Genomic DNA, 71,910 nt, shown 5'->3' with positions numbered 1-71,910 from the left:
TTAACTTAAAATAAAAAAATGTAAAATCTGACTGCAGGTAATGGACCTCTTCTGTTTAAGTGCAGTATTATATAGTGATTCTCTGTTTTTCTCTCTCTTCCTCTGTCTTTCAGACCTGCTCGCGCAGAGTAAAGCACAGTTCCACATTCAGACACACACAGTGAGCAAATATTCACTCCAGATTAGGAAGCCGAGTGTTCGGAGTTGAGTGTTTAACTTGGTGAAGTTACTTGGTTTAATTGTTAATTAGTTTTGTCCATATGTTTCCCATAATCCACCACTGCAGATCCATATGGCTTTACTTTCTGAGCAGTTTTGATGAGCTCATTGCGCGGAATGTACAGAATCCTCCGCGTTTAGGGGAGCGACTCGGTCAGAGCGCTGAGAACTCCGAAACTCCTAATTGTGCGTTTGCGAGGAGGAGCCGCACAGATGGCTGTCAGACAGACGAGTCCGTCAGAAAGCGAGACAGAGACGAGTGTCAGCGTGTTCGCTGTCCTGTGCGGTTCGGGACGATGTTTGACGATGTTTTTTCTGCCCAAAAAATCTTTCAGAAAGACGACAAACTCGCAGAGAGAGGCGCAAAACATCTGGAAAAGCGCTCGCGCTGCTCCTGAAAGACTGCACACTGTCAGTCATCAGCTGTAATGGCCTCTCCGGGCTGACAGCCTCTCATCAGAGTGTGAGTGTGTGTGTGTGTGTGTGTGTGTGTGTGTGTGCGTGTCGCTCCATCAGACTGCAGCACAGCAGCTGGAACACACACTCACACACACACACTCACACACGCACACACACACACACACACACACACAGTTAATTTACACACTCATAAACTTCTCTAATTTACACACTCATTCAGACACTAATGACATTTACACCTTACTAATATTATTGTATTCAGTTAGTTAGTTATTAATTTATTTATTTACTTAGTTATGTAGTTATTTATTTAGTGTTTTATTCATTTATTTTGTTAGTTATTTAGCTAATTAGTAAATACAGTAATTATTTAGTAAGTTACTTCATTATTTAGTTAGTTATTCAATCACTTATTTATTTATTTATTTATTGATATGTTTGTTTATTCAGTCAGTTAGTTAGTTAGTTACATACTTATTTAGTTGGTTATTCAGTTACTTATTTATTTATCTATTTATTTATTATCATTTATCATTATTATTTTTTTTATCATTTATTTATCATTTATTTATGTGGTCATTTAGTTAGTCAGTAAGTCAGTTCGTTAATCAGTAAGTAAGTTAGTTAGTTAGTTAGTCAGTTAGTTAGTTAGTTAGTCAGTCAGTTAGTGAATGAGTTAGTTAATTAGTTAGTCAGTTAGTCAGTTAGTTAGTTAGTTAGTGAATGAGTTAGTTAGTTAGTTAGAGAATGAGTTAGTTAATTAGTTAGTTAGTGAATGAGTTAGTTAATTAGTTAGTCAGTTAGTCACTTAGTTAGTTAGTGAATGAGTTAGTTAGTTAGTTAGTTAGTTAGTTAGAGAATGAGTTAGTTAATTAGTTAGTTAGTGAATGAGTTAGTTAATTAGTTAGTTAGTCAGTTAGTTAGTTAGTCAGTCAGTTAGTGAATGAGTTAGTTAGTTAGTAAGTTAGTTAGTTAGTTAGTGAATTAGTTAGTTAATTAGTTAGTTAGTCAGTTAGTTAGTCAGTTAGTCAGTCAGTCAGTTAGTGAATGAGTTAGTTAGTTAGTTAGTCAGTCAGTTAGTGAATGAGTTAGTTAGTCAGTTAGTTAGTTAGTTAGTCCGTCAGTCAGTTAGTGAATTAGTTAGTTATTTAGTTAGTCAGTCAGTCATTCAGTCAGTGAATGAGTTAGTTAGTCAGTTAGTGAATGAGTTAATTAGTTAGTTAGTCAGTTAGTTAGTTAGTTAGTTAGTTAGTCAGTCAGTCAGTCAGTCAGTCAGTTAGTGAATGAGTTAGTTAGTTAGTCAGTCAGTCAGTCAGCTAGTTATTTATGTATTTAGTTAGTTAGTTAGTTAGTTAGTCAGTCAGTTAGTGAATGAGTTAGTTAGTCAGTTAGTGAATGAGTTAGTTAGTTAGTCAGTCAGTCAGTCAGTCAGCTAGTTATTTATGTATTTGGTTAGTTAGTTAGTCAGTCAGTCAGTTAGTGAATGAGTCAGTTAGTCAGTGAATGAGTTAGTTAGTCAGTCAGTCAGTCAGCTAGTTATTTATGTATTTAGTTAGTTAGTTAGTTAGTCAGTCAGTTAGTGAATGAGTTAGTTAGTCAGTTAGTGAATGAGTTAGTTAGTTAGTCAGTCAGTCAGTCAGTCAGCTAGTTATTTATGTATTTAGTTAGTTAGTTAGTCAGTCAGTTAGTGAATGAGTTAGTTAGTTAGTCAGTCAGTCAGTTAGTGAATGAGTTAGTTAGTCAGTTAGTGAATGAGTTAGTTAGTTAGTCAGTCAGTCAGTCAGCTAGTTATTTATGTATTTAGTTAGTTAGTTAGTTAGTTAGTTAGTCAGTCAGTTAGTGAATGAGTTGACAGACAAAGTCCTTTGGTTGCAGGGCCAAAGCAGACAGAACAGTAGATGAGTAAAGAAGAACGGCAGGTTTCAGATCCAGATTAGTAAAATATTACACTATATTCTCTCTCTCTCTCTCTCTCTCTCTCTCTCTGTCTTTGTCTTTCCTTTTGTCTCATTCTTTCCCTTATCTCTCTCCTTTCTTTCTTTCTTTCTTTCTTTCTTTCTTTCTTTCTTACTCTCTCTTTTCTTCTACTCAGATCATAATAAAACATTATTAATGAGCTGCGATTAGAAATTAAGAAGGTTAATGCTAATTTAATGGTTAAAAGAAAGGCAACATTTAAAGAGGAATTCCACCAATATTTCAAAATTTCTGTATAATTAAACAGTTAAGATGTAAACAGACTCTTTCAGAGTGGTTTGGTGTGAAACGCTCTGTTCTAGAGAAACTTACAGAGAACTGTTCACAGTGGTGGTGATAGGAACCAGACGTCCACCTCTAAAAGCTCCCTCACAGAAAGTTCCTACATGAAATGGTTATGAATTCACTGCCTGATGACTGAGACGCTGTTTTATGCTAGTTTTGAGTTTGACATCAAAATAAAACTTTTGTTTTTAATTAATTCATGGTGGAGGGATACATAATATGCAGGGTGCTGTGAGGAAAAATAGTCCCCAAAGAAAACTTATTATTTCAGATTTTCCACTATTTTCCATCATCAACATTCCATATAAACTCAGAAGACTCGTGTAGGTTCACTGGTGGTTCTGGATAGTAAATAAAATGTCTATATTTGTGTTGTAGTCATGGCGACCCCTGGTTCCTATCACCACCACTGTAAAGACATCTGAACCATTTCACACCAAACCACTCTGAATCAACCTGATTACATCTCACTCACTGAGTTATGGAGGAAATTTGGAGAATGATTGTCAGTGAAACTCGTTTATTCAGACATTAATTACATTCATATGTTATTTATAATCTACTTCAAAGGTTTGAATTTTGAGTTCTCCCTGATTTAGTTCATCTCTCTCCTCCACTTGTTTACATAACCAGCATCCTTTTACACACCCTTTTCTCTTCTTTCTCTTTCTTTTCCTTCTCTCTCTCTTACTGTCTTTCCTTCTATCTCTCTCTTTCCTTCTCTTTCTTTCCTCCCTCTTTCCATCTTTCTCTTTCTCTCTTTCTCTCTCTCTTACACACACACATGCACACTTTCTCCCTTTTTTCTCTCTTTTCTTTTTCTTTTCTCTCTTCCTTCTATCTCTCTCCTTTTTCTCTTCTCTTCTTTTCTCTTCCTCCCTTTTCTCTCTTTTCTTTCCCTTTTTCTCTCTCTTCTCTTTTTTATTTTCTCTTCCTCCCTTTTCTCCATTCTTTTTTCTCTTTTATCTTCTTTTCTCTTCCTCCCTTTTCTCTCTTTTCTTTCCTTTTTTCTCTCTTCTCTTCTCTTTTTATCTCATTCTCTTTTCCTCTCTCTTTCCTTATCTTCTCTCTCTCTTTCTGTCTTTTCTCATTCCCTTTGTTTGCTTTTCCTCCCTCTCTTTCCATCTTTTTCTCTTTCTTCTCTCTCTTTCTCTCACTTCTCCCTCTTCTCTTTTGCTTCCCTTTTCTTTCTCCCTTTCTGCCTCTCTCCTTCCCTTTCTCTCCATCTGTTCCCTCTGCCTCTCTCTCTGTCTCTTCATTGTCTTCATTTTCACTTCCTTCTCTCTCTCCTTCTCCATTCCTTCTCTCTCTCTTTCATTTTCTTTCTCCTCTCGCTTTCTTTCCTTTCCTTCTCTCTCTATTTAATTCTTTTTCTCTGTCCATCTCTCTTCTTTCTCTCTCTCGCTATCTCTCTCTCTCCTTATCTTTTTCTCTTTCTTTCCCTCTGTGTCTATCTCTCTTTCTCCCTCTTTCCTACCTGTTTACACCTCAAGGACTGCATTATGCAGAAATGTTGAAAATTTGGTGGAGTTCCCCTTTAATTAAATGCCATTGTCAGTGAAGCTGTGATTACTAAAGCCTGTTTCTCACTGTTTGTGTGAAAAGGTTAGTGAGAGCAGGTGTGTGTGAATCAGTGCACTTTAGCAGTGAGCAGATTCAGTGATGCGCACTCTTTATCTCCGTCTGTCACTCCGTACAGAAGCGTCTCTGAGCGAGAGAGTGTGAGCAGTCTGATGATCCGTCTTGTGAAAAGGACTTTTCTGCTTTATCAGCTAACATTGAAAATGTCCTTGTTGATTTGACAGAGATACATGTTAATATCTGCCTCCTCTCGTCCGTCAGGCGGCCTTTCCTGCTTTCACAGCTTAGTTCTGTATCACTTAACTGCGTCCAGTTAAAGGAAACATTAAAACATTATATTATATATCAAATGTATATATGGACTCTATAAGTCAGTAACAAGGTCCCATCAGTAAACACTGAGAACACCGTCTGTGTTACAGTGGGAGGTTTAATGAATGGTATTACAATGCTGCCACCTGGTGGTAGAACATAGAAAGACTCTTTTTAGGTTTTGTGTTGTTGAAACTCTTAAAAAAAGGTTTCTAAAGCATCACAACAGAAGAAGTGAACGACAAAAACAGTAATGAAAAACAGAATAAGATAAAAGAACCAACATAAATAATAACCATATTAATTATTATAATCATAATATTACAGTATTATTATTATTATCACTGTTTATAATTATAACCATACAAATTAGTAAACTAATGACATTTGTAATGTTGGGGATCAGTGGAGTGGGGGAGGGTGGAGTGGGGGTATGGAGGGTGTGGGTAAGTGGAGTGGGGTATGGAGGGTGTGGGTAAGTGGAGTGGGGTATGGAGGGTGTGGGTAAGTGGAGTCGGGGTATGTGGGATGGAGGTCAGGAGGGTGGGGGTATGGGGGGGCTGTTACCCGCTGTCTCTCAGACGGTGGCATGTTGTTATGTATTTGGCAGCGAGGGGGGCTGTGAGCCCCTCTCCAAGCAATATTCGTAATTTCTCTAATTCTGTAAATTTTTCAAAATTTGGGATTATTTTTTTTAATTTGTTTGTGTAAATTTCCCTTGTTTGTTTGTATTCTTCACAGTGAAGAAGAAAGTGCATCTCGACCTCACCTGTCAGACAGTGACCACACCGCCTCTCCTCTCTGGGCAGGCTGTGGTCACTGAGTCTGTACTTGGTCAGGATCTCTGACAGTCAGGAGATACTCTTCCAGTTCATACTCTGTTTTTAGGGCCTGATAGCGTTTTAATTTACTCTGAGTGTTCATTTCTTTACCCCAGTGTTCCAGATAGTCATTCTCACTGTTTCTGATGGTGTGATTGATGTTTAGTCTGGGCTGTAAAGCAGTGCTGGAGCGAGGCTGCTGTGTGTTAGCAGCTGTTAGTGGGTTAGTAAGCCTCAGAACCAGCTGACTGAGGGAGCTCCTCTCAGGGTTCAGTTCTTGGGTCTGTAGCGCCTTAAACCGCAGCGTTTCTCTGGGACTCGTCTTCAGGTGCATCAAGATATTTAGAGATCTTTTTTGAATGTTTATTAACAGAGGAAATCGGCCTAATTCTGCCCTGCTTGCATTGGTTGGTGTTTTTCTTTGGACTTTCAGGATCGTTCTGCAGAATTCTGCATGCAGGGCTTCTGTTGGATGCTTGTCCCATCTAGTATAGTGCTCACTGAGTGGACCCCACACCTCACCCCCATACAGCACAATGGGCTGGATCACACTATCAAACACTTTACACCAGATTGAGATGGGAATGTCGATACTGTAGAATCTCCTCCTGATTGCGTTCAGCGCTCTGACAGCTTTTTCCTTTAGTGCATTCACTGCCGCACTGAAACTCCCGGATGCAGTAACGATGAGGCCGAGGTAAGTGTACTGCATCGTGTGCTCCAGGGCGGTGCTGCCCAGAGTGAACTGGTACCTGTGTTCCTGACACCTGGGCCTTTTCTGGAAGATCATAACTTTTGTCTTCTTCACGTTTACTGCCAGGGCCCAGTGCTGGCAGTACTGCTCCAGCAGGTCCAGGTGCTGCTGTAGCCCCTCTGCACTCGGAGACAGCAGCACCAGGTCGTCTGCGTGGAGAAGGAACTTCACCTCCTCATCCTGTAGAGCAAGTCCAGGAGCTGCAGACTGTTCCAGCTGCACCGCTAACTCATTAATGTAGATGTTGAACAGTGTTGGACTCAGGCTGCAGCCCTGCCTCACTCCTCTTTTCTGAGTGAAGAATTCTGTATGTTTGTCTCCAACTCTTATCGCACATTTGTTTCCTGAATACATTGATTTGATGATATCGCAAATTTTTTGTTTGGTGTACGTGTTGATTAATTAGGGTGTGTAGGGTGTAAATGTGGTCGGTAGTTCTGTGATTTGGAAGGAAGCCAATCTGATTCTTGCTCAGGACATTGTGTTCGTTAAGGAAAGTCAGAATTCTGTGATTTAAAATGCTATTAAACACTTTCCCCAGATTACTGCTCACACAGATGCCTCTGAAATTGTTAGTGTCCAATTTATCTGCACTCTTATGGATCGGGGTTAGAAGTCCTCGGCTCCAGATGTCAGGAAAACAGCCTGAACTCAGGACGAGGTTGAATAATTTGAGCACTGCCCCCTGCAGCTCAGGAGTGCTGTTTTTCAGCATTTCATTTCTGATGCTGTCAGGGCCACAAGGCTTTTTAGGTTTTAATGATTTGAGTTTTTGAGCCAATTCTTCTTGAGTTATTGGATAATCGAGCGGGTTTTTGTTGTCTTTCATTGTGTATTCAAGTGACTGTAATTTTTGCATGATCAGATTGTGATTGGAATTTACGTCTTTTTGAGAGATTTCTTTGTAAAGATTTTCAAAATGTTTTTTCCAAATGTGGCTGTTTTGTATAGGTATGTCTTGTGGTTTTGTTGTGCTCAAGTTATTCCACATCTCCCAGAACTGATTTTGTTTAACAGAATCTTCTGTTTCTCTCAGAGTTTTGTTCGTGTGATTGTGTTTTTTGATTTGGATTGTACGTTTATAATGTTTAAGAGTTTCACAGTATTTTTGTCTCAGATTTTGATTGTCAGGTTGTGTTTTAGATTTGAAAAATTTCTTAGTTCTTTTCTAATTGATTGGCATTCGAAATCAAACCATTTTTCTTTGTCCAATTTTTTTACTTGTTTCCCCTTTTTTTGATTCACAGCAAGGTTAACACTGATCTTATTATTTTCAAAATGGGTGTTAATAAAGTTAGTGATTTTGTTAGATACAGGAACTGATCGGAGTGCATGCATGAATTTCTCAGAGCTATCCAGAGCCCATCTGTAAGTCCTGTGGACTGTGACCAGCTTACTGGTCTTACTCTCTGTCCAGAGTTATTTGTCAGCCCCTCTGAGGGGCAACTTCTCTCTCTGAGTGGGTTACAGAAGTTGCCTTTCTCAACAGCTGGAAAGAAGGCTTTGTACCAGAGCTGTGTTAGATACTTGCATTTTCATGAGCTGAAGGAGAGATGTGACTCCAAATGGAGAGCCCATCTCTCTGTCCCTGAGGGTCTGCAGGTTGGTCGCTCTGTTCAAGCTCCTGGACAGGGCGCTCAGAGGGCTGGTTCCTCTGTTCGAGCTCCTGGACAGGGGCGCTCAGAGGGCTGATTCCTCTGTTCGAGCTCCTGGACAGGGCGCTCAGAGGGCTTGTTGCTCTGTTCGAGCTCCTGGACAGGGGCGCTCAGAGGGCTGGTTCCTCTGTTCGAGCTCCTGGACAGAGCGCTCAGAGGGCTGGTTCCTCTGTTCGAGCTCCTGGACAGGGCGCTCAGAGGGCTGGTTCCTCTGTTTGAGCTCCTGGACAGAGCGCTCAGAGGGCTGGTTCCTCTGTTCGAGCTCCTGGACAGGGAGCTCAGAGGGCTGGTTCCTCTGTTCGAGCTCCTGGACAGGGCGCTCAGAGGGCTGGTTCCTCTGTTTGAGCTCCTGGACAGGGCTCTCAGCAGGCTGGTTGCTCTGTTGAAGCTCCTGGACAGGGCACTCAGAGGGCTGGGGTCTCTGTTCACCCAGACTCTGTTTATCTTTGGCTGTAAATACTCTAAAGCTCAGCGTTATAAATGTACCTTGGCTAATTTCTTGGGACAAGCTGAGTTATCAGTGTGGAAGTCCTTCAGGTCGGTGTCTGAAGGGCAGGAGGTGGATGTTTTGAAACTGTTCCGAGCTCTGCTGGAATCGCGCATTAGAGCTGAATTTGTCTTTTACCAAAGCACTCAGAACATTTCCTGTTTTGAGAGAAAGTGGTGAGCTGGTGAAAGTGTTGTATCTGTCAGTGATCTGGGTGTGACATCATTTCCTTGGTGAATCTTTGTGAATGGGTGGTTTTTCTTTGGGGATCCTCATTATTATTAATATAACTATTAGCTCTTTACTGTAGGCTGTAAAATCTTTTAATTAATAATGCTTTAATAAAAGGGGGTTAAAAGTCAAAAAGTCTCTATCTCTCTGTCTGTCTCTCTCTCTCTCTCTCTCTCTCTCTCTCTGTCTTTCTCTTCTCTATTTCTCTCTCTCTATGTCTCTCTCTCTCTCCTCTATTTCTCTCTCTCTCTCTCTCTCTCTCTCTCTCTCTCTCTCCTCTATTTCTCTCTCTCTCTCCTCTATTTCTCTCTCTTTCTCTATGTCCCTCTCTCTCTCCTCTATGTCTCTCTCTCTCTTTTCTATTTCTCTTTCTCTCTCTCTCTTTCTTCTCTCTCTTCCTTCTCTCTCTTTTTCTTTCTCTTTCTTGTTTTTCTTATCCTTCATTCTTTTTCTTTTTCATTCTTGTCTTTCTCTTTTTTCTCTCTCTCTTTTCTTTTTTTCTTGTTTTTCTCTTCTTTCTCACTCTTTTCTTTTTCTTTCTTATTTTTCTTTCTCTTTCTATTTTTCTTTTTCTTTCTTGTCTTTCTCTTTGTTCTCTTTCTTTTTCTTTCTCTTTCTTGTTTTTCTTATCCTTCACTCTCTTTTTCTTTCTTGTCTTTCTCTTCTTTCTTGTCTTTCTTATCCTTCTTTCTCTCTTTTTTCTTTTTCGTTCTTATCTTTCTCTTCCCTATCTTTTGTCTTTCTCTTTCTAATCTCTCTACTTCATTCTTTCTCTTCTTGGCTTTTTTAGGTTTTGTGTTGTTGAATTCAGATTCAGAAAATCAGTTTTTCATTACAGAAACACTTTCGGTCTGATGGACAGAGTGAAGCGCTTCATGCAGTGAAAGCTGTGTTTAAAGGAAAGAAGCGAACTGTGGCCAGTTTGGATAGCAGGTACTCCAGTCGCCGCTCTGTAGCTATCATAGCTGAAGTTGCCCGGTTATCTGCAGTTTTAGTTCCGCACTGTTTCAGCTGGAGTAGTTGTTGTGCCAACATGCTGTATAAATAACAGACGTAGCAACTGCTTCAGGTTATTAGCGCTTCAGTTCTGAAGGTTCTTCTGTAATGAAAGACTGTTTATTTGAAGCCGTGTCTGACTCGTTAAACACGCTGACAGGTGTTTAGTAAGAGTTTATTTTACAGTACCAGTACAGTGGCTGCAGCTAATAACGAGACTAAACTAAAATCCACCACTAAACACTCAAAACTCGTCTCGGACTCATGAATCGACTCGTGAGCGACTCTGATTCCTGGACTTTTTATATGTAGGTTTACAAAACAGGGCAGCCGGTCAGGTCAGTGTTTCTGCTCCTGGGTTAAACTTCTTGTCCTACTCATTTTACAAAATGTAGATATACACACCTAGATGCTGCATTGCCTGTTTTCCTGTTTCACCTTAAATGGTGCAGAAGTCACTTTCTGGTGCCTGAATCTGCACCATTTAAGGTGGAATGGGAAAATTAGAACAAGAAGCTGGCAAATTTGAATCTGACTTCAGCTTCGTGTGAGAAGGTGCTAACGCTAATCTATTATTAATATCTACACAGATTAAGGAATGCTATAATACTGAGCTACAATGCTTTAACCATCATTGTAAATAAATGACTACTATATAAAGATTCCCTGAATAGAGTATTAAATGAAATAATCTTAATATAAAACCAGAGGAAAAACAATCACATCAATAGGTTCTCTGTGCCTCATTAACCACACAGCCATGTCTACACATAAACATCACAGAAACATGAGTGTGGATCTCTGCGTTCCCTCCGTTATATAATCCTGTCCTGCTTTCTGAGTCAATATTCCTGAAATAGTGTAATTCTGGACAGTATCTTTCTTAAACTGCCGCTCTGTAATGGTACTGAATGCAGTCCAGCAGTGATATTGGCCATCCCAAAATGGCGGTGCTGTTGACGTGCCTGGCTGGACCCAACCCGGGATGAAACAAAAACACTGATGTGTCATTTAAAAAGCATGTAATTGTGTAGCTTCTGTGATGAATTCACATCACAGATCGTTATTCCAGAAAATAATCTTAAACAGGCATGTCAAACTGGGGACCCCAGCTTTGGAATAGCCTACCAGTCTGTGTTCGGGACTCAGACACAGCCACCATCTTTAAGTCTAGGCTAAAAACGTACCTGTTTAGTCGAGCCTTTGGTTAATTTGTTTTCCTAACCATGTCCCTCTTACGTGATCTCCTATACTGACAGAGACAGGATGTACAAGTAAGTTCCACTGCAGTTACTCAGGACTTACATAGTTTTCTGACCCAATACTTTTGTTCTTCAACTCAAGCTGTTTTTGGGGAGGTACTTTTACTTCAGTCGTTATCTCACCCAGGAGTAAATACTTTCATCTGAGTGTGAGTTTAGGCTACTCTACTCACCTCTGACCTCACCCACATCTCCACTTAACTAAAACTAATTCCCACTCTCACATTAAGCTTCAGCCACTTCTCACTGAAGCCCATTGCCAAGTCCCTGTACTCACACTGTCACTTAACTCCACCCCCTTCCCACTAATCACCCACACCAATAAACTCCACCCACCTTCACTCTAAACTCCTCCCACACTCACACGAAACACGCACTCTTCCACTAAATTACACTCACACTAAACCCCACTGACTCCCACACTAAACTCCACCCAGTCTTTCACTAAACCCCACCCACTCTTCTCCTAAATTACACTCACACTAAACTCCACCCACATTCATACTAAACTCCACCCACTCTTCTACTAAATTACACTCACACTAACCCCCACCCAGTCTTTCACTAAACTCCACCCACCCTCACTCTAAACTCCTCCCACACTCACTCTAAACTCCATGCACTCTTCCACTAAATTACACTCACACTAAACCCCACTGACTCCCACACTAAACCCCGCTCACGCTAACCCCACCCACACTCACACTAACCCCCACCCAGTCTTTCTTTAAACTCCACCCACCCTCACTCTAAACTCCTCCCACCCTCACTCTAAACTCCACCCACCCTCACTCTAAACTCCTCCCACACTCACTCTAAACTCCATGCACTCTTCCACTAAATTACACTCACACTAAACCCCACTGACTCCCACACTAAACCCCGCTCACGCTACCCCACCCACACTCACACTAACCCCCACCCAGTCTTTCTTTAAACTCCACCCACCCTCACTCTAAACTCCACCCACACTCACACTAATCTCCACCCAGTCTTTCACTAAACACTACCCACCCTCACTCTAAACTCCACCCACTCTTCTAAATTACACTCACACTAAACTCCACCCAGTCTTTCACTAAACTCCACCCACTCTTCTACCAAATTACACTCACACTAAACTCCACCCACTCTTCTACCAAATTACACTCACACTAAACTCCACCCACTCCCACACTAAACCCACTCTTCCACATAACTCCACTCACACCCCCAGCTGTACTGGACTGTCAGCGTCTGCCTCTGTTTATTAGTCTCCTCCTGCGGTATATAATTGTGCTGCTGTTTGTGAATAAGATGCTGTTATTGTGTGTCTCTGATTGGTGTTACTGCACTGCATCTTGATTACGTCACTGCTGAGATTTGGGAGATTTGGGACGGCGTTTCTGGCCTGTTTTAATTCCCGCCTCTTCGGGCCATATGTTTACTCTCAGTTTAGGCTTTAACGCCCCTCTCTGTAGATTATTTGTTTACTTAATCGTGCTGTTTTTTAACCAGATTTAACGACGTTGTGACCCGTCACATCTGTCCCCTTTAGAGGACAGATGCCTGTGTGTTATTCTCTCACTCGACCCAACAGGCGTTGAGCTTAAACGTGGTGACCTTTGACCTCGGTGAACAAAGAGGCTGTCAGACTGAACTGTGTGAGCAGCTCTACATCTGCATTTCCGCATTTCAGATCTTTATTGATTTTATTATCTGCACTTTTCTGTCCGGCTGTTGTTTTTGTTGTCATATAGATTTATTTATTTATTTTAATTAATTAATTTATTTATTTTTCTACTCTCGAGACTGTTACACTGAAAACTACTATAATTTTTATAAATAATGTTATTTATTTATTTATTTATTTATTTGTGCTACTTTTATGGCTCTCACTTAACACTAATGGTCCAAAACAACGTTGGACTGTAAAGTTTAATTTTATTTAATGACAATATATTTGTTTTTACCTTTCTTTAAAGCTTTTTGTCTTGTTTCTGTGTAGAAATTTATTTACCATGTAATTATTTATCTACTTTCCTGCTCATGAGGCTCCCAAAGGGGTATTACAATGTTAATAAATAATGTTTTTTAATGATATTTAATGACATTATCTAACTTTTCTCTAACTATTATCTGTTTGCTGTGTATTTATAAGTCTAGACGTGATCCGATTAGAGAGGGCCTGCAGGCCTGGACAGTTTTGGTGAGAAACCTCTTATATAAACGATATCTCAGAACTGTTATATAATAATTACAGTGGTGGGGAAACATAATCAGACACTGTAGAGTTTCAGTAAAGCAGGACACGCTGAGCTCAAACAGCCTGCAGGGCATCTGTCAGCTCTGACCTTTCACCTTCTGTGACTGAGAACAATGTAAGCATTTGGCCAGGACTTTTAAAAAAGGCATTCTGTGTGTAGATTCATTCTGCCAATAAGTATAAAGAGACATTTTTGATATATATATATATATATATATATATATCACTGCTGTTGGAACAAAACCTTGTATCTCCAAAATGGTAACTTTACAGGAGAAGGAAAAAACATACTTTACTTTGAACGTCAATGGAACCAGAATTTTTTTGAAGTCATTTTGGGCCATTTGTTTTAGTCCATTCATCATGAATTTACACATAATATATATATACACACACAAAACAGGTTTTGTAAGGGTCAGAAGGTGGTGGGGTGATTAGGGGTGTTGTCTTCTCTCTCTCTCTCTCTCTCTCTCTTTCTCTGTCACTCTCTGTTCAACTCAGAATGGCTTCATTAACATGACTCTGTGAACTACAGTATTGCCAAAGCATTATAACAGCACTAATGAACAATGAAAATAACTACCAAAACTGTAACAAATAATAACCACATTAATGACTGTAGTTACAATAATAACATCATTATTATTGTTATCCTTCTAATTGTAATTGTCCTTATTAACAAACTAATGATGTATTTGTAACCTTTAACAAAAATGTGTGTGTTGGGGGTCAGAAGGGCGGTGGGGGGATCTGGGGTGTTGCCCCCTTCCCCCGTTTCACTTTATTAAGCCAGGTAAGCATAGATTTGTGAAGTCATGGTTTTATGAGAAGAGAAAACAATAGTAATAATGGTAATAATAATAATAATAATAATAATAATAATAGGTCAACTAGTATTAAAGAACAGATAAACATAGATTTTTGGGGATACATAACTACAGTGTCTGTGTGTGTGTGTGTGTGTGTGTGTGCGTGTGTGTGTGTGTGTGTGTGTTTGTGTGTGTGTGTGTGTACAGTATTGCCAAAACATTCTAACAATGACAGCAATAACAACATGAACGTCTAGCAAATAGTAACAATAACAACATTATTAACTATTTTTAATACAACTATTGTCATTATAATGATTATAATTATACAATGTAGTAAAATAATATTTGTCTACATTTCTTATACAGATGTGTAGTGTTGGGGGGGTCTGGAAGGTGGGGGTCTCTCTCTCTCTCTGTCTCTCTGTCTCTCTCTCTCTCTCTCTCTCTCTCTCTGTTTATAGACAGAAAGGCCACAGAGAGGCTGAGCTGAGCTGACTGGCCTTTGTTGTGAAGGAGAAACAGACCGACAGATGGATGTTTTATAACGGTCGGACAGACGGAGTGGAAGTAGTTTAGCTTGGTTCGACCCAGCGCCTTTATTTCAGTAGTTGTTCTTATTTATTTATTTATTTATTTTGTTCGCAGATTTACAGTAAGATTATTACCGCTAACAGTCGGTGAGCGGAGGCAGCACAGAGGATTCAGAGGACTCCGCTACTGCTGCGGCTTTTTGGACCATTTTAGCCCTTTTAGTTCATTAACCTCACAGAAAACAACCTCGGAATAACACGACTGGATCGACAACTATCCTCAGATACAATCCAGATAGATGATTAACCCTGCTGTGACTTTGGATCCGTTGATTTTCGGTCATGTTCGCGTGTCGGTCGGTTTGTTGTTGTGGCGTTAGCTTAGCCAGCTAGCACAGTTAGTTAGCATTAGCGCAGTCTGCTTTGTGCGGGTTCTTTTCTTTTCCTTGCGCTAAAAATCATGTTTGGGACCCCAAGGAACCTTTTATTCAGCTGAAATGTGCTTTTAAAAGCTTATATAGGCGTTTTAGTAGGTTAACTGCTATAAATGGGCTGCCAAATGTAGCTGTAAGTCAGCTGAATGTAGCCTGATCTATTAGCTTAGGTTAGCTTAGCTTAGCTTCAGTCTAAAGATTCAGCTGAATCGGCTGATGTGAGACATTTAAATTACATTTTGCAGGCCATAAACTATATAAAGCACCCTAGAATTTGTACCAGATAGCGAATAAAGACGGTAGAGTCTGTTTGTTCTAGATACACAAGGTAACCTGAGCTGCTTTAGCCTGAGTTTATATGACAAGGCGAGTAAAATCTTAGTATTGGACATTCATCACATTTATATTTTTAACAATTGCTGCTTTTAGTAACAGTTAACTTCATCAGTACAACTTTTAATTAGATGTTTATTAGGGTTATGGATATATACTGACGTTACAGGAGGTTACAAGTTAAGAGGACAGAACAAAAACAGCCAGATTAAGGCCAGTACATTTACTTTAACCTTATAACTAATTAAACACAAGTTATTATGGCCAGTTTGGACATGAAGACCTCGCTATGGACATGTTCAGTCGCCACCCTCTGCCTAGTCTTCATTGGTAAGTAACATTACTACACTGTTTTCTGAGTATAACCTGCCTTTGAATGTGTTTTCAGCCATGCAAAGTTGGGTTTTGCAGATATTTGGCTTTAGATTAAGCCTTCCTCTCTAAAAAAAGATCAAGAAGTTGTGTGAAAATGTTAGGAAATGTCTGTTTCGTGTGATGGTTGCTTTACTCAGACTGTCAGAGGAAGATCTGTGCTGCATGTGTGAGAGTTAGACACAAAGCCGGCTGAGGAACAAAGACGTCTCTCTATTGTCTGCAGATATAAAGCACAACCAAGCAGCAGCTGGACGCAGCGAGGGAGATTTCAACTTGCCATCATGCTTTTAAAACTCACTGTGACCTGTTTAATGTATTTTGGGATTCTTGTTTTAAGCGTTTTACAGAACTACATGTTCACACTGTTCATTTCGGTCCAAAACAGCTTTATTGGTATGATTGTGTGAAGTACAGTGTTACCAAAGCATCCAAGGCATATTGACAACATTAACAATATCAACAACAATAACCATAGTAATAATTATAAGATTTATTTGTAGGGTTGGTATTAGGGTGGGTGATATGGCAAAAATGCAACATCACCATACTTAAAGACATTTTTAGTACGTGATGTGCATTACGATATTTAGTATTTCAAGGTTTGTTAAGTTGGAACAGACAAAATAAAGAACGAACAGTGGCGCATTTGAAAAATACTATTAATAACTATCAGTGCAGTAGTTTTTATTCAATGTTTCAAACACTGTGCTACACTAAAGTCAATTAAACAGCACTATTTATGCTCTGTTTGTAACAAAACCTGCAGTTGTTCAGTGTTTTGAGTCCTGCTGATATCCATGGTATTCTCAGAAAAGCGTATTGTGAATTTATGTGCCATAATTTATCACTATAACAATAAATACATCATCCATTCGGTGGAAATAATCTTATTATGAGTGTAACAATTAAAAAAGGTCCTAATTTAGTACGATACAGTACAGTGGTGTCTTGATTCAGTGCAGGAGGAATAAGGAGTGCCTGAAAATGTGCCTTGTGTTAATGCTAATGTTTGTTGGTGTTTCCATTTTCACTTTATTAGGGAATTCAACGCTGTAAAAGTACAATATTAGAAACTTTATAATGGCACGGAGGAGTTTAGCCTGTGTAAACAAACAAAATCAAATGTAATGTGTGGTATGAAAAATAAACAAAAAGGAAAAACATGAACTATCTCAGCTTAACCACCACAGCACTGAATGTTTATCCTCTCTGTCAGTCAGTAGCTCCACTGGACATGCCCCAAACTAACGTGCTAGCTATGAGCTTATATGTTAACCCTGAGTTAAAGTGTTAGCTCCAAGCTAACACACTAGTCACAACCTAACACAACCTAACACTTAAAGTTTTGTCAGTACTTCAAGCTGCAGTATGTAAGTTTTGGGGATTTGGAGACCTCTCTGGTGAAAATGTGTAACTGCACACGACGTGTGGACTGACATTTTGTAACGTGGGTTGTGCTTCGCTCCCCTTCCCCAAGCGGATGAATCTGATGATTGAAAGAAAATTCAAAGAGAACTTAGTCAAAACTTGGTGAAGGACCGTCTTCTGATTATTTGAGTGAAATATCTACTATCATAATCACATCTTCATCAGTATGGTGTTGATTTTGAGATCATTTGAGACCTAAACATCGAGCCGGACCTTCTTTTTGAGTCTGCACGTGTGACGTTAATACGTCAAGACATACAACGTGGTGTGGAAAAACTCACGACGCGACGCCTCTGACTGTTAAATGATTATTTCAGGCTTTACAGGGCGACTCACAGCAGCGCACACTCACCATATTTTAGACTGTTTTTATTCTCCTCACTCAGTAATGAGACTTCAGTTTAGTTTTAACAAAAAATTCTTACATAGAGGAACTTTAAAAAGCATACATAGTCCTGATTAACTGGATTTAGTGCAGCACAGAATATGAAATATTGAAGAAATATCATTGTACTCATAGTTTTTGATCATATTTGTTCAAACTTATCTGTTCCGTTCCAGCCAACTTATCAAACCTTGGAAGAATGGATATTCATATGGTTCATATTGTGTATCGTGGAAATTAGGGCTGGACAGTATATATCATTATTCTGATAAATTCTGTCACGATGCGATATGCTTTTCTGAACATATTGTGTACATCGTCAGTACTTGCAGAACACGGACCAACTGCTTGTTTCATTATGGAGAGACCAAAATTAGTCATGTTTTTTTCTGGATTTAGTGCCAAATACCGAATAAAAATCCAGTAGTATTGTAGTACTGCTGTGTCTGATCCACTCAGACCAGCGCAACACACACTAACACACCACCACCATGTCAGTGTTACTGCAGTGCTGAGAATGATCCACCACCCAAATAGTACCTGCTCTGTGAGGGTCCATGGGGGTCCTGACCACTGAAGAACAGGGTAAAAGGGGGCTAACAAAGTATCAGAGAAACAGATGGACTACAGTCTGTAACTGTAGAACTACAAAGTGCACCTATACAGTAAGTGGAGCTGATAAAATGCACAATGAGCGTAGAAACAAGGAGGCGGTCATAATGATTGGTCTTTATTGTTTATTGTGAAAATTTCTTAAAAGATTGCAATACTGAATTTTTGCCGTATCATCCACCTCTAGTGGAAATGGCATTATGTATTGTGATAATGCATTTTTGCCACCTACAATATGATGTGTTGGGTTGTTACACCCCTCCATTTCACAGTAGACGTCTGCTGGACTATTTAATAACGTAGCTCATGTTACGTGAGTCTGTTTAGGAGCAGTTTTTGGACTCTGCCCGTCCCTTGTTGGAGGGCATTTGTTGGTTCCCTGGCCTCAGTGTTCAGCTGTCTATGGACAGGAAAATATCAGTTGTGCGTATCAGTTGTTGCAGTTGTTCATGATCAGCATGAGGGGAGAGGCTGTGACGGGTTCCTGCATGTCGTTTGTTCACCCTGCTGTGAGGAAAGAGCAGTTAGTCAACAGATTTTTGCTCTGTGTCCAGTTGTCCAAGAGTATAAAATCTTCATTACAAGTATAAACACTAAGAAAAAAACAGTGTGGAACCCTTTAATTGGCTTTAATCGCATCAGAAAGCTAGCAGTGCTATCGTAAAGGAACCTGCGCTGCAGTTCAGATGCCGTGTGGCATATATAGAACCTGAATAGACTGGAGAGCCACACTAATAGTTAACAAATTAAGGCATCTTTCATAATCAGTTTCATAATCACAGCACAACTGGCTGCATATTGTTTCACTATTAACCCAGATGCTCATGGCTATATAGAATGTAGCTGTTCAGACTGCTGTGTCATCCACTGTGGCCTTTCATGTTCGTTCATGTTTTCCGAGTGGCTTTCAGTTCTTCTTTCAGTTTTCAGGAATTGGATGAACCTCAGCAGTTGGGCTCAGTTTGTCTCAGCTGGTCTTGTTCCAGTAATAACATAGTCGGACATGAATCGCTAGATTTTTAGGTACTTTTTATGGGAAATTACATTTATTGAGTGCCTTTTCTTTTCTCTCCTCAGGAAATGCAGCTTGCTCACAGCACAACGACAATGTTTATGTATCAGGAATTTCTAACGGTGAGTCATGATTTTTTTTTTCTTTTCTTTTTTGAGTGACGCAGTAGTGAAACTTTGTTACTGAATATGGACTAGCTCCATTAAAAACTAATTTCTGTAGCCATTAAAGCACCATTAAAGTGTTTTCTCCAAAACCTTCCAACCCTAAGGGCCTGTATGAGGGTCCACACGTCAGTTCTCATAACTACAGAACTTGCATATTCATTTTATAGATATAGATACTGAAATATTTCATAGAAGATACTGAATAATTAATTGTAGGTACTGAGTAATTCTTGGTAGATACCGAGTAATTCATGGTAGATACTGAATAATTCATTGTAGATACCGAGTAATTCATGGTAGATACTGAATAATTCATGGTAGATACTGAATAAATCATAGGAGATACTGAATAATTCATAGTAGATACTGAGTAATTTGTAGTAGATACTGAGTAATTTATCATAGTAGATACTGAGTAATTCATAGTAGATACTGAGTAATTTATCATAGTAGATACTGAGTAATTTTTCATAGTAGATACTGAGTAATTTATCATAGTAGATACTGAATAATTCATAGTAGATACTGAGTAATTCATAGTAGATACTGAGTAATTCATAGTAGATACTGAGTAATTTATCATAGTAGATACTGAGTAATTCATAGTAGATACTGAGTAATTTATCATAGTAGATACTGAGTAATTTATCATAGTAGATACTGAGTAATTTATCATAGTAGATACCGAATAATTTATCATAGTAGATACTGAGTAATTTATCATAGTAGATACTGAGTAATTTATCATAGTAGATACTGAGTAATTTATCATAGTAGATACTGAATAATTTATCATAGTAGATACTGAGTAATTTATCATAGTAGATACTGAGTAATTTATCATAGTAGATACTACTATATCTTATCCTAAATAGTGAATTCATAACAATTACAGAATATTTTGTGATAGTTACTGATCAGTAACTCTTTGTGTTTCGTTAGCTTGCGGAGATGTGGTGGAACAGATCAGGGCGTCCAGCGGTGTCATCACCAGTCCAGGCTGGCCCTTTGAGTATCCGTCCCGCATTAACTGCAGCTGGAACATCAGGGCCAATCCTGGAGAAATTATCACCATCAGGTAGAGTGTTTTGCAACACTGCAGTAAAAACATTAACGGGAAATTCCACTAATTGTTCTGAATGTCTGCATAATTCAGTGTTTGAGATGTAAACAGAGTCATTCAGAGTGGTTTGGTGTGAAATGGTTCAGATGTCTTTACAGTGGTGGTGATAGGAACCAGGGGTCGCCATGACTACAACACAGATATAGACATTTTATTTACTATCCAGAACCACCAGTGAACCTACACGAGTCTTCTGAGTTTATATGGAATGTTGATGATGGAAAATAGTGGAAAATCTGAAATAAGTTTTCTTTGGGGACTATTTTGTCTCACAGCGCCCTGCATGTAACCTTCCACCATTTTAAGGCCAAAATCTTCTCAAAACTATCATAAAACAGTGTCTCAGACATCATGCAATTCATAACCATTTCATGTAATACTTTTCTGTGAAGGAGCTTTTAGAGGTGGACGTCTGGTTCCTATCACCACCACTGTGAACAGTTCTGACTCCAAGTTTCTTTAGAACTGAGTATTTTACACCAAACCGCTCTGAACAACTTACATCATGACCATTTAATTATGCAGGAATTTAAAAAAGTTGGTGGAATTACCCTTTAGCATGTTACCACTGTATGTTGGCTGACTTAAAGTTTGAGAATCATAGAATATATTGAAAGTACTTTGGACCAGAGGTGATTTAAACAGCCTACAGGTCTGAGAAGATTCACTGAGTGCCCTTTGGCTTTATTCACTGTCACAAATATTTACCACTTTTAGCCAGTTTTGGATTAATTTAAAGGGATATCATGAATGTCTGAATTTCACTTGCTTTTTTGAAATAAAGAGTTTGATGTGGTGTTAAAGTTTCAAAATGCTCTGTTCACCCAGTCCATATATGAAAACTAGGCTGCAAAAACAGCCTATTTTTGTTATGTCACCAAAACCAGCACATTTACATATAGCCACCTATTCAGGCTGCAGCAGTTTAATCCTATCCACTCATACTGAAGTTACAAGGAGTGTTTCAGCCTGGACTGCTTTTTGGTTGAGTCTCAATACAGAACAGCCCATCAGAACAGAGCTCATTTACATGTATCAGTCTTAAAGGCACAGTAAGCAAAACAGCCTGATTAATTGTGAGGGATAACGAGAGGCTGGAAACATGGATTATGGCTGTTGGTGGTGGAGATGTACATGGAAGGTGTTCAAAGGCAAAATAGACCCCAAAGAAAACATTTTTGCCACTATTTTACCACTATTTTACCACCATCAGCGTTACATATAAATAACAGAAGACACAAAAAGGTTGACTGGTCTTTTCGGATAGTGAATAAAATGGCTGTATTTGCATTGTAGAAATTGAGATGCCTGATTCTTATCAGCACCACTGTACTATTTCCCTTTTAAGGTACTGTAAAAGAAAACATTAGCATTGTTTATTTGAGTTTAACCCCTTAAATGGCCAGGCTCCACTGGCAAGCCCAAATGTTGTATTACATGCGTCTATAATCCAAGAATAGCTCAGCCAGTTTGCATTGAAGTCCATGTAGTTACTGAATAATAAGCAGGTAACTTAGCAGGTAATAAACCTGGGATTTTAAGGGGTTAAATCCATGCAAATGTCATAAATGTACCTCATGGAGGGGTAAAATGAGGGAAAATGTAGGATAAAGGCCCTTTAATGTACAAAATTGTGGAAATATTTGGCAAATTTGTACAGTAATATTGTATTGCAGTTTGAGTGCTGTCCTTTTGTTTTAGTGTTGTGCTGTGTTGCTGTCCTCTGCGTGAACAGTGGCCTGCTTGCGTCTTTATCCCAACATCGTGTCCATGGTTACCAGCACAGAAATAGACACACACAGTCTTTTTTTCCACGGGATGTGATTTTATGGGGAACAAAATATGAAATGCTCGGTAACTGAGACCACAAATAGGCTCAACCTCTGAGGCATCGTCTCAAGACTCTGTGACTAACTGGCACAAGTTCCTCTCTGACATCCTCAAAACTAGTACCACTTATTCTTTATGCTTGAGTACAAAAATAATGACTTTTATTTAAACCCAAATCATCTGCAGGATGTTATTTGACATATACATTTGATTTCAGGCACTCTTTCAGATACGTAACACTTTCTTTCTCACTTTCTTTCTCAAGTCACAGGTTTTGTTTAGGGGAGGTGTCACTAATTTTACTCGTAACACTTTAAAATACGAAAATCACACCTCACTATAAAACCCTCTTTTCATCTTTGCACTCCTCTGTTTGCACCTACGAGCTGTTGATAAGCTTCTCTTGCTCAGCTGCTTCACTATTTTGAAACAGAATGTTTGGATACTTCATTTAAATCCCTGATTTAAAGAGTAATACACTCTAAAGCACAATACGGAAATTAGGATTGTGCATTTCGACTAATTTTTCTATTCAAGTATCTGTAAGGTTTAAGGTATGAATTAGTGCTGGGCGTTATGACCTCAAATCAATATCACGATTAATTAAATGTTGTAGCTCGATTACGATTAATGAACGATTTTTTTGTTTGTTTTTTTTGCCCTCATAGTTCACTGACAGGGTTTGTACTGTAAATATGTTCTGCATATCTTAATGTAAATCGTCTCAACAGCCAGATCAGAATTCGCACGGCTTTTATGTCAATCCAACTCGACAATCGTCATAATTTTGCGCTGCTGAGACTCATAAACATTTGGGGCCATTCCACCTTAAATGGTGCAGCAGTTACATTCTGGCATCTCAGGCTCCTTTTAAGGTGGAATGAGAACAAGAAGCTGGTGAATGAGAAGCGACTTCAGCTTTGTAGTCAAACATTTCACAAGAAACTCTTCGACTTTTGAGGAAAAGTTTCCTGCTGGAGATGTGAGAAAAGCAGCTATAGCTGAGCTAAAGCTTAAAGCAGAGCAAAGTGAGTCTACGTTTCGTTTCTATTATATTTTTAGCCTTTACTAGTTCATCAGCACAGACTGAGACATATTTACAGCCAAGATGGTAAAATGAACATTAAATGTTGTGGCTCCCAAGATGGTTTGATTCTTGTTGGAAGGACAAAATGGCTCTTATTAACATTTGGGTTGCGACCCCTGGCCTAGCGTCTCTATGTAAACAAACTCTTTGTTTTTGTGCAGTTTTCAGGATTTTGAGATTCAAAGCTCGCACCGCTGTGGATTGGACTGGATCTCCATCGGTACCTATAAGAACCTGGATGGTTATCGCGCCTGCGGCTCATCCATCCCAGCTCCGTACATCTCCTCTCAGGACCACGTGTGGATTAAGTTCCACTCAGACGACAGTCTGACCGGCAAGGGCTTCAGGCTCTCTTACATAACAGGTACTGCAGAAAAGCTGCTATTTATAGCCCTGATAGCGGCCACTAAGTCAGAGATAAAGCTGTCACATGGCGGTTTCGCTCTTATGTGCTTTACGACTGCAGGGAAAAATCTTTCTCTTACAAATCCCCGTCATCTTTTTACCGTCTGCCTCTTTTTATGTGGCATTCTGTGTATTACTTTTAGGAACTAAGTAATCAAAATGTTATTTATATCACACTTTTAAAACAAATAGTGTTAAAACAAAGTGCCGTCTTTGCATGACGTATCACAAACGGATGAAATGAGAGCATCTAATCAATGTTAATGATTAAAAAAAAAATTTCACAGCTCCCTTTCACATTCACGTTTATTTTGGCTACTAATCTGTATATGCGTTGTTATGATGTTAACAACATAATATCTTGTTTGGATCTGGTTTCATGGCACCAGGTGTGATCTTATAACGAGAACGTCTGAGGACAACCATGGGAAATTTTGGGGGTAAATTTGCATACATGCAAACTTGAAATTCACCATGGTGAGTGCTAAATATGCTGTTCATACGGAGGAAGGAGGAGGAGAGGGGTTTTTACTGCCAACAGAGCATTCAATGCAATAGCAAGCAAGCAAAGTTTATTTATGTAGCGCTGTTTACAACAGGTGTTGTCACAAAGCAGCTTTACAAAGAAATCAGCATTACAGAAAGAAATCCGGGTCCGAGCCCCCATGAGCGTCGCCAGTGGCGACAGTGGCAAGGAAAAACTCCCTAAGAGAAACAGGAAGAAACCTTGAGAGGAACCAAGACTCAGAAGGGGAACCCGTCCTCTTCTGGTCGACACCGGATAGCAAACATTGTTAGTACAAAAACAGGGAAAACAGGTGGAGCAAATGATTAATTTGATTAGTTTAGTTCATGCAGCAGCATCAGTGGGGTCAGGTTGGGAGGGTGAGGTTGAGAGGGCTGGCAGCAGTGGCACCCGATCAAGGCAGAAGAGGCAGCAGCATCAGACGCACAGGATGGGCAGCTGTTCAACTCGGCAAAGAAAAGAAAGAAAGGAAAAACACACAAAGTCAGTTCTGTAATGGGTGACTGACAGAACTGAGAGTCAGTTCTGTAATGTGTGTCAGTTCTGTAATGGGTGACTGATCACAGATTACAGTGTTAGCAGAGCAGCGGAGACTCTGGCAGGTATAGAACCAACAGGGAAAACTAATGACCAAAGGCTTGAATATACAAGTAAGTTTTTAGCCTAGACTTAAACACTGAGGCAGTGTCTGAGTCCCGAACATTAACAGGAAGACTATTCCAAAGCTGGGGAGCTTTGTATAAGAAAGCTCTCCCCCCTGACGTAAGTCCCTCATGTCCCCCAAAGACAGCACAAACATTATCCAGTTACTCCACAGATATAGTATTTAATTTTCACTAGATATTCAGAACTGAGTTAACATTACTGAAAAAGCGAGAAGAAAGCCGTGTTTCCCCTTAGCAGTGAAGTTGACTTCAATTTCACCCATTTGAATTCCATCAGTAGATTTTGAACAGTGGCTGAAAAGGGTTAATGCGTGTAAATAGTCATTGTTTGCAACCAAGACAATCAGCTGCCACTTCATTTTTGTGTGAAATTGATTTCATTGGCTATCATAATCGCTATGAGAGCTCAGCAGTCATCTAGGAATTACATCGCAAATGGCGGTCATCAGGGTCCAACGCTTCACGTTGCTCCAGATTTCAGAAATGATGTGGAAAGTGGCCTCTGTTTACAATGAATGGATCTCAGGAAGGCACCTGCCAGATTCCCATGAACGTATCTGTTTTCATAGTTAAACTCGAACTAAATTCATTGAATTAAATTTTTTTGAGGTCAAAATTTTTTAAAACGCTTAGTTTGAGGTTTTTCCGCCATTTTGCCCCTCTGAGTGGATTAAACTAAATAACGGAAATAACAGTGAATACAAATTCAAAATGTATCTCATGTAGTTTATGGCACGGGGTGAAACAAAACCGAGCCAACATAAGAAAACAATGAAGAATTTCTTAAGGAAATCATAAGAAAATAATTAATCTTAAGAGAGTATCTGAGAACTTAAGTTTTTTTGAGAACTGCATTTAAGAACTTTCTTATGAACTTCTCAGTATTTGTCTTAAGAAACTTTGCAAGTTTTTTTCTTAAAGCTTTTGTGAATCCGGCCCCTGCTTTCCTGAGACAGATGCAGGTCGCTTGTGATCAAGTGTTAACAAAGTGAGCCAAACAGTTCAGCCTACTAAGCATTTCTGGTCAACTGAAAGAAAGAAAATGCTAAGAAGTGAAGTATTATGAATCATGCTATGATTTTGATGTCCACATTCAAACACTTTCGTCTCATGTGGTGTCAGTTAGTACAGATAGCCTACGCTGGCTGAGCGCTGGGTGATACTGGCTCCTTTGCTTTTGTGAATGTAGTTTGCATGACCATGCAAACCAGATTAAACCTGCTTCCTGCCTGCTCTCACTTTAAAACACACCAGTGACCAGTCGAAGGCTGCCTGAGCCACACTGGGTCATTTTATCGCCATTGGTGTGAAGAGATCTTGTCTAGCCCTGCAATTACTCTGGATCATGCTTTAAGGGAACTAACAGCAGTCCAGAACTGAGACACTGGCAGCAATTACAAACAACCACTTATTGACAGGTGGTTTCGTTTGAGCATGTTGAAGGTGATCCAGCATGCGAAGTTCAACTAAACTCTAAAGCCCGTGTGTCAAACACAAGTCAGGCCCAATCCTGGTAGCTCATTTCACCATGAGCTGCACTACAGTTCCCAGCATGCATGACAAACGTTATGTGTGCTCCCACCCCCTCCCCAACAATGATTTATGGGACAGCACCACAGAAAAAAAACATTCCGGGTGTCTAGTTCAAGCGAATGGGAAGTTTAAAGAATGTTTTTTTTTTATGTACAATTATTTTTGAATTGTATAAGTATTCAGTGCTTATTTTTTGCTATTGCTATATATATATATATATATATATATATATATATATATATATATATATATATACACATACACACACACACACACACACACACACACACACACACACACACACATATATGGCCCTTTTAGTGGTTGAGTTTGACACCCCTGGTCTAAAGCTACACAGTACAGTAGAGGATTAGAGAGAGAATTAGGTGCCTTTTTTTGGTGATTGGTGTCACAACGTAAATAAAGAACGTTTACTTCTTTCAGCAGAGCATATTTATTAACAAGCTGAAGTTTCAAGGTTATTAAAGTCTTAAAAATAAATTATAGTAGGGAAGCACAGAGGCTCTGTTAAGCCGTGAGCTTTTAAAAGCTGGACAAAAATATAACCTTTGTGTTTTCAGTGATGTACCAATATGAGAACCACAGGGGACAATATTCCGGCACGCACAGGCTTGTTAATGCAACTTGAATCCTTTGTGAAAACCAACAAACACAAGACTTTTTCATGGACGAGACGTTTCCAAGTGCAGTAACAGGGTCGAGGTTCAGCCGCATGCCAACCCAAAACGGCCCTGGTGTGAGTAATGGCCACCGGCGCTATTCTCACGCTCCCTGATGATGTCTAATGCAGATTTTTAGTGAAACTTTCTTTTTTTGGCCCACAAAGTGGAGCTCGAGTGGCTCATTGAGTTCATATGGTATCGATTTGCGCCACTGCTTGGTTGTTTTCCTCCCCTGCAGCGATATTTATTTCTAGCCAGAAGACTCAAAGGATGCTTTCACATATCAGTCAGTGTAAAATATGTAAAATACTTAAATAGAGACGGGCTGGCCTCTGTTCTGAAATGTGGTCACTGGAAACGCTGGATAGAGTTCAGCAGATAGTGAGTTTATGACGGCGTTATTTTCAGAAGGGTATAATTAGCTGCGGTAAATGTTCTGTTGAGGTTTCATTGAGGATCTGCCCATAATGTGAGAGGAGGAACTTCAAAGAAGTAAACTCTGCCCTTTCATTGAGTATTTGAGCAGTGTTTGAGTCTGGTTTTGGTGTTTCTGCTCTCTATTTTTACTGTACTGGAGTTGACAGCACTGATTCAGTCAACACGTTCCTTTTTTATTTAATACTATGGTTATTACTGCTTTTATTATTAATTGTAGTAGTAGTGTTATTGTTTGTGCAACTTTTTATATATGTATTTAAATGCAAACACTTACATAACACTTTTTAGTTGATCTCCTTTGTTCCTTCTGTCTCCCTTGCTTTTGTAAACAAGTAAACAACATGCTTTTATTGTAAATTTTCATAAATTGGTATATTGTTAACCCCTCAAGCCTAAGGGGTTACATATGAACCCACACTTTTATTTCTCATTCTCAAAACAATATAAATTACATGTTTTGTAGCAGTTTTCGAATTTATTTGTAGAAAATACTGATTAGTATTTCTTGTTTTATTCAATTTATATTTTTTAAATAATATTTTAAGGTTAGTAATAAAAGTGGGGGGTTAAAATGAATTTAATAAATAATAATAAATAAATAAATGCTATGAAACAATTAATTGTTATTGTAAAAAATGAAAGTTAAAGTGAATGAAATAACAAAAACGTTTTGTTGATTCTCAGGGAAATCTGAGGAGCCCAGTTGCGAGTCTGATCAGTTTCACTGTGGCAATGGAAAATGCATCCCGGAGTCATGGAAGTGCAACACGATGGACGAGTGCGGCGACAATTCGGACGAGGAGCTGTGCGTTCAGCCAAATCCCTCAGCCTTCTTCTCTTTCCAGCCCTGTGCCTTCAACCAGTTCCCCTGCCTGTCCCGCTACACCCGCGTCTACACCTGCCTCCCTCAGTCTCTGAAATGCGACGGCAGCATAGACTGCCAGGACCTGGGCGATGAGATCGACTGCGACGTGCCTGTCTGCGGCGAGTGGCTTCGGAACTTCTACGGAACCTTCAGTTCGCCCAACTACCCGGACTTCTACCCGCCCGGCAGCAACTGCACCTGGCTGATCGACACCGGAGACCACCGCAAGGTCATCCTTCGCTTCATGGACTTCAAGCTGGACGGCACGGGTTACGGAGACTACGTGAAAGTTTACGACGGTTTGGAGGAGAATCCTCGGCGGCTGCTACGTGTTCTGACCGCCTTCGATTCTCGAGCTCCGGTAGCCGTCGTCTCGTCCTCCGGCCAGCTCCGCGTCCACTTCTACGCAGACAAGATCAATGCGGCGCGAGGCTTTAACGTCACCTACCAGGTGGACGGTTTCTGCCTGCCCTGGGAGATCCCCTGTGGCGGGAACTGGGGCTGCTACACCGAACAGCAGCGCTGCGACGGGTACTGGCACTGCCCCAATGGCCGCGACGAGCTCAACTGCAGCAGCTGCCAGGTAGGAATGAACGGTGATCATTGTAGAGAACTTATCATGTGTATAATCATGTGTATTGTGAGTTTGTAGTGGACAGAAATTTATATCACAGTTAGGGCTGGGCGATTAATCGAAAAGTAATCGAAACCGACATTCAGAACTTCTAACCGACGTAATCTTGCCCATGTTGGTTATTTAGATTTTTTTAAATTCGGTTAATCCTTTCCCCACTCTGTGTGTTCATGTACTGTCCTCTTAAAAACTTACTACTGCGCGTGTATCGTGACTCCTCCACGTCCACTCTGCAACATGGAAGCTCAGGCTGTGTTCACACAGCAGGTAAAAGTGGCCCAAATCTGATTTTTTCACCAAATCTGATTTTGTTGTTTGGCTGTTCAGATTATCTTTTAAATGTGATCTGTATGCGACATCAGTCTGAACAGATCAGCTCCTAAACTGACCCTCATGCGCTAAAGATCAGAGCGTCACGCTGCTTCACGACTCATCCAGAGGTAAACAATCACGACCGCCAACGAACGCCAGTCGCTCCCGGAGGATCAGCTTCATCTTCACCAGCATCACAGGAGCCATCATGAAGCTTCAATGACTGACAGCTGGGCTCATCACCCAGAATGTGTCCGAGCCGTAAAAAGGGCGCGGTCACTTCTTTGGTTCGCGTCCTCGGATTCTTTAAACTTCGCTTTCAGACCTTTAACTGTTCTTTGACGCTGCAGCCTCGTTCTCCTGCGGCCGCGTTCGGACATTTCTTTCAGAATCTCTTCAAACACGGAGGGTTTGGATGAGTCTCTTCTAATTTTCGTACAGAAATATCACCCCAAATGTCTCAGCAGTGCGAAATTATGGCGAATGTTGAGTTAGATCTGGCTGTTGAGACGATTTACATTAACAGAAACACTGAGAAACTGCTAATTTGATGCGCCAGCGCGTTCGTCGACCCCAGAGGGCTAAGCCAAGGCTAGTCCCTGAAAAAGTAAAGACTACTTCAGATGCAGCCGAGTACATAGCAAAAGGTGACGGAGGCTCTGCTGTGGTTTCATTTTTGTTTGAAACGTGCTGGAAACATCCCTGACTCAGACACTCAGCTAAAGAGGATAGCATGGTTTGCGCTGTTTGTATGCCACATGGCATTTGGAAGAATTTCAACCTGAACCGAAGAACCAGAATTCCACTCAGTACTTTTGTCAGTGCTCGGGCCTGAGACAGATGACGTTTGACTAATAAAACTGGCCAGAGTTAAGGCTCCACAGATCTTACCACCACTGCCGAAAATCTTACCAGTAAAGTATTAATAATGTTATATAAGAAAACTACATTTGGGAATGTGATGAAATTGGAGCGACCATACACTGAGAGAAGTCTTGACTGACGTGATTTATATTTGGCTTATTTTATATTTTTTTATTTAAGAATAATCTGCTTTTCATTCTGAGTTTAATGAATGTCAGTTTTTTTGTGATCAAGAATTTTAATTGTTTCACAAGATAATAAACAACAAGGGGATAGGGAGCCAAAACAAAGACGAAGTATATGACATGGACAGCAGGAGTGGTCATCACGAGGTACAATCATCATCACAGACAAAAGTAAATAAAGGAGGAGGTGTCCGTATTCACGGCAGACCTTTCAGGAAATCCAAAATATGTTAGGCAAAAGTTTTCCATGTTTCAACAGTCATGGGCTTAGCACAGGTTACGTCGCACAGCAATACATTCAAGTTTTGCTGTGTTGAGTAAATAAATGTCACAGCTGAGGATGAATATTGAAGCCAGTATTCTTGGTTATCAGCTCCTTAAAATCAGTATCGGTAAACATTTTCCAATTGGTCAGGCCCTGATTGAATGTCAGTCTATTATGCCATTCTTACTTTGGTCATTTATTTTTACTGATTATTTCTAATCATACTGACAGTTTTTCATTGCCTTCTTTATGCATGTCGCTGCTGTCGGAAGAAAACCTCCTATCTCCATTTTTGTCGTTTTTCAGTTTTTGACATAATTTGAAAATGTCTGTTACCCTTTACATTGTATGTAAATGTCATGATGGATGGACTAAAAGAAACGACCTAAAATTACTTGGAAAAAATTCTGGTTCCATTGACTTACATTAAAAGAAAAGTATGTTTTTTCCTTCTCCTGTAAAGTTACCTTTTTGGAGATAGACAACAGTGATATATTCCATTCTGACTTCTTTGCAAACCTCAGAAAAACTTCATGTATGTCTTCAGGTGTTGTAAGGTTTGTTGTTCTATGTCTCCTACAGGAGGATGAGTTCCCCTGCTCCCGTAACGGCGCCTGCTACCCTCGCTCCGATCGCTGCAACTACCAGAACCGCTGCCCCAACGGCTCCGACGAGAAGAACTGCTTCTTCTGCCAGCCTGGAAACTTCCACTGTAAGAACAACCGGTGCGTGTTCGAGAGCTGGGTGTGTGACGCGCAGGACGACTGTGGCGACGGCAGCGATGAGGAGAGCTGCCCGGTCATCGTCCCCACGCGGGTCATCACGGCCGCGGTTATCGGGAGTCTGATCTGCGGCCTGCTGCTGGTCATCGCTCTCGGCTGCACCTGCAAGCTCTACTCTCTCAGGATGTTCGAGCGCAGGTGAGGTTCTTTCAGCAGCTGCAGGAGCCACGAGTAACGTTTGCTACGCTTGTGCTCAGAGTCTTATTGTCGTTTTATACTAGATAAACTGTCATTTGTCCATGTTATGATGCCCTGAATGGGGTTTGTGTGCATCCTGCTTAATTTGCATATTCATCAGTTTTTTGGATGACTTGATGAATAAGTGATATGTGATCTATAACAGTGTATTCCCTGGGTCAGTATATTTCAAACGCACCTCCTCTTTAGTAGCCTTTGGCCGATAATTGATATATAATTAGAATTGAAGATCACAATAATTTAAATATTATTTAAATTATAAATTATTTTAATCTTTTACATGCTGTTTTTTTTTCTTTTTTCTGCTTCATCTTCATTTAACCATTTAATTTGTACAATCGTTCCAGTCTATGATTAGTTAAAAAATATATGCAACAGAAAAAAGATTGCACTTAATTACAGGCTGTACAAGCAGAACATCAACTAGCTAACAGCACACTTACCTACATTGAACGCCACCTAAAAGGATGAATAAAATGTAGATTTTTCAGTGTGGCAGTATTCCCTTTGGTGAAGAACCACTTGATGAGTCTGACATACCGTCTGTGAAGAATATAATTATCACTCTCAATTAAGTAATGAAGTAATATTGGTTAAAAGTTAGCCTGGTTGTTAATTATTGTAATTATATTATAATTCACACAGTGGAAGTTTCCTTATATAATTCATCCTTCAACCCTGAAGGTTGCCGCACAGACTGTCACCATAGCAGCGCAGGCAACAATCTCGTCTAGCTAGTAGCTAACGAAACGGCACAGAGAGAGATTCAAGACGAACATCGATAATTTTTAGACGAACAGACTTATTTGTAGTTGTAAGCACTCAGCTGGTCTCCTGATACGTTTAATCTGCAACGAGAACTCAAACACTAAAAAGTCACGAGGCTGAATTCAGCTTCACATTCGCCAGCTTCTTGTTCGAATTGTCCCGTTCCACCTTAAGTGGTAGCTACGTTCTGGCATCTCAGGCACCATTTAAGGTGGAACGGGAGAATTCATACAAGAAGCTGGTGAACGAGAAGCGACTGCTGCCTCATAAAAAGTCGAACGTGGAGAGACGTTTTACAAGAAACTGTTCTACTTTTGTGGAAAAGTTTCCTGCTGGAGATGCGAGAAAAGCCGGTAAAGCTTAAATCAGAGCAAAGTAAATCTGCGTTTTCATCTGTATTTTTAGTCTATACTAGTACATCAGCACACACTGAGACATATTTACAGCCAAGATGCTAAAATGGACATAAAGTGTTGTGGCTCCCAAGGTGGTTTGATTTTTGTTGAAAGGACAAAATGGCCCTTCTTAACATTTAGCTTGCGACCCCTGGTCTAGGGTCAAGGTTCTGTAACACTCATACGTGGTACTTTTGCAGATGGTTATCGCTTTGATCTAAATTTACAAGCTTACTCTTTAGGCATACTGAAAAGTCTGTATGAATCCATGAAAAAAGCATGAATAAAGTGAAATTAGAACTGTCTGAGTCTGCATTGTATAATGTCCATTGTATGCTTTTAACTTTACCTCAGGTCCTTTGAGACCCAGCTGTCCAGAGTTGAGGCAGAGTTACTGAGAAGGGAAGCTCCACCTTCATATGGGCAGCTTATTGCTCAAGGCCTAATCCCTCCAGTAGAGGATTTCCCAGTCTGCTCTGGTAACCAGGTGAGATGTCACCTTTTAGAAGTCTAAAGTGGCCAGATTTGCTGGTTATTTTGCTTTCTAGCTGTTAATACTTAGTAGCTCAGCGTCGCCCTCTGCAGGGGTTACAGCACCAGTCAGAGGATAGATTTTTTTGTTGTTTTTGTAAGATCAGTGATGTGTTGTTTTCTGCTTTTTTGATATTTATTTACCTCGACCCAACAAATGATAATGTGCCCAGTTCACACTGTGTGAGGTAACAACTGTGGAAGATGACTGGGATCAGCTCAAATATTTCTGTAACAATTTATTTGGAGTGGTCCTTTGTAGATGATTAATAAACTCTTAACAGGTCATCAGTAACACGTCAACAACACAAAGGACCTGAATACACTGATGTAAATATCTTGTAGATGTTCTGTTGATAAATTACTTACATTAAGTAGATGTGTTGTTAATATACGCAAAGCCTAACCTTACCAACCTTACCCAACACCTAACCCTCACCCAAAACCTAATCCTAACCCTCTCCCTGGCCCTAATCCTAACCCTCACCCTGGCCCTAATCCTAACCCTCTCCCTGGCCCTAATCCTAACCCTCTCCCTGGCCCTAATCCTAACCCTAACCTTAACCTCAACCCAAAACCTAATCCTAACCCTCTCCCTGGCCCTAATCCTAACCCTCACCCTGGCCCTAATCCTAACCCTCTCCCTGGCCCTAATCCTAACCCTCTCCCTGGCCCTAATCCTAACCCTAACCTTAACCTCAACCCAAAACCTAATCCTAACCCTCTCCCTGGCCCTAATCCTAACCCTCATATGTTTTTGACATGTTTCTGGGAGTATGTTGAGTGTTTGTTTCATCTAGAAGAACCACTCAAAATAAAGTGTCACCAATATTTCTGATCAGGCGATTATGCAATAATTGTAACAGGCCTACTTGCTGTATCTGTATAGAGTTTAAATGTAATTAACCCCTTAAATGGCCTGCTGGCAAGTCCAGGTATCATTCCTCACTCAAATATCTTTAGAATAACTCAGTAGTTTGCATTGTTTTCCATGTATTAACCCTTAGGATGTAGTAAGACTGGGATTTAAATGGGTTGAAAGACATATTCAGCACAAAATTAATTAATCCAGACATATTTCATCAGCCAAGATGTGTTTGGTGTCCGATAGTTAACGAGCTGTTTGTTCTCTGACAGGCCTCTGTGCTGGAGAACCTGCGCTTGGCTGTGCGGTCACAGCTCGGCTTCACCTCCATCCGCCTCCCGACCTCCGCTCGTCATGGCAACATCTGGCGGCGTCTCTTTAACTTCACTCGCTCCCGCCGCTCCGGTTCGCTGGCGCTGGTGTCCGCCGACACCGAGGAGGGCTCGGGCAGCTCCGGCCGCGACCATGACCGTTTGGGGGCTCACCGTGGCCTGCTGCCGCTCGATTCCGATGACACAGACACCGAAAGCGAACAGCAGCCGCGACGGGACGCCCCTGGTGCCGTCGGGGGTCTAGCGGCTCCGCCCCTTCCTCACAAAACCCCGCCCACCACAGCAGTAGAGGCCATCGTCTCTGTTTCCAGCAGCTCCTCCTCCGCCCCTCTGGCCAGCCGCGAAGGCAGCATTGCAGAAAGTGTAACAGACAGCAGTGGGGTGAGTGAAGGATGTGGTGTGGTGCCCCCCAGTGGGGGAAGGAGCCCTTTCAGCAGCGCTTTAAGCCGCGTCACACGGAGCCTCCGCTGGGTCCGCTTCAGTCTCGGCCGCTCTTCCGCTTCTGGGTCTGGCTCGGGCCAGCAGAACCAAAGCCCGCTGCGGCAGCTGGAGCATGGCACTGCGGGGGGCGCCAGCGGGAGCAACAGAGGCGAGGACGAGGATGACGTTGAGCTGCTGATTCCAGTTTCAGACGCAGGCTCGCTGGACAGTGACTCCAACGAAAGCGCAAGGCCGTTGCTGGAGCCTGGAGCAGACCAGGCTTTCGGAACGCAGCCGAACCCCGCATCCCGGGGCAGGCCGGTGTGCCGGGATGGACCCTGTGAACACTGTGGAATCGTCCACACGGCACGCATCCCTGATGCTTGTCTGGAGGCCACAGCTAGAACAGAAACCAGCGACGACGAGTCTCTCCTGCTGTGTTAAGTCAGGAGTTCTCAGCTCCAATCCTGAGGACCTGCTGCTCTCCGGTGTTTTCCCGAACCCAGCACTCCGACTCCGGCCCTCGCCCAGCGAGGTAGATCAGCGGAATATCTCACAAAGCAGTGTTTCTTAGCTGGCTTTCACTTTTTTTTAACAGTATTATTGAGTATAAATGCGATATATTTTCAGAATATTGCATCACATCACTAAACAGAACATAACAGGCATGATGACAGATGAAGAAAAACAAATGATACATATGCAATGGCAGTTAAAACCAGAATACAGTTTCAGATTGCAGCATGTTAGTGTACAGAAATATTTTAGGTGTCTGGCTTCTTCAAAAGAAGAGTTTTCCCCAAACATCCAGAGATGGGTGTGGTTTTCTTCTAATTACAATTGTTACATTTAATATGGCCAAACAAAGAGAGAGACTTTAACTGCTGGCCAATTGTTGGACAGCTAATTTAAGGCTGACTGGAAATCAAAATGGACATCTATTTACCTTGTTAGTTGCATTATGTTTCATTAAGGACGATTATTATTATTATTATTATTATTATTATTACGAATATAATATCACATCACAAAACAGAACATAATACATAACAGGCATGATGAAAAATGAAGAAAAACAAAACAAATATGATACATGTGCAACGGTACAGAAGTTCGGAGAGGCCATGAGCTGTTAATATAATTTTCTGGATTGTTATCTTGAGATCACAAGATAGCTAACTCATTATCTCAAGATAACAACTTCATTGTATTGAGATCACAAGATAGCTAACTTGTTATCTCAAGATAACTTTGTTATATTGATATCACAAGAAAGTTGACTTGTCTCAAGATAACAACTTCGTTATATTGATATCACAAGACACTTAACTCGTTATCTCAAGATAAAACTTTATCTTGAGATCACAAGAAAGTTAACTCGTTATCTCAAGATAACAACTTTCTTATGTTGAGATCACAAGACAGTTAACTTATCTCAAGATAACAATCCAGACAATTATAACTACCTCATGGCCTCTCCAGACTTCCATACCGTGGTGATGAAAACCGTTACAGTTTCAGATCACAGTCTGTTGGTGCACAGAAACATTTTAGGTGTCTGGCTTCCTAAAAATCACCAGTTTTGTCCCCAAACATCCAAAAAATGGGTGTTGTTTTCTTCTAATTATTACAAATGTTACATTTACCGTGGCCAAACAAAGAGAAAGAGACTTTTACTGCTGGCCAGCTGTTGGACAGCTAATTTAAAGTCGACCTGAAACCAAAATAGACATGTTTTTACCTCGTTAGTTATTTTAAGTTTCATCAAGGATGATTCGTCATACCATTTGACAAAAAAGATAAAATATTTGTTTCCATCATCAATGACCAAACTAGGAGTCTGGGTGCTGTCTATCTGAGTAAAGTGGGCGGGGCTTATGCCATGGACGCACCCATGCTCAAACAACAAAAATTCTTCTTTCTCTTGTGATCTTACATCAGAATGTAATGGCTTTAGCCCCGCCGCTAAAATGCTTTCTTATTTTAGTCACAGTGCACAAGCGTGTGAGACAAAATGGCATTAACCAATGATACCATGTTTTACCTTCTCCACTCGCCCCCGCCACCAGGTCCTGTCTCGATCAGGAGATTTAATCCTGCTATATAAATAACTCTGATTAACAGCCGTCCTTATTTCTTCAATCTATGCAGATATTAAAGTAAAAGCCTACAGCAGCTAAATGGCCTGATTAGCTATTTTGCTTAGCTGTTGATGCTCCTGACAGACGACAAAAACAGCTGGAGCTCAAATAAACAAAGCTGCCCTCTGAACATGTTGGAGCTCCAGCAGCTGCTTATGCTGGTTTCATAAGACCAACGATGCGTCTCAGTAAACGTATTTTCTATCTTCTTTTATTTACCTTCAACCAACTGATGAAAACACACCCCATTCATGCTAACATTAGACTGTGAAAGCTGGCAACTGTGCTTCAGTAATTGCAGGACGAATATATAATAATTGTGACAGGTTGTGTTGTGAGTCAAGCCTGTCCAATCAGAGAACAGCTGAGGAACATTCCTATTGGACAGTCCTCAATTTGGACCGAAGTTATCCAGCGTTCCTGAGAAATCCTGCTTTGTGAAAGGTCTGTCTGGGCGGGAAACGTTTGAAAAGGCAGCGCGCCCTCAGGTCTGGAGTTGAGAACCGCCGTGCGAAGCCTGCCAGCTGCAGCGCAGTCCGTAAGGCTCTGAACTCGTGAACTGTCCCTGCTTCAAGCTTCGCTTCTTCTGTCTCCCCAGCAGGGAAAAGTGTGAATGTGTTTTTTTGGACAACCTGCCCTTTGAATTTCCAAATGCTTACACAAGAGCTTTGAGACCATTTCTGGTACGCAGTCTCCCCCTCCACTGTGCTGTTTTGGCATTTCTCTTCACCGTTTTTAGCTACGTGGTTAATAAAGTCTTCTTTTTCCTTCTGTTTCGTTCTCCCTGCCTTTGTTAAGAGGGAACAGCTGCAGTTTACGACGATACACTTAGCTGGGTGGGAGAGGAGCGCTGGGAAGCGAAGGAGCTGTGTAAACACTGTCTGGAGGAGGTGTAAAATGTACACTGGTACTGAAAAAGCTGAACTAGCTCAGAAGCTGCAAGAGATTTATTACTTATTATTGAATTATTTGAACCTTGATGTCATTAATTTCCTTAAAAAGTGAGCAAAAACTCGGAGGGTACGTGCGACTCTGACGGTACAGATGCTGACGGTACGGTTCATTTCAGTTACTGGGTGATTTTTTTGGTCCCCATTAGAGACACAGAAATGGTTTGCAAATATTTTCGTCTGATTTTGGGCTAGAGCAATTTATTTATAACGGCGCGTGAGCGGCGGAGTGACTGATTTCAAGGATGCTATGTTGTGTAACAGCCACTGATGTTTGTTGTATTTATTGTTTTGTTACTGTTTCAGTAACCTTACTGTTTTGGTACCGATAACTCGTGTGTGAGTGTGTATATTTATTATTATTATTCTTGGTTTTGATTTCAGTAGTGGTTACTTGAGAAGCATGTTACATTGTCTTGTGCTTTTTTTAAGTGATATGGTGTATGAATGTATATAAATATATCTATATCTAAATATATAAAGATGCATAACTGTTTACTGCACTAAGAATAAAACAGCGTTCATCCCAAGTTGTGGTTACTTGTTTATTCAGACATGCGTATTTATTGTGAGAACTTTTGGCAATATACACTATGGCCAAAAGTATGTGGACACACTGTGTAGGTGTTTCAGCCACATCCATTGCTAACAGGTGTGTGAAATCAAGCACATAGCCATGCAACCTTCATACACACACACTTGCAATTTTCTTAATGTAATTAGGAATGGCAGTTAACAGGAACTGTGAGGGTCAAGCTGAGGTCTGGAAGACCAAGAAAACTTTCCAAGAGAACTGCTTGTACAATTGCTAGAAAGCCAAATCAAACCCTTTGAACCATTTGACTGTGAAGGACCTTCAAGAACATTTAGCAGACTCTGGAGTGGTGGTGCAATGCGCTACTGTACAAATATGACCTTCATGGAAGAGTCATCGGAAAAAAAAAACATTCCTTGCTTGAAGCCTGAAGCATTTTGGGAACAAATCTTGTGGACTGATGAAGGTAAAACAGAACTTTCTGTATGTCTGGAGAAAAAGGGGGCAGTATTTCATGAAAAGAACACCTCTCCAGCTGTTAAGCTCAGGGGTGGATTGGTCATGCTTGGGGTTGGTGTTGTAGCCAGTGGCCATTTCGCTGGTAGAGGGAAGAATAGAGTCAATCAAATTCCAGCAAATTCTGTAAGCACACATCATACTAGTCTGTAAAAAAGGTGAGGATGAAAGCAGGATGGCTTCTGCTACAGGATAATGATCCTAAACACACCTCAAAATCCACAACGCACTACCTCAAGAGGCACAAGCTGAGTCACAAGGTTTGCCATGGCCTTCACCGTCTCCCAACCTAAACATCATCACAAATCTATTGATAGACCTCAGGAGAGCAGTGCATGCAAGACGACGCCAAGAATCTCACAGAAGTAGGTGTTTTGCAAGTAAGAATGAGCGAAAATCTACCGAACAAGAACTAAAAGACTTTGGCCCAATCCCATTTCACCCCTCGCCACTACCACTCAGCCTTTACCCCTCTGTTTTGCGCGTTCACATCTAGGGGTAGGGTGTCCCGATCTTTGTTGAGATAGAGGGGGAGGGTGAAGTGTTGGGGCTGCATGACCCTCCAAACTGAGGTTTTTCAGAGACTCCAAACAGAGTGAGATGAGAAAAAAAGAAAAACCGGCAAGACGGCTGAACAAGAGACCAAAGAAACACACAAATGTGAGAATTTACTCCGTTAAAAAATTACGATAATCATTGTATTAAAATATGTCGTTTCAGTGTATTATGGTCAATTTCTTCATGACAAGCATAAAAAAATTACTAATTGCATGCTAAAGTCTTGGTAGCTAGCTAGCTAACTTCCTCGTTCCACCTTAAATAGTCCAGCAGTTCTGACGCCTGAAGCGCCAGAATGTAACTGCTGCTCCATTTAAGGTGGAACAGGAAAATTCAAACAAGAATCTGGTGAATATCTGACTTTAGCTTCATATCACTGAAGAGTTAGGGGTGGGTGATAATAAATAATTGCCCCCCTCTTTGAAGGCGTATGACTCCCTAAATGTAACTAAAGCCCAGCAGTGAGGAGCTGAACTTTACCCTCCTCTGCTGTCACTGCAGACTGGCAGGGTCGCCTACAGAGCAGCGCTGGTAGCTGTTAATGAAGTGATGCTCTTTTTATTTGAGGGTCCCATTTCAGAGGGAAGATTTCAACCACTACCCTGTAACTCAGTTCAAAGAGGTTAGGATGACACTCGAAAACAAGGGGTAGGGGTAAAAAGGAGAAATGGGATTAGGCCTTTGCTTTGGACCCTTTTCCTTTTTTGCTATTTTTAAACTGTAAAAGAAGGAAATGATAAAGTAATCTTGCTATTAAAGATATTAAAGAAATGTATCAGCTTTAACTCTGTGCCTTGCAGAAATCAGGTCATTGTGTAATCGCTTAGCTATTCACAGTAATGGAAATTTTCACCAGGGTTCCCAAACTTTTTCATGCCACTGTGTATTCTAAGGTCACAGAGTCACGACAAGGCAGAAATGAACACAACGTGGTACTTTTTCAGGGCGTGTCGGCCGCCTGCTGAGCAGGGCTACTCTATCGGTGATGGCGTGAATAGGTATTTTTTCCAGAACAGAAATCCAGAATCGGGAACCAGAACTTCACCTGTAAGGAGAAATGAACAGAAGGAGGACTCAGTTCTGTACGGATTCTGTGTTCTATATTGTCGCTGCCGGAATTAAACCTTGTATTTCCAAAATGGCAACTTTACAGGAGCAAAAGGAACAAAATATTCTTCTAAAGACATTTGGAGCATTTCTATTGGTCCATTCATTATATAAAAAATAAATTTAACATGTAAAGAGCAGCTGGCATTTTCAAACTGCAAAAAAAGAGAAAGATGGGGATACAAAGTTTTGATCCAACAGTGACAATCAGTAATAATACGGTAATAAAACAGTAACTACTATAAATTATTCGGTAACTACTACTTATTCAGTATCTACTATGAATTATTCAGTATCTACTATGAATTATTCATTAATTACTTTGAATTTTCAAGTATCTGCTATGAATTATTAATCAATTATTTTGAATTATTCAGTATTTACTATGAATTATTCATTAATTACTTTGAATTTTCAAGTATCTACTATGAATTATTCAGTAGCTACTATGAATTATTCAGTATCTACTATGAATTATTCAGTATCTACTATGAATTATTCAGTTTCTCATAGTAAAAATGAAATTTTGAAAAAAAAAAAATTCTTACGTCTTTCTTCAGACTCTGAAATCGGGCCTGTTCCACCTGCATGAAGTTGTCTTGTGAGCGTTTGTTCAGGATTTTGTTGTGCAGGTATTTCACCCTTTTGTCTGTGTTTTCAGTGAAGAAATACTCTGACGCCAGCAGCTTGACCTGCAGCAGCTTAGCGGCCAGCAGGCCGAGGATCAGCAGGACGGTGATGACGGAGCAGAGAGGAACCACAGCCTGAGAGAGCAGCAGAGTGGGCTCGGGATAACACTCGCGCGCAACCAAGCTCACAGAGAAGGAGAAATCCCTCTGCCTGTTCACTTCAGCCACAGGGATGGAGAGGACCTGATGCTTACTCTGTTAGTGAAGAGGATCCGTTAATAACAGAGAGATTAGCTGATCTTCATTCAAGTGAAGGATGGTGGCTTTGGGTAAATGGGACACATACTGGCCCTGAATGATGAAGCCATCATTTAATTCTATTTCAACATATAAAAATTTCATTGTTTTCATGTTTTCATACACATCACTGTTGTCAGAACAAAACCTCGCATCTCCATTTTTGTCGTTTCTCAGTTTTTGATATAATTTGAAAATGCCTGTTGCCGTTTATATTGTGTGTACGTCATGATGAATGAACCAGATCTACTCGGAAAAATTTCTGGTTCCATTGACTTACATTCAAAGTAAAGTATGCTTTTTCCCTCTCCTGTACAGTTATCACTTTGGAGATATGAGGTTTTGTTCCGACAGCAGCGTCATAAGCATCTTAATGTGTTCCAGAATTCCTGATTCTGCCCTGCATGTGTTTCTCTGGCTGAACAGATGTTAAGGTAGACAAAAGAGTAGGTTATACTCTTCCCTTACAATTTGTTAGAATTTTTTCTCTTGTATATGGCCACTTTATTAGAAACGCCTACCTTACAGCTCCTCTCTTGTAACTGCTGTGCCGATGATGAACCATCACCTAAATAATATCTGGCCAACAGCCGCCCTGTGGTCAGAAACCACCCAATGACGAGTACGAGGAGTACAGTGGGGCTGATAAACTGTGCAGAAACAGACTACAGTCTGTAACTGTACACTTACATAGTGGAGCTACAAGGTAGGTGTTTCTAATAAAGAGGCCAGTGAGTGGAAGCACAAGGGAGGTGTTTCAAATAAAGTGGCCAGTGAGCGGAAGCACAACGGAGGTGTTTCTAATAAAGTGGCCAGTGAGTGGAAGCACAAGGTATTTCCAATAAAGTGGCCAGTGGGTGGAAGCACAAGGGAGGTGTTTCTAATAAAGTGTCCAGTGGGTGGAAGCACAAGGGAGGTGTTTCTAATAAAGTGGCCAGTAGGTGGAAGCACAAGGTGTTTCTAATAAAGTGGCCAGTGGGTGGAAGCACAAGGTAGGTGTTTCCAATAAAGTGGCCAGTGGGTGGAAGCACAAGGTAGGTGTTTCTAATAAAGTGGCCAGTGTGTGGAAGCACAAGGGAGGTGTTTCCAATAAAGTGGCCAGTGTGTGGAAGCACAAGGTAGGTGTTTCTAATATAGTGGCCAGTGGGTGGAAGTACAAGGGAGGTGTTTCCAATAAAGTGGCCAGTGTGTGGAAGCACAAGGGAGGTGTTTCCAATAAAGTGGCCAGTGTGTGGAAGCACAAGGTGTTTCTAATAAAGTGGCCAGTGGGTGGAAGCACAAAGGAGGTGTTTCTAATAAAGTGGCCAGTGGGTGGAAACACAAGGGAGGTGTTTCCAAGGTAGATGTTTCTAATAAAGTGGCCAGTGGGTGGAAGCACAAGGTAGGTGTTTCCAATATAGTGGCCAGTGGGTGGAAGCACAAGGTAGGTGTTTCTAATATAGTGGCCAGTGGGTGGAAGTACAAGGGAGGTGTTTCCAATAAAGTGGCCAGTGGGTGGAAGCACAAGGTGGGTGTTTCTAATAAAGTGACGTTTAATACTCACATTCACTTGCATTATAAGAGGAATGTAGAAGGGGTTCAGCTCTTTTAATTTATCACTGATGATAACAGTAATCCAGTAGAGCAGCCCGTCCAGCCCCAGCAGAAAGAACCAGCTCAGGATGTAGAAGCCAACAGGAATGAAGAACATTGCCATCGGCAAACACTCACTCAGACGGAGCTTAGCGGAGGGGATGAAGATGTAGTGCCTCGCCTCCTCCTTGGTCAGAGGGAGAACGTGAGGCTTTCCCAAGGCCTTCTGGCGCTGATCGTACTCCACGAATCTGCTTGTGATGAACACGTTCTTGTATCTTTTCTGGCCTGTGTATTTCTTGAGGAAACGTGCTGTCAAAGCTATCAGCAGGATGGTCGTCAGCACCGGAGCAACCTTCTTCCCGATGGACATCACTGCGTTAAACACAGCCTCTACTTCATCTACTTTGTTCTTCAGCTCCGCCTCGGCCTGCTCCAGTTTCCTCCTCACCTCTTCAGACTCTAGCGTGTGCCAGACGTTCAGATTGGCCTCAAATTTAGCTACGCCCCAGTCTGAGAACATCTTCAACTGATCTCTCACCCACTTGATCATCCGTACGTAGTTATCGATGGGGCTGACGTCCAGCAGCTCTTTCTTCTTCTTCAGGTTACACACTATCAGAAACAGAGTCAGGTTTACTTTCACTCAGTTTGAAAGTTTAGAATCACAACATAACACCAATTTGGTCACACACACACACTTACATACACACACACTTACATACACACACACTTACATACACACACACTTACATATATATATATGTAAGTGTGTGTGTATGTAAGTGTGTGTGTGTGACCAAATTGGTGTTATGTTGTGATTCTAACATCTATCATATTACAGGCACTGTATGCTTATACATACATATATATATATATATATATATATATATATATATATATATATATATATATTTCACATAATTCATAGTAGATACTAAATATTATAGAGTAGATAAATTACAGTAGATACTAAATAATTCAGAGTAGATTCTGAATAATTCACAGTAGATACTTAATAATTAATTGTAGATACTTAATAATTTATAATAGTTGCAGAATAATTTATAGTAGGCACTCAATAATTCATAGTGGATGCTGAATAATTCATAGTAGTTGCTGCACAATGTATTGAAGATGTTGAATAAATTATAGTAGAACCTGAGTAATTTATAGTAATTTATAGTTATGTGTTATCAGTAATGTGTAGTAGTTACTGATTAATTCAGAATTCACTGAATAATTCATTACTGTATAATAAATGTTGTCATAAGCTGCAGATGAAGAAGAGCTCAATCCCAGACGAACCTATGCTCTGAGCGACTCTGTAAAGGTTCCTGTAGGTGTTTTGGGAGCCCAGACACGCCACCAGTCCACTGCCCACGATCAGCATGGCGGACCGGCCCTGATTCATGGCGCAGGAGATCAGGACCAGGAGGATGAAGCGGCGGAGGCGTTTGGAGAAGAAGAGCCCGGCGAACAGGAGGAGAGAGAAGCTGGCGGTGGTCAGTTCAGTCACCATCAGGTCAACATTCACAGCATACAGACTGAGGAAGAGGAGGGAGCTGAGGGCCAGGCTGATGAAGAGGCAGGTGAAGGAGTGGAGGAGGGTGTGTCTCCATCCATCCCTCCGTCCAGAGGTGTACAGCATGACCACTGTGGTCCAGGAGCGGACCAGCCTCTGTTTAAAACTGTTACTCATCCTGGATCAGAATCTCTGCAACATAGTTTTATTTTAGTTTAACATACAACACCATTTCCAAAAAAGTTGGGACGCTGTGCAGAATGTAAACAAAAATAGAATAAAGATGTGCAAATCATGTGAACCATATTTCTAAAGGAAAATACTACAAAGACAACATATCAAATGTTGAAACTGAGAAATTTTATTGCTTTCTGAAAAATATTTGCCCATTTTGAATTTGATGCCAACAACACGTTCCAAAAAAGTTGGGACGGGGGCCTGATTACCACTGTGATTCATCACCTCTTCTTTAACAACACTCTGTAAGCGTTTGGGAACTGAGGAGACACTGCTGTAGTTTTGTTTTCCCATTCTTTCTAATGCACCCCATAATATCATGAATACTGGCTTTTGAACTGTGCACTGATAACAAGCTGCCCGGAGGACACAGTGTCTGTCATTTCAAAAAAAGCCATCGGACCACAGGACACTTTTCCACTTCCCCTCAGTCCATTTTTAATGAACTCGGGCCCAGAGAAGGTGGCAGCATTTCTGCATCCTGTTTATATATGGTTTCTTCTTTGCAATGTAGAGTTTTAACTTGCAGTTGTGGATGCAGTGATGAACTGTTTTCACAGACAGTGGTTTTCAGAAGTGTTTCTGAGCCCATGCAGTGATTTCCACTACAGAATCATGTCTGTTTCTAATGCAGTGCTGTCTGAGGGTCCAATCATCACAGCCAGCAAACACTGGTTTTCAGCCTTGTCCCTCACATACAGAGATTTCTCCAGATTCTCTGAATCTTTTAATGATATTATGTACTGTAGATGATGAAAAGCAAAAGTTCTTTGGTATTTTACGTTGAGAAATGTTTTTCTTGAATTGTTGCACTATTTGATGGTGCAGTCTTTCACAGAGTGGTGAACCCCTCCTCATCTTTACTCCTGAAAGACTCCGCCTCTCTGAGATGCTCTTTGTCAATTAACCACCTGGTGTTTTTTTAACATTACACACCTTTACCAGCCTTTTGTTTCCCCATCCTAACTTTTTTGGAACATGTTGTTGGCATCAAATTCAAAATTTGAACATCTGATTTGTTGGCTTTGTACTATTTTCATTGAAATATAGGGTTTAAATGATTTGCACATCATTGCATTTTGTTTTTATTTACATTTTGCACAGCATCCCAACTTTTTTGGAAATGGGATTATATAATTATCAAAATATTATTAATATTAATATAATTATTACTATCTACATTTAAAGTTAACACCACGTTTCCCTGGATGTACAAAATGTACACCAACGGAAAAAACAACACCACTCAGTTTACATTTCTCAGTTTCCTCTTTATACAGTCGTGTGCAAACGTTTGGGTGCCCCTGGTCAAATTCCTTGTTGTTGTTGATGAGTGTAAATAAGTGAACACATCCTCCACAGAGAGCACAATTACTGTTTATTTACTGAATGTAACATGAAAAGTGGCCTGTGCAAAAGTTATTGTACATTTTATATTTCATTTTTCCCAGAATGTCAAACTCAGCAGATAAATAGAAATTGCACACTAAAATTTGCAGAACAATGCCATATTTGAGTGGGTTCTCTGTAGGGGAAGGTTTTTTTTTGTCATTGGGTTAAACTGATCAATCACTTTTATTTAATGACAAAAAAAAAACTGATCAAGTGACCCCAGAGAATTTCAGCATAGCCGGTCAGTAACTGTGTTGGATTAGGACTGGCTCCCTCTGGAGAGACAATAAGAGAGGGCACATCTTATTCTAGGGGCTCCTACCCCCAGAAAAGGGGGAAACAGGACTTTCACTAAACCTTTCTCAGTTATGAACCCACAAAATATACAATTGTATGCAAAAATTTAACCCCCCATGTTTTTCTAAGTGAAAATAAGTTAACCCCTCAAATGGCCAAGATGCACCAGTGGTTCCAAAGTTTTACCACACACTTCTATAACCTAAAAATAACTCCAGTTTGCATTGTAGTCCATGTAGTTGCTGCACAATAATGCAATGAGCCTGGATTTCAAGGGGTTAACACATCCTGTACGGAGAACACACTTAAATACGAAGTCCCAATATACAGATGTGATTTTACGGTTATTTACTGTTGACATGTTACGGTAAATTACTGTGAAATTAATACAACTAGTAGCCAGTAATTGTTTGCAGTGTACAAAAAAAAAATCTTAACAAAGTAAAATATAACTGATTGATTATTTTGCCTCACAACAACCCTTCATGTATCCCTCCACCATAAACTGATGTAAAAAATATACATTTAAGGCCCAAATCTTATCAATGTCTCAGACATCAGGCAGTGAATTCATCACCATTTCATGTAGTGACTCTCTGTGAGGGAGCTTTTAGAGGTGGACGTCTGGTTCCTATCACCACCACTGTGAACAATTCTGACTCGGTAAGTTTCTCTAGAACACTAAACCACTCTAAATGACACTGTTTACACCTGAACCATTTAAATATGAGGAAATGTGTGGTCGCTGTTTCTCCTACACCAGAAACCAGAGGATGGGCGTGTCTGAAACTGAAGGCAGCTGCTGTCTCGATGCCTCGCTGCCTGTGCTGTTTCACAAGTCAGTGCCTAACCCTGCATGCACACTGCAGGAGATAAGATCACTCAGTGCCCCTCGTGCAGCCTTCAGCTGGTCACTGTGTGTTTCAAACCGAGAGCAGAGAGGAAGTTTGGTTTGTGTGGTCATGCAGACTCTGCTTTTAAGAGTATGGGGGCCAGAATCACCCAGCGCTCAGCCAGCGTACACCCTCAAACAAGACGGTTCTTCAGGGGTTCCTTAGGAAACATTTTCATTATTTATATGAGTAAACACACTTATCAGTTCATTATCAGTTTAATAAGCAGCACTTAGTACACAGCTAATGCGTAATTAAGCTGTCAACTAAGGACAAACTAAACTATGAGTTAACCGTGTACTCAATTACTAAGTACGATTGTTATATCACTAACTATTCTTCAATAACCAGCTAATCAATATATAAATAATAAGTATTCAATTAGCTATTAGCTTATACTTACTAATTAATTTGTGACCCTTAATGTAAAATGTTCCTCTCTATTTTATTGTCTTTATCTTTATCTATTTTTTGCAACTATCTTTGCAAATGCCTTTCTGAGGTCTTAGGATGCCATTAGGTTTATTTTTTAATATTATTTAAAACCTTTATCTGTTTTTCATTCTTAAGCACTCAAATTGCCTTTGTGTATGAAATGTGCCATATAAATAAACTTGCCTTGCCTTAGAACAGCTGGTTCTAGTCCACCTGAAGGCCATTACAAGCCCTTTGCTGGACCCCCCAGTTCACATACAGAGCTAACAGGTCTGCACTTCATGCTACAGCATCTCAGCAGTCCTCTTACCTACATTAGAGTTCCGTTTGTGGACCTCAGCTCAGCTTGCAACACCAAAGTGAGTGAAAATCAGTAACAACATGGAATTTGACGGCTCAAACTTTTGCATAAGACTGCATGAGTTGGAATTTATATTGACCATAAGAAAAATCCCCTATTCGTCATGTACTGGGGCGAATAAACAAAAACCATCCTGATTCTGAACTGAAGCCAGAGCCACTGTTAACTTAAAGACATCCTCAGTGATCAGCTCATCTTAAACAACGTTGCAGATAAACAGCTGCAAAATGTAGATTCCATCAGATGGAGCTCATTTTTAACATTAATTTCAGCTCGATAGTGACTGATTTCAGCTCATCTGAGACACAAAAACACGAGTACTTACCTGTGTGTCCTTTAAGGGTCCTGGGTAACTGAATGTGAGTGCTGAAGACTTTCCTCAGGCTCAGTTCAGGCTGGTCACACTTCTGCTTTTTCTATTAAAGTCCACCGCCTGGTCTATTACTGACACATGAGGTGTTATCAGAGCACTTCATATACAGTGATAAAACACAGCTGCTCTCTCTCAGATACTGACCGGGCCTGTTTACACCTTCAGCGCATCGCTGAAAAAAGGTAACAAAAATTAAAAGTAAATAAAAAGTGAACTAATAAATCAATTAATAAATAAAAGCAAAATTGACTTCTTTTTTTAACTGCGTAAGTGTCGATGAGCTATTTATATGGGAAAAGTCCGATCACGTTTCATCTGGCCACACTGGGTGTGCGTTTTAGTGAAAAGTGTAAATGGAAAAAGAAAATCCGGATATGATCCAGACATGAAATACATGTCAATGAAAGGTGTAAACAGGCTCTTAGTTACTCTGGAAGAGCAGCTTGACCAGATTTCAGTGTGAAAAACTTTTGAGTCAAGAAAGCCTTTTCAGACCTGTATCAATCAAATCAGCTCCCTGTAGCGCCACCTTTCTGGAGTACAATTAGATTCTGTAGCTCATCTGTTGATGTTTGAGTTCTCCATCTTCCAGCAGCACCGCTGTGTCTGATACACTCGTACCACCACCACACCCTACCATATCAGAGTCACTGCTGTGCTGAGAATGAACCACCACCCACATAACATCTGGACAACAGCAGCCCTGTGGTCAGAAACTGACCGGTGATGAATGAGGTAGAGGGGCTGATACACTGTGTAGAAAGGTGTTTCTTCCTTAGAGTGGCCAGTGAGTGGAAACACAAGGCAGGTGATTCTAATAAAGTGGCCAGTTAGTGGAAGCTCAAGGCAGGTGTTTCTAATAAAGTGGCCGGTTAGTAAAAGCTCAAGGTGGGTGTTTCTAATAAAGTGGCCAGTGAGTGAAAACACAAGGTAGATGTTTCTAATAAAGTGGCCAGTTAGTGGAAGTACAAGGTGGGTGTTTCTAATAAAGTGGCCAGTGAATGGAAACACAAGGGAGGTGTTTCTAATAAAGTGGCCAATGATTGGAAGTACAAGGCAGGTGTTTCTAATAAAGTGGCCAGTTAGTGGAAGTACAAGGTAGGTGTTTCTAATAAAGTGGCCAGTGAATGGAAACACAAGGTAGGTGTTTCTAATAAAGTGGCCAGTTAGTGGAAGTACAAGGTGGGTGTTTCTAATAAAGTGGCCAGTGAATGGAAACACAAGGCAGGTGTTTCTAATAAAGTGGCCAATGATTGGAAGTACAAGGTAGGTGTTTCTAATAAAGTGGCCAGTTAGTGGAAGTACAAGGTAGGTGTTTCTAATAAAGTGGCCAGTTAGTGGAAGTACAAGGTAGGTGTTTCTAATAAAGTGGCCAGTTAGTGGAAACACAAGGTAGGTGTTTCTAACAAAGTGGCCAGTTAGTGGAAGTACAAGGTGGGTGTTTCTAATGAAGTGGCCAGTGAATGGAAACACAAGGCAGGTGTTTCTAATAAAGTGTCCAATGATTGGAAATACAAGGTAGATGTTTCTAATAAAGTGGCCAGTTAGTGGAAGTACAAGGAGGGTGTTTCTAATGAAGTGGCCAATGATTGGAAACACAAGGTAGGTCTGTTTGAATAAGGAGATGAATATTTTAGTCCTGTTGCACGAGGCAAGAAAGACACTGCAGATAGTAAATGAACTTTATTTTCTCAAAACAAGAAAACAATTAAAAATTCATATTGTGGCAATTCTCTCCGTTTCCACAGACCAGTGTGTTCCACTCGTTCCACTCGTTCCAGTGTGTGTTGTGTTAAAACTCACAACGAGCTCAAGTCGGGTCTCCAGAGTCCACATACTGCACCATCCAATGGGCCCTGTTTTTTTTTTTCTTTTATCTTTCTTTATAACAATATCAAAATAAAATATACTTGCAACCTTACATATTTGTTTTCTCCTAGTCGACCTCCGTTAAATATAAAATTATCTTTTATTGTTTCCCCACGTTTGTTTGTTTTTTTATTTTTGATCTGAAAGGAAACAGGAGGTGGAATGTTTTGCTGAATTTCTGAACCGTTGGCCATGAAGCCCTGCGCTGACCGGGCTTCGGTAAGAATGAGGGTCCACATGCACTGTACACGAAAAACCGCACAAAACCACACCACTCTGTCCATTCAGAGACATGCTGAAGTTCGGGGAGGGTGTGGCTCGAGCCATGTCGCAGACTTCTATTCAACATGCCTGGTTTGGATGAATGAGTGGAGAAACGGGCCTGAAAACAAAGCTGTAAAATAAGCTACAGCTCTGCAGCGCCCCCCAGTGGACACAATCAGCATGGCAGCCTCTCTCCACCACCAGACAGAGAGAGAGATGTACAATTTGCACATAATGACGGATGTAAGGCGTGCTTACGCCTTCGGATGGAAACGGATAGTTTCAGTCCGTTTATCTGAGACCCCTTACTCGTCTCTTTTGTTATTTTTTTCTCTTTTTTTTCACGAGACAGGAAGGTTCCCCAGGCCACACTGCAACTGATATCTGTAAAAATACAGAAGCATGATCTAATGATGACAATCACATCTTTATGTTTGTTGCATTCACTCTCCTTGAAAACCATGCACTAGAGAATTTTATATTAAAATAATATAAACTGTCGAAAATGGCTGATCTGTTCATTTTTTACTCCTTTTTTTCTCCCTTTTTTTTGCAAGTTGCAGCCTTGATGAAAATAATCTTTCGTTTTTTTTTTCAGTACAGCTAACTCTGCATCCATGCAAAAAAACAAAAAAATGAAATAAAATTCTTTCATGAATTTCATACAGTACATCACCAAAACGAGCGTCATACCGGAGCACGAAAAAGTCCTGTTACGTTTTCAGATTTTCTCTTTTCTTTTTTTTTCTTTATCAAAATGGGAAACTGTGGCGATATTCATACTGTCGTCGGTGGACGTGGAACATCATTTCGTCTGATGTGGCTCGACTTGAAATAAGTACAGTACTTCTGATCTTTTCTTCCAGGCGCTCCTCTTTTCTCTGACTGCCAGCCAACCTCAGCCAGCTGCTGGTGGTCCATCCACATGGCTTTTTTTTGTGTGTTTGTCCTCGTTTTCAGAGCTTGGCTTGCAGGCACGGCTCAAACTTACCAAAGAAAAAAGCTCTGGGTTAAGAACACTGACATCCCTTCGAATACAAACAGCCCCCCTTTTTTTTACCCCCCCCAAAAAACAGGGCTTCTGTAGAACTCATTCTGTAGAGCATCAGATCTGTGTAGCTCCCCTTCTCGACATCCATGTGGTCATCCACCTCTGAGCTCCACCGAAGCCCTCTGGCCGGACGCCCCGCTGCTTTGCGCGCGGACGTCGGGCTCCAGCGTCTCCCCCATGTGACGGATACAGTGTTTCCCTTTTTCTCGTCTCTTTTCTCGTTTCTCTTTTGGCAGAAGGAACGCAGGCCTTTTTCTCAGCCTCCCGTCCCACGGGGCTCAGAGGACGCAACATGAAGCATGCAGTGGACGCAGGGCGCGGAGCGTCCAGCCCTGATTCCTCCCCTCTGTCTCAGTCTTCCCGCTGCTGACCGCTAGTCTGGCCTTGCCGCTGCTACGAGCGAACGTTGGAGCTCTCCACGGCGCCCTCCGGGGGCTTACTGCTCAAAGGGGCCAGAGTGGGGTCCACCAGCGAGGTGGGAGGAAAGAGCTTATACCAGCCGATCACCATGTTGGTGAGCTCTAAATCGTCTAGAAGGATCTGGGCGGCGCCCATGAAGGACTTGTGGTCCATGCGTCCGTAGTCGCCCCACACGATGATCTGGAAAACAAGGAGACGGAGCGTTACAGACGTGAAGCTGTCTGATCAAAGAGTGTTTATATTATCCCTTTGAAGCCCCTGTGGAATAATGAAATCAAGCTGTAATTATGCATGAATCATTTCTCACTGAAACAGTGCAGAAACCTAATCTTGGTCTAATCTAATCTGATCTAATCTTTTAAAACACCATGTTTGCAGAGGAGGGGGTGAATCTGACAGACTTTTTCTTAGGACCTTTCTCAAGAACACGTTTAAGAACAAACTTAGGAAGATACTGGAGAATGAGACCCATAGTTCTTAAAAAATCGTATCTTGTCAAGTAAAATTATCTTAAATATAGTCAACAAGTCTAATATTTCTCCTGCTGAGGTTATTGTTAGCTTAATTTAAGACTATTTTTACTTGTTTTAAGTGATTTTATGAAGTAAAATTATCTCACTATATTGGCAGATCATTGGGCAGCAAAATTATCTGCCAGTACAGTGAGAGATTTTATTTGATAAAATGACCTAAAATAAATAAAAATAATCTTATAAGTGCACAACCATCTCAAAATGGGAAATATTAGAGATATCGACTAGATTTAAGATCATTTCACTCAACAAGATTCCATTTTTTGCAGTGTGAAATGCATCAAACATGACAAGCAAAAGCATAAAATTAAGAACATAAACTAAACCCTAAAATAACTTGGTCACTGGTCATTTAAAAGTGGTTTAAGAACTGAATTGGACTTTGAATTAAGTTATTGTAAACTGAGCTGCAGCTTTTGTAGACGCCACTTGGTCATATATTTGCCTGACTGGGCTGAGTTTGTTGTTCAGTCGCTTCATCTTCTTTTAATATGTTTGGACACTCAGTTTATCAGGGATCTGATGGACTGAGCACTTTGAACGAGCTTACGATGGCTGGGACTGCATGTGTTTGCAATGGAGTTCTGCATCAAACAAATGGGTTTCAAACTCAAGTTTGCTTTGTGTTACAGGCCAAATGCCTGATGGACTGTCACGACCAATGAAAGAGGAAAATCTCCAGATCAATCCGACTTTTCCTGCTTTGTTGACTTTTACAGACTATCTGCGAGGACTCATAAGGAAATTTGGACGCAGAGACTGACACCTGAAATGCTGTTCGTATTTCAGCATGTGTGGTTAGCATCAACAGCTACTGGGGATCTGTAAAAGGGAGAAATTAATTTCAAACAACAATACAAATATGTGATGCTTAAAATGATGTATTAATAATAATCAATTCTTACTGCTTTGCCTAATTATTCAGCTGGATGGCCCCTCCCTTTTTCTCTTTATCCATTAATGCTGCTCTTTTACTGAGAAAGCATTAGTTTATATTTGACTCTCTGTGGTCTGAGGTCATTTTCTCGATTTGTTCATCTCTTCCTAAACTCTCCTTTAAAGGCTCTTCATATAACATGATGCTCATATGTTTCATATCTAAATGCTCCGTTATCTTCATCACTACTTTCCAAAACCGCTGCAGCAACTTCAGCAGCTGTAAACTCTCTGCACGCCGTTTCACATGAGTCTCCGATGTGGACCGAATGAAGAATGAAGGGTTTCCGGCGTGATGGTCAGTCCTTAGTGATTTCCTGAGTGTCCATTGGTCAGTTTCACACAGAATGTAGACGGACACACGAATCCACCAGTTCCACACGGTGAGAGGCAGATGACGTGTATCTCAGCCCCTCTTCATAGGCTCATAACTCCGGATGTGAGTCTCGTATGATCTCGTGATAAGATGGAGTGGAAAGGGCGACTCTACAGATTCAGGAAAGTGATTCTCGCTTGTGGGTGAGTTTGTGGACCCCAGAGGGTTAATGTACCACTCATGTCTGCCTATGACTTGTGTATGTTTGTGTTACCTGTAAGACTTTTCCCTCTGGGTTCTCCTCAAACTGCAGCTGCTGCTGGTACAGAGGATCCAGCGTTTTCCTCGCCAGCCGCGTCTTCTTTTTGTTGATACATTTCCCGTTATCCAGTAAGTAGACTTTAACATAGGGTGCTGTAAAAAACGTACAATGCCAGTATGATAAACTTAGATGTGCTGTTCTGCATGTGCATCGCTGAATCAGCATCTCATTACAGAGCCATCACCAACAGAAACACACTTGATAGACATTTTATAGACATTTTTGAATTTTGAATGCCCTAAGTTAGACAATCACCTGGAGTCTGCTTGTTTCCTGGTTTGCCCACCAGACCTCTGGCCCGAATCACCTCCACATCCAGCCGCTCCTTTCTGTGCACCATCCCAATCTGGATGTCACCTGTGAGGGAGAGAAGACACAGTTAAACCCTTAGAGCCTGTTTGTCACTTGGTAAAGTGCTCTTGGTAAGGACTGATACAATAATCAGGGTTCCATTAGGCTGCTGTTGTGGACCAAACTAGAAGGGAGGGCCAACAGTGAAAAAGAATCATAGTGTTTTACCCATTGGAGGCGTGGCCAGCGTCTGTCTCCCGGCAAGCTGGGCGGGGCCTAAGCCATCCAAAAACTCTGTGAACTGGCTGTCTGTGGAGATCTTTACACCGGGAAAGATGAGACTGTGGAGCAAGCAGAAAAAAACTCTTAGGTTCTACTGGGACTGAACTCTACGGGTGTTCCTTGTCTCCCCTCAGTGTATTTATACCCTGTGTTTGCTCGGTCCCTTTACCTTGCATTGTCTATGTGACCCTGTTGCTGTTGCCTGTTTTTACTGGTCTTGTTTTTAGGTTTTTGGTTCTAGTTTAGTTCTGTTCTCCTCCTCATGGACATGTCTGCTCTACGTACCTCTGCTGATCAGTTTCAGTTAAATCGGGTCTAAATAAAAGCAACTCACACTTACATCCAGCCTCATCGCCTCCAACATTACACCCACATTATAGTAATCCTGTTACAAACAAGCTGTAGAAATGACCCCTGGTTATATTTATCCCACGCTACAAAACAAACCATGGACATAACCACAGGTTTATTAATTCTGCACTATAAAACAAACTGTACAAATCAACCCAGGTTATATTAATCTTGTGCTATAAAATGAACTGTAGAATTATCTCCAGGTTATATTAATCCTGTGTTATATTAATCCTGATATATGCTGTCCTACCTGTGCACTACCAGGGGTACATCTTTTTAAATGTTAGAAATGACATAAAAATGTGATTTTGTGCACCAATATTAACAGTTGGTAAATCCTTAAGCTAATTACAATGCTAAAGACACACTGCATTCACTTAAGACAAACACTCAGACATGTTTTCTACTTGCGGCTGAACGTAGTGCCATGCGTAAGATGAGTAGACACTCCCATCTCTGTAATATACACTGAGATTTCTTATCCTACACGAATCCGTCATAAACATTACAGCCGTCCAGCGGCTGTCTGTACGTTACCCCACCTCCCCGTTTAAAACGAATCCTGCCTGAACTGCATTTTTTGAAAACGAAGTGCACGAAAAAGGGGCATATTTTTACAAAAGCTTTGAAACAAATCAGCTTGTTTGTGTATCTACAGGTTAAAAACACTGCTGTTTAGCGCAAAGTTACAAGTATGTCTGCTGATCAGCTATGAGTTAATTAATACACTGTAAACAAAATATCATCTGATATCAACAATAACATCGTGATGACAAAATAAGGTCATTTAAAAGCATATAATGTAATATAAACAGTATTAACCCATAACAATATTACTGTGGATGAGCAGCAGAGAGCCCAGAAGCAGTGAAAGAAGTTAATGCTTACTTTCCAGGCTTGGGCTTCTCTCCCTCCTCGGCCGTCTCTCTGCTGGGCTGTCTAGTCATCCTGCTCTTCATCTCGATGGCCAAGCCCGTCTCCACGCTCCTCTGGATGGCCAGACGCACCGGCTTCTTCTTCTTTCCTTCCTCTGCACAGAGAGAGAGAGAAGAGAGAGCATGTTAGAAAAGAAAAAACACTTCTAGATATGTGAGGAGTCAAACAGTACACAGATGAGTGTTTGAGACACACATATATGTACATATTCATAGTTTGAAAATACCTGATGACTTTTACATTGTGTGTAAATTTCATGATGAATGGACCAAAAGAAACGGCCCAAAATTACTTAAAAAAAAAAGTCCGGCTCCATTACATTAAAAGTAATTTTTTTTTCTTTCTCCAGTAACGTTACAATTTGGAGATACAGTGTTTTGTCCCGACAACAGTGATATACTGGATGTACTACAGTCTGTATGCATCTGACAGGTAGTCAGACACACCGGGCATTCTGGCCCTATCTCAGCTAGTTGTGTTTTTGCTTAATGTACAGCTTAATCTGAATAAAGTTTCCCTGCTCTGGGTTTTTTGTTATGAAGCCTCATTTCATCTGAGCAACTTCCCACAAAACACCTTCGATATACACAATTAAAATATAGTACATAGTACAAAACATAGTATAGTACAACATATGTTCTGTTTGTACTGTGTTTTTGCTGCGATGCACCAAATTCAAAATTCTTGGCTGAAACTGAAACAGTAAACAAAGCAATATTATGTCTGATTTTCATTAGTCAAGTCAAGTCAAGTCAAAGTTTATTTATGTAGCGCTTTTTACAACAGGTGTGGTCACAAAGCAGCTTTACAGGAAAATCCGGGTCTGAGCCCCCATGAGCGTCGTGGCAACAGTGGCAAGGAAAAACTCCCTAAGAGCAAGAGGAAGAAACACTGAGAGCAACCAAAGCCTCAAAAGGGGAACCCATCCTCCTCTGGTTGACACTGGATAACAAACAGTGTTAGTATTGTAGTACAAAACAGGCAGAGCAGTGGTTAATTAGATTAGTTTTAGTTTATGCAGCAGCAGCATCATCAGGAGGGTCAGTTCATGGGGGTGAGGTTTGCACAGCGTTGTACAGCATGAAGCTCAATGGTGGTCAAGCCAGTCCAGAAGGCTGGCAAGCAGCGGGCACCCGATCAAGGCAGAAGAAGCAACAGCATCAGACGCGCAGGATTACTATTATAATAGTAAGCGTTGGATTTTTACACTCTGTAGCGGAGCTGTTTCAGGTTATTTTCCAGCCACATTGTTTCAGTTTTTTTGCATCCCTAACAATTGTTAATTAGCTGCACTTACACAAACAAACAATCAACGCACTGATGCATGTTTTGATCACATGATGTACTGAAAGATTAATAATTTTCTCATTTTGAATGTTTCCACCAAATGACAGCTGGGAGAGGCTCCAGCTCCCCTCATGACGCTGACGGAGAAGCGGCATAGAAAATGTGTGTGTGTGTGTTTGATTTTGAATGGTGAAGAGCTGTTGGCAGTAACTCTGTTCAGCCAACAGAGGGCAGTATGCACCCTATGCAGAGCCTGCTCCTTTTGTTTGCGTGAGTGAGAGAGCGTCTTCACTCTGGTGCAGGTTTGGCTCTCTCCCTCCACACACCTGTCTCTCACTCGCACCACTCATCGCTCCAGGACAGTTACTCAGCCGAGTGTATTAAAGGTAGTATGATATGATTGTAGATATAGCTTGAAGTAAGAATGATCTGATTTCACGGGTGCTGTGGTCATACACTGTTACAGTACTGTTAAAGATTCAGAGCCCCTTCATTTATTTATTTTCCAGACAAAATGGTTATCAAATACAAGTTATTCATTTTTTAGCATCAGAAAAAAGCAGGAAAATTTTTAACATAAAATTACACAGAAGCCTCAATAACTAAATATAATATCAAAAGTTTCAGTATTTTTCCTTTTTTTTCAGGAGCCTCACTTTCAGCTCCTCAAAGAATCTGCAGACACGCCTCCAAAGTTCAGTCTTAGAAGCTGGTTGATCATTTTCTGAAGTAATCAAACACATTCAGTGGTGTTGAGGTCTGGACTCTGGGGTGGTCAGTCCATCGTTCAGCTTCTTTGTTTGATGTGTCCGTCTCCTTTCCTCAGTGAGGTTCTTCTTGACAGCTACACATCCTTTCAGACCCACAGCGCTGAGTCGTCTTCTCACAGTGGAAGGATGGACAGAAACACCTGTGGATGTTTTCAGATCTGAAGCAGCTTGATTTTCTCCTCTCTCTCAGAGATGAAAGCTTTAAGTGCTGTTTATCTGATGGGGGCAGTTTTGGAGTCTACCAGGTCTTCCAGGTGGTTGTTAGGACCCCCATTTTCTCTGTAGCTTTTAATCAGTTTTTTGAGTCTGAAGATAACTATCATTCTCCGAGTGTATGTACGTATTTAACTCTAACTTTTAGGATTGCGCTCTGCTGCGGCCAACACACAGCTTGATATGTGTGTGCATTTGTGTAATAACACACACCAACACACAGCATTTACACACATCCATACAGACCACCATACACACCAATATACATGTGTGTTTGTCACTACAATAATCTTGAATGGTTCAATTGGTTTGCACTCATTTTAAAATTGTTCTTGACTTTAGGATATGGTAGGGCTGGGCGATAAAACGATAAGTATCGCGATATAACTTTCCTCGATAGAGCTACAAGAAATGTTCGATAAATGTTCGTTATAACAGAGCATTCTCACACGTCCACGTTCTAGCGACAGGCCGGGTGGCGTTACTACTGCAAGGAAAGTGACATTACGTACCTAAAAGGAGGTTCTGTTTGTCTGGTGTGAGAGATTCACACTAGAATGTGTTCTAGTGTTAGTTTCAGTTCTAGCATTAGCCTTCAGTTCTAGCACTCGTTTTCAGTTCTAGAATTTGTTCTAGTATTATTTTCAGTTCTAGCATTAGCCTTCAGTTCTAGCACTCGTTTTCAGTTCTAGAATTTGTTCTAGTGTTAGTTTCAGTTCTAGCATTAGCCTTCAGTTCCAGCACTCGTTTTCAGTTCTAGAATTTGTTCTAGTGTTAGTTTCAGTTCTAGCATTAGCCTTCAGTTCTAGCACTCATTTTCCATTCTAGAATTTGTTCTAGTGTTAGTTTCAGTTCTAGCATTAGCCTACAGTTCCAGCACTCGTTTTCAGTTCTAGAATTTGTTCTAGTGTTAGTTTCAGTTCTAGCATTAGCCTTCAGTTCTAGCACTCATTTTCCGTTCTAGAATTTGTTCTAGTATTATTTTCAGTTCTAGCATTAGCTTTTAGTTGTAGCACTCGTTTTAGTTCTAGAACTGATTCTAGTGTTAGTTTCAGTTCTAGCATTGGCCTACAGTTCAAGCACTCGTTTTCAGTTCTAGAATTTGTTCTAGTGTTAGTTTCAGTTCTAGCATTAGCCTTCAGTTCTAGCACTCATTTTCCGTTCTAATTTGTTCTAGTGTTAGTTTCAGTTCTAGCATTGGCCTACAGTTCAAGCACTCGTTTTCAGTTCTAGAATTTGTTCTAGTGTTAGTTTCAGTTCTAGCATTAGCCTTCAGTTCTAGCACTCATTTTCCGTTCTAATTTGTTCTAGTGTTAGTTTCAGTTCTAGCATTAGCCTTTAGTTCTAGCATTCATTATTAGTTCTAGAACTGATTCTAGTGTGAGTTTCAGTTCCAGCATTAGCCTTTAGTTCTAGCACTCATTTTCAGTTCTAGAATTAGTTCTAGTGTTAGTGTCAGTTCAAGCCGGTTCGTTCACATTAATGACAGATTTGAGTCACTTACCTAAATGAACCATCATGTCAGAGAGATCGGATCTGAGCAAAAAATCAGATTTGAGCATAGAGGCTTGTACTGTGGAACCTTGAATGTGTTTTATTTTCAATATTAGTTGCTTTTTTCTTTGAAACATGAAAAGTGACTCTTAAGTGTAAGCAAAGTCAAAGTCCCTCACAAACCTCCCACCACTCAACACACCACAACTCACGCTGCGCTACATCAGCAGCATCTCAAGGTCACAAAACAAACTCTTTGACACGGCCTGTCAAAAGTTTGGGAACACCTTTTTGGGAACACATTTTCGGTGTTTTACTATAAATCTATAAATGACCACAGGTTATTTGCCCATCTGCAATAACTTCACGTTTTAATGTTTATTTACAGGAAAACAATATCGCACGTATAAATATCAGTGACAGTGCTACTTTGAGAATAAAGTCCACACTGTATCCCTGTGTTGTGATGTCAGCGCTCATCAACACTCAAACCTTTCAGCTGTTAAAACCACGTCTGGACCAAAAGAGTTTTAATATGTGCTTCTAACAACAGTTTGGAAAAGAAAACTGCCAAATCATTATTTAGATAAAACCAGCTCTTCATACTGAGAGACACTGTGAACATGAATCTGAGTGTTGAAGATAATATTAAAACATTACCTGGAAATCTTCTGATGTGTATATAAATACATCTGTCCTGTATTCATGTTTTGCATAAGGAAAAATGTACACAGTTCAGAACAGTATTCAATTCTGAAGAGTGTTTTCAGTTCTACTGTTAGATGTTCTAGCATTAGTTATCAGTTTCAGTGTTGGGTGCTAATTCTAGTATTAGTTTCCAGTTACAGCATTAATTCTAGTTAGTTTTAAGTCCTAGTATCAGGTCTTCACTTCTAGCACTCTTTTTCAGTTTTAGCATTAGGTTCTAGTGCTATTTTCAGTTCTTGCACTAGTTTTCAGTTCTAGCACTTTTTCTAGAGTTAGTTTGCAGTTGTAGTGTTAGTATTCAGTTCTAATACTAGATTGAAGTTCTAGCATTAGCCCTAGAGTCTAGCATTTGTTTTCAGCTCTAGAATTAGTTCTAGTGTTAGTTTCAGTTCTAGCGCTAATTTTCAGTTCTAGAATTAGTTCTAGTGTTAGTTTCAGTTCTAGCGCTAATTTTCAGTTCTAGAATTAGTTCTAGTATTATTTTCAGTTCTAGCATTAATTTTCAGGTCTAGCATTAATTTTCAGTTCTAGCATTAATTTTCAGTTTTAGAATTAGTTATAGTGTTATTTTAAGTTCTAGCGTTAATTTTCAGTTCTAGAATTAATTCTAGTATATTTTGAGTTGTAGTTTTCAGTTCTAAAATTAATTCTAGTTAGTTTCAGTTCTAGCACTCATTTTCACTCCTAACAGTAGTGCTAGAGTTAGTTTCAGTGCTAGCCTTAGCCTTCAGTTCTAGTACTAGGCTTCAGTTCTATCATTAGTTTGAGCGACACAGCATGACTTGCACAACAAGCCCGGTCAGAAGGAGCAGCGTTTGCGTTTTTTCTTACCTCCACTGGCCTCGTCGAACGAGTTCATGCAGGGGAAGTATACGGCCAGAGCCTCAAAGGAGGCAGACAGGCTGAGTTTGCTCTGGGAGCGCTGCATGCGCATGCCAGGGGGCGCTGCGCTGCCATCCTGACCCTGTCTGCCCATCACACTGACCGTCACAGCAACCGCAAACACACAGGGAGGTATGCAGAGAGAGACGGTTCAGTCCTGATTCAGTACAGCAGCTATCGCGACTATTGCTGCCTCCAAAAGCCTCTAATCCAGGTGTTCTGTCCAGATCAAATGTCTCAAATTCTAAAAAGAAAGACCGAGTGCGCATGTGAAAGACTAAAGGTGCTAGTGTCGTCTTCAAGGCTGCCTCCAAGAACGCCTCTAACCCTCGACCTTCTGGCGCAGATGTTCTTCTGCCTCTTTCAGCTGGTGATGCTGCAGAGTGGATGCTTCAGACAGAGCGAGTGCTGCTGTCTGAGTCTCGCTCTTCTCCGCACTGCCTCTTTCTCATCTTCCAGAAAGGAGGGGGAGGAGATGCAGCATGTGCGTGAAGCAGCAGCCAATCAGAAGCTTCGGGATTCAGAGCTCTACCCAGAGATATGGTTCTACACACAACACACTAGTCAGTATTGGCGTGCGTGTACATCAATAATGGATTTATTCATTTCCATATTAATAAAACAGCCTTTATTACATCAATATCGGTAGCAGATTGTGGCTATTACAGCTGGGCCTTCAGCTCTGGCCATAAATGTCAAAACCTAGTCAAAAAATGAGGCAAAAAACTCTGCAATAATGCTAATTTCTGCTAGAGCCCCTATGGGATTTACAGCAGTATGTTAGTGCTAAGCTCACGCTGGGGCATATGAACATTTTTTGCCCGTTCTAGATTAAACACAGATATTAGAAACTTGTAAAAGACATCGTGTATGTTTTATTTGAAGCTTGTAACAGACATTATCATATATCTGAGCCTGCGTGTATCAGTTTTACAGAGACTCTTTCAGTAACGAGTTCTGGTATAGAGCTGCCACCGCTGTTTTACATTCCTAGCAACTAAGCTAAAAATGCTTAGACTACAGCTCATATTTGCACTGGTTGTGTTAACAGGCAAAATTTTCTTCCAATCTGATTGAATACATTCCGATTATAGATTAAGACTGAGGTGTTTATTCTCACTCTACTCAACAATCTGATGGAAAATCTCTGTTTACATGCTCACTACAAGTAATCAGATCCAAAATTATGCTCATGTGTAGAGAACCACTTAGTGTAGACGTTACCATGACAACCAGCATCACGTGAGTCCAGTCAGAGTGAGATGAGCAGCAGTGAGCAGCGCTTGTGTTTATAATTGCTTTAAAATGATGTCAGACTCAGGAAAACGTCCTTCACATGTCCTTATTAAAGAAGGCCGAGAGGAAGACGTCGTGTTCTGAGACACATAAGCTGGACGTCCGTCCCACCGCCGTCTTTTAAAGATCAGAGCATAAACTTCGTCTCCTCTGCAGACCAGTTTCTGCTCCGCCATGTTGAACGGTATAAACTCTCACTATGACACAACGAACATGATCAGAACGGACTTAAACTTTCTGATAGGGAATGTAATCAGATACAGGCATTTACACGGTTATTATTCTTCTATTTAACTGATTATTTAGAGGTTTACCCACCTCGATCAATCGGATAGAAATTATATTTCGAATGGTCTCAATCTGACTAGACTATTCCGATTGACCTGTGAATATGGACATATTCTATTCTGATTGGGCTATTAGTTGGATTATTAACGGATTATTAGGCTGCATGTGAACATGGCTATTCAGAGATGAATCTAGAACTTCCAGAAGTTCTAGACCTCACGTGTCAAACAAAGTCCCATGGGCCATCTGTTGTTGGAACAAAACCTTGTCTCTCCAAAATGGTAACTTCACAAGAGAAGCAAAAAACATACTTAACTTTTAATGTAAGTCAATGGAACCAGAATGTTTTCCAAGTCATTTTGGGTCGTTACTTTTAGTCCATTCATCATGAAATGATAAATATAAAGGGCAATAGGCTTTTTCAAATTGTGTAAAAAACTGAAAAACATAAAAAAAGATACGAGGTTTTCTTCCGACAGCCGCGATATATATATATATATATATATATATATGAGAGAATGCCTATATTTTGCTGTTGCGCTTCTGGCATATTTTTATAAAAAAATCATAGATGTTCTCTGGCCTATGAATGTGTTGAGATTTTTTTATATGGCCCTTGAGTTTATATGGCCTAGCGTGAAATGTTATCTCACTAATTTAGTCCCACTGTAAATCAAACTGGAATCAGCCAATCATGCTGGTCGTTAATCTAATGTAAGGTCTTCAGTCCAGCTCCTGAAATAGCAGAGCTCACTCGAGTGTACCTACCTAAATACCAAATCCTGATTAGACAATTTGCTTGTTGGTCATTTGAAGATTTTAACACAAATATGAACAAGAACATACGAGTGTTACTGCTCTTAGAATTCATCAGAAGGCCCTGAGGGTTGTCTTTTTTTGTGTCTATTGTCTTTCAGTTTACTTACTTTCTGCAATAACTGTGTTGATGCAATATATTTTATTCATGTGTAAATGACGCGTAAATTCAGTGCACACCTACACACACAGGCACACACTCCTCTGGCTTCTGCTTGACAGCACTCACTGCTAATTTTCTCCCGCTCAGCATCTCTCGAAGCTCATTAAGCTGCAGAACGGCTGCTCTAGAGCGGCGCGCAGCCTTAAAGCCACAGAAACGCATTTTAAAACAGTAGCTGTACAGCACAGCGTGTTCACAACAGGTACTGACTAGAAATAAAAGACTCTCACTGCCAACTGCTCTGTCAGAATTCTGAGTGGTATTAGCTGATCAGGACGTAAACAACGTGAGACAGGTGAGCAGGAGTTTATAGACGAGCAGATCTGTTTGGTAGACTCTCTCCCAGCTGCTGTGTGTTCAGCTGAGTAAATGAGTGCAATTTGGTGCTAAACATTAACTACAGTCCCCAAGGCGAAGCAGCCGTAATGACTACAGGCAGATATTTACCAAAGCTCGGTTTCACTGACTGCAGCAGCAGAAACAGAGTGTTCACAGACAGAGGATATCTATCTATCTGTCTGTCTGTCTGTCTGTCTCCATCTATCAATCTATCTATCTACCTGTCTGTCTGTCTATCTATCTATCTATCTATCTATCTATCTATCTATCTACCTGTCTGTCTGTCTATCTATCTATCTATCTATCTATCTATCTATCTGTCTGTCTGTCTGTCTCCATCTATCTGTCTGTCTGTCTATCTATCTACCTGTCTGTCTGTCTGTCTATCTGTCTGTCTATCTTTCTATCTACCTGTCTGTCTGTCTATCTATCTATCCATCTATCTATCTATCTGTCTGTCTGTCTGTCTGTCTGTCTATCTATCTATCTATCTATCTATCTATCTATCTATCTATCTACCTGTCTGTCTGTCTATCTATCTATCTATCTATCTATCTACCTGTCTGTCTGTCTATCTATCTATCTATCTATCTATCTGTCTGTCTGTCTGTCTGTCTGTCTATCTATCTATCTACCTGTCTGTCTGTCTGTCTGTCTGTCTATCTATCTATCTATCTACCTACCTGTCTGTCTGTGTCTTTCTATGTCTATCTGTCTGTCTGTCTGTCTATCTATCTATCTACCTGTCTGTCTGTCTGTCAGTCTTTCTATCTATCTATCTGTCTGTCTTTCTATCTCTATCTGTCTGTCTGTCTGTCTATCTATCTATCTACCTACCTGTCTGTCTGTCTGTCTTTCTATCTATCTATCTATCTATCTATCTATCTACCTATCTGTCTGTCTGTCTGTCTATCTATCTATCTATCTCTGTTTATCTGTCTATCTATCTATCTATCTATCTATCTAGCTGTCTGTCTGTCTTTCTATCTCTATCTATCTGTCTGTCTGTCTATCTATCTATCTACCTACCTGTCTGTCTGTCTGTCTTTCTATCTATCTATCTATCTATCTATCTATCTATCTATCTATCTATCTATCTACCTATCTGTCTGTCTGTCTATCTATCTATCTCTGTTTATCTATCTATCTATCTATCTATCTATCTATCTATCTATCTATCTACCTATCTGTCTACCTATATGTCTGTCTGTCTATCTATCTGTCTATCTTTCTGTCTATCTATCTATCTATCTATCTATCTATCTATCTATCTATCTATCTATCTATCTATCTATCTACCTACCTGTCTGTCTGTCTATCTGTCTATCTATCTGTCTATCTTTCTGTCTATCTGTCTGTCTGTCTGTGTGTCTATCTATCTTCACAGATTCAGGAGGAGGCCGTCTATAGAAGTCTACACTCATGCCGGATTCAGATGGGGCTGCTTTCACACACAAACTCAGATGTGATTAAAACAGACGACGCTGACAAAGTTGATGATTTAAGCTTAAACTTGCACACAAAGACTAAACCTGCATAAAAGTTGATGCCTGCAAGTTGTTAAAAGCGACTTAAAAATGATGGTTCTTCAAGGGTTCTTTAGTACACAAAATGGTTCTATATAGAACCATGAACATTCACAGAACCCTTTGCATCATTAAAGACTGACTGATTGATGAGAAAGATCGGGAATGTGTTGTATATGGTTCTATATGGAACCTTTTTGAAAAAAGGATTCTTCTATTGTAACAAGCCTGATATCGTAACAAAAGAAGAACGCTTTTTGGTGCTACATTGAACCCTTTCCAAAAAGGTTCTATAAAGAACCATCTACAGCACATTCTAAGTAAATCTGAAGAACCATTTCATGATGCAGTGAACCCTTTAATCATGGAAAGGGTTCTTTGAATGCTCATGGTCCTATAAACAACCATTTTCTTCACTAAAGAACCCTTAAAGAACCGTCTTTTTGAAGTGTGATGTAAAAAGAATTTATCTAACTGATATGAAACTATTTATTTTCATTAAATAAGCTGCCTTAGTTGTTTAGCAAAGGGAAACGTTCTATATGGAAAAAAAAATTCTAAATATATTCATCAAATATATTTTTGCAACATATAAAAATGTCCAAAAAATGTATTTATTTAAGACAGTCTTAAAATGCCCTCATTTATGTTTATTATATTTTCTCAGCTGTATGTAGTTGCAATAAAGGTTACAGACACAAGCTTTTATCATGTTAAAGGAACATTTGATCATATTTAAAATGAAGATACTGGAATACAAATTCAATTCTAAAGGTATCAGACAGTGAAGTGCATTAGACAGGATTTTGGCTGTTTTCATAAATTTTCAAATGTGTTTGATAAACATATTTACATACATTTATTTTTGTATGGTACATTTCTATATGTAATATTTTCCCATATTGAATTTAAATTGAATTTTAATGTCTTAGCCACTTGACAGCTCTACTCCCCATACAAAGGCCATAGCCTGCCTTAAGCATGACTGCATTTATTCCCTCTTTGAGCATGAATTCATTTTCGTTGACGTGTACACTTCTATCATAGAGAGTGCTGATTTCAGCCTTCGTGCTCATATATAAGCTCATCATAAATGAAGAATATACAATGTAGAGCTACAGTCAGATAAACATCCCTTAGTATAAAGAACTAGTGCATCAAGAAGAACTGCAAACGAGCCTCATCATTCCAAGAGTGGAGAGATCAGCTCTGTTCATTAAATAGGTGCAAGTTCAGGCTTAAAGAGCACGAAATGAAAAGCTCTGGCTGTTATTTTGCCCTTACTGACCCAGCCATCCGCACATTTTCCCTTCTTCAACACAGCTCACTGGGCCTTGATCAGGAGCTAATGATTCAGTCATGTGTGCCACAGCAGGAAAAACACTAAAGCGTGCGGATCATGTTGTCTGTCGGAGCGGCAGTGAGAACCAGCTTTAGCTTTCCACACACGTTCTTTCTATTTTTGCTTCAAAACTGTCTAAAACAGTCATTCTGTTAGACGGAGTGCAGCGAGCTCACTGCAGCACAGCCGTGCACACTTCAGGGGATACAGCAAGTGTGCAGCCCTTCATTTCAAAGTCAGAAAATCACAAGATCCAGCCGTGACTCACTTTGCCCACCGCCCGCTCCTGACCGCAACATTACTCACACAAACCCAAACACGGCACGCAGAACTAACTTCACTCCTATGTCCACAAAACTCACTATATCTGTCTATTTTTTAAATTTCAAGGACAAATTTTATCATTTAGAGCCCAGAATATGTAAACTCTGATCATTTCTGCTGGATTAAGATGCTGTGATGTAGCCCTGTTCTCTGTATCTGTATGCTGTTACACTAGCACCCATGTGCCAAACACAAGGCCTCTGATATAATCCTATCTGGCCCGCAAAATTATTCTAGTTTTCTATTAATATTAGCCCGTTTCCCAATGTGCTGCACTACAGTCCCCAGCATGCACTGCAATGTAATTTGTGTTTCTGCCTCCCCTCCACCAACAACAATCTGTACTCTCAGAAATAAAGGTACCAACTGTCACTGGTTTGTATACAGCATTTTCAAATGTAAATAAATGTTGATAAACATTTACATACATTTATTTCTGTATGGTACATTTCTATGCGTAATATTTTTCCATACACATACATACATACATACATCATCTAAACCGCTTATCCTTCTGGGTCGCGGGGGGGTGCTGGAGCCTATCCCAGCTGTCATTGGGCGGAAGGCAGGATACACCCTGGACAGGTCGCCAGTCCATCGCAGGGCAGACAGACAGACATACACATTCACACACTCACAATTTTAGCATGTCCAATTGGCCTGACTGCATGTCTTTGGACTGTGGGAGGAAACCGGAGTACCCGGAGGAAACCCACGCAGACACGGGGAGAACAGGCAAACTCCACACAGAAAGGACCCTGGTCGCCCGGCCGGGAATCGAACCCAGGCCCTTCTTGCTGTGAGGCGACAGCGCTAAAATATATTTGGTTAACATGGCAAAAAATTCTGAAAAACATTTTAGTGTTTGCATGTATTTCAGCATCGACTGCAACACATTTGAAACTCTTAAAAAGTCGGTTCTTCAAGGGTTCTTTAGTAAAGGGAATCGTTCTATTTAGAACAATGAACACCTAAAGAACCCTCTGCACAATTAAAGGGTTCACTGCATCGTGAAAGCGTTCTTCAGACGGATGGAGAATGTGATGTAGATGGTTCTATATGGCACCAAAAAGGGTTCTTCTATTGTTATGATGTTAAGCTTCTAACAATAGAAGAACCCTTTTTGGTGCAACATTGAACCATTTTCAAAAAGGTTCTATGTAGAACCATATTTAACACATTCTCCACTCTGAAGAAGCATTTTATCCTGCAAAGAATGATTTAAGCATGAAATAGTTCTATACAGAACTAAATAGAACCATTCCCTTTACTAAAGAAACCTTGCAGAACCGTCTTTTTAAGAGTGTAGAGTAGGTCCTGACCAATATGAAAAAATTGCGTCTGATACCAATTTAAGGGTCTAACGATTCTAATAACCGATAATATCAGCCGATATGATTTCATAAGATTTTAGATTTTGATTTTATACTGCAATTTGTTTGTAAATTTACAGAGGCATAAAAATAATATATTCTACACTCTTAAAAAGATGGTTCTTCAAGGGTTCTTTAGTAAGGGAAATAGAGTGATGGAGAATGTGCTGCAGATGGTTCTACATGGAACCTTTTTGAAAACAGTTCTGTATAGCGCCAAAAAGGGTTCTGCTATTGGGGTGATGTCAAGCTTGTACCAACAGAAGAAACCTTTTGGGTGCTATCTAGAACCATTTTCAAAAAGGTTTTATATAGAATCGTCTATAACACACCCATGCACATTCTCCATCAATCTGAAGAACGCCCTCTGGATGCAAAGAACCCTTTCATCATGCAGTAGGTTATCTGAGTGTTCGTGGTTCTATACAAAACCATTTTCTTCTCTAAAGAACCCGTGAAGAACCATCTTTTTTTAAGAGTGCATGAAACTTCTCCTCTTCATTACCATCATTCAGCTGCTGCTGAGAAGTCTGGAAATGTGACAGCTCAGTTGAGTTGAGGCCGAAAATGAGGACGCTTTTCTAAAAGGTATTGATTATATTTATTGATTATAAGCAAAAATAAGACACAGATAATCAGGATTACTGAATCCAGAAGCAGCAGGTAATTCTGACTTTTTTTACTCGTTTCTACCATCACTAGTTATTGACAATATTTTCAACAAGGGTATAACTGTGGGTTATCAATATTGGCCAATATTATCACCCAACCGATATATCGATCGAGCTCTAATCTATGAAAAAGTACACAAAAAGCATAATGACTTTAGTCAGTGACTTTAAACGTGGCACCGTCACAGGATCCGACAAACCTCTGCCCTGCTACACACCTAAAAAAGATGGTTCTTCAAGGGTTCCATAGTAAAGACAATGGCTCTATATAGCACCAAAAAGGGTTCTACTGTTACAATGTCAAGTTTGTAACAACAGAAGAACACTTTTTGTTTCTATATAGAATCATTTCAAGAATGGTTCTCTATAGCTCCAAAAAGGGCTTGACATTGTAACAATAGAACAACCCTTTTTGGTGCTATATAGAACCATTTTCAAAAAGGTTCTATGTAGAATCGTCTATAACACACACATTCACATTCTTCATCAATCTGAAAAACGTTCTCATGATGCAAAGAACCCTTTCATCATGCAGTAGGTTATTTTCGTGGTTAAGGTTCTAAACAAAACCATTTTCTTCTCTAAAGAACCCATGAAGAACCATCTTTTTTAAGAGGGTACTAAACGTCTATTCATTCACATCGACCAGCTGCTGCTGAGAAGTCTGGAAATGCCCTGCTACACACTTCAAGGGTTCTTCAGTAAAGACAATGGCTCTATACAGCACCAAAAAAGGTTCTACTGTTACAATGTCAAGCTTGTAAGAACAGAAGAACCCTTTTTGTTTCTATATAGAATCGTTTTAAGAATCATTCTATATAGCCCTAAAAAGGGTTCTCTATTGTTACAAGGTTGACATTGTAACAATAACAGAACCGTTTTTGGAGCTACACAGAACCATATACAACAATTTCTCCATCAATCTGAAGAACGATTTCGGAAGAAGCGTGAAATGGTTCTATACAGAAATCATGGTTATAAACAGAACCGCTGTCTTTACAAAAGAACCATCTTTTTAAAGACTGTATATAGAACCACTTCATTCTTAAATGGTTCTTTGTATGGTGAAACGGTTCTTCAGATTGATGGAGAATGTGTTGCACATGGTTCAATACAGAACTTTTTGGAAAATGTTTCTATATAGCAGCAAAAAGGGTTCTTCCTCATCACAGTAGCAGAACCTTTTATGATGCCATATAGAACCGATTTCAAAAAGGTTCTATATAGAACCATCTACAGCACATTCTTCATCAATCTGATGAATAACAAGGGTACAAGGGTATAACTGTGGGCTGTCGATATTGGCCAATATTATCGCCCAACTGATGCATCGATCGAGCTCTGATCTATTAAAACGTATATCTCAGCTAGTAGAAGCAGCCTTGCTGATTTTTGATTGTGCTTGAGGGACTAAAGGGGTTTTGCTCCTTTCCTTCTGACTGAACGCAAACCTCAGAGAACAGAACAAACCGACAGTGATAGTGCAGTCTGTTCTTGCGCGGTGGACAAACTGGACTCAAGGCCAAGTCCACTCCATTGGCAACCAAATACGATGACGTCTGGAATTAGGACAAGACAGCAGGCGGCATAAGGAAATCTGTGTTTGCTTTCTGTAAAGCGTCCTTCAAAAACCATCTTCCACCTTCAAAAACTATCCTTTAGTGGTTCCACAGCTCAGTCTGGAACCGTATCTCTCTCTCAATGCCAACATCTTTCTGGTCCCTGAGACTCGTGTCCCTCCTTACCCTCGAACAACGTCCATGAAAGCACGATTACGCAACCGTCATTTCCAGTCCCAGTGCTGCCGGAGAACTTTCTCTCATGTTGTGGTTCTGTTTCTAAGAACTGCGCACAAGGATAAATACAGGCTACGCAAACATCCCCGCAGCAGCTTATAACACTGAAATTAAGGCGTTCACTTGGCAAATGCTGCTTTACAGCGTAGATGTTTTCCAGGTTTGTTTGTGTAGTCTCTTAGCAATCTCAG

The 71,910-nt window shown here is 40.4% G+C and overlaps 3 protein-coding genes across 4 annotated transcripts in view; 1 reads left to right on the top strand and 2 right to left on the bottom strand.

The window, feature by feature from the left end:
- Positions 1-14,517: 14,517 nt before the first annotated feature.
- On the top strand, positions 14,518-38,660 carry lrp12 (low density lipoprotein receptor-related protein 12). The gene is made up of 8 exons (XM_036565920.1): positions 14,518-15,684; positions 19,232-19,288; positions 20,276-20,411; positions 23,535-23,737; positions 28,308-29,071; positions 31,331-31,668; positions 33,246-33,378; positions 34,560-38,660. Exons 1-8 carry the CDS (start codon positions 15,615-15,617, stop codon positions 35,481-35,483), a joined length of 2,625 nt encoding a protein of 874 aa, XP_036421813.1. The 5' UTR covers positions 14,518-15,614; the 3' UTR covers positions 35,484-38,660.
- LOC118804843 (dendritic cell-specific transmembrane protein-like) lies at positions 37,588-45,046 on the bottom strand. The gene is made up of 4 exons (XM_036565465.1): positions 44,653-45,046; positions 43,316-43,959; positions 41,395-41,730; positions 37,588-37,812 (listed from the first exon to the last, which is right to left on the bottom strand). Exons 1-4 carry the CDS (start codon positions 45,044-45,046, stop codon positions 37,588-37,590), a joined length of 1,599 nt encoding a protein of 532 aa, XP_036421358.1.
- Positions 45,047-50,525: 5,479 nt separating this feature from the next.
- Positions 50,526-71,910, bottom strand: part of LOC118805243 (regulating synaptic membrane exocytosis protein 2-like) — a 166,579-nt gene continuing 145,194 nt past the window's right edge. Inside the window, exons 1-6 of one of the 2 annotated variants that reach the window (XM_036565919.1) lie at positions 61,735-62,191; positions 56,384-56,525; positions 55,088-55,200; positions 54,824-54,925; positions 54,521-54,660; positions 50,526-52,641 (exon numbers count right to left, since the gene is read on the bottom strand). In XM_036565919.1, the coding sequence (XP_036421812.1) occupies positions 52,435-52,641; positions 54,521-54,660; positions 54,824-54,925; positions 55,088-55,200; positions 56,384-56,525; positions 61,735-61,879 (849 nt within the window). In that variant the 5' untranslated portion in view covers positions 61,880-62,191 and the 3' untranslated portion in view covers positions 50,526-52,434. Of the gene's footprint in view, positions 52,642-54,520; positions 54,661-54,823; positions 54,926-55,087; positions 55,201-56,383; positions 56,526-61,734; positions 62,192-71,910 lie in introns of those variants that run through there. The other variant, XM_036565918.1, reaches the window with a different exon arrangement.

This window comes from Colossoma macropomum, unplaced genomic scaffold (assembly GCF_904425465.1).
Source record: "Colossoma macropomum unplaced genomic scaffold, Colossoma_macropomum, whole genome shotgun sequence".
NCBI lineage: Eukaryota > Metazoa > Chordata > Actinopteri > Characiformes > Serrasalmidae > Colossoma > Colossoma macropomum.
This window is presented reverse-complemented; position numbering and strand designations above follow the sequence as displayed.

Coding starts and splice junctions, on each gene's coding strand:
- lrp12 (XM_036565920.1), top strand. CDS start 15,615: ATGGCCAGTTTGGACATGAAGACCTCGCTATGGACATGTTCAGTCGCC. Junction 19,289..20,275: donor TGTATCAGGAATTTCTAACG/GTGAGTCATGAT, acceptor GTGTTTCGTTAG/CTTGCGGAGATGTGGTGGAA. Junction 31,669..33,245: donor CTCAGGATGTTCGAGCGCAG/GTGAGGTTCTTT, acceptor ACTTTACCTCAG/GTCCTTTGAGACCCAGCTGT.
- LOC118804843 (XM_036565465.1), bottom strand. CDS start 45,046: ATGAGTAACAGTTTTAAACAGAGGCTGGTCCGCTCCTGGACCACAGTG. Junction 43,960..44,652: donor CAGAGTCGCTCAGAGCATAG/GTTCGTCTGGGA, acceptor TGTTTCTGATAG/TGTGTAACCTGAAGAAGAAG. Junction 37,813..41,394: donor TTCAGAGTCTGAAGAAAGAC/GTAAGAATTTTT, acceptor TTCAAAGGGCAG/GTTGTCCAAAAAAACACATT.